The sequence below is a fragment of the Nelumbo nucifera genome, chromosome 3 (genome assembly GCF_055504915.1).
Source record: "Nelumbo nucifera cultivar China Antique chromosome 3, China Antique-T2T, whole genome shotgun sequence".
Taxonomy (NCBI): domain Eukaryota; kingdom Viridiplantae; phylum Streptophyta; class Magnoliopsida; order Proteales; family Nelumbonaceae; genus Nelumbo; species Nelumbo nucifera.
In genome coordinates this window covers 107,193,316-107,254,263 of record NC_142651.1, presented here as the reverse complement: position 1 = coordinate 107,254,263, position 60,948 = coordinate 107,193,316, and the positions used below count along the sequence as shown (strand labels likewise).

The 60,948-nt window shown below is 40.1% G+C and overlaps 2 protein-coding genes and 1 non-coding gene across 7 annotated transcripts; 1 reads left to right on the top strand and 2 right to left on the bottom strand.

Annotated features, from left to right (window-relative positions):
- Positions 1 to 11,824: 11,824 nt before the first annotated feature.
- LOC104598760 (uncharacterized) lies at positions 11,825 to 16,744 on the top strand. 4 transcript variants are annotated; one of them, XM_010260961.3, is made up of 9 exons: positions 11,825 to 12,263; positions 13,508 to 14,035; positions 14,223 to 14,288; positions 14,379 to 14,545; positions 14,998 to 15,154; positions 15,242 to 15,284; positions 15,429 to 15,853; positions 15,965 to 16,069; positions 16,175 to 16,744. In XM_010260961.3, the coding sequence occupies exons 1-9, from the start codon at positions 12,132 to 12,134 to the stop codon at positions 16,475 to 16,477; spliced, it is 1,926 nt and encodes a 641-aa protein (XP_010259263.1). In that variant the 5' UTR covers positions 11,825 to 12,131; the 3' UTR covers positions 16,478 to 16,744. The 4 variants fall into 4 exon arrangements, with proteins under 4 accessions (XP_010259263.1, XP_010259261.1, XP_010259262.1 ...); XM_010260959.3 differs by having other exon boundaries at positions 11,827 to 12,263; positions 15,242 to 15,332; XM_010260960.3 differs by having other exon boundaries at positions 11,900 to 12,263; positions 15,239 to 15,284.
- A 7,784-nt stretch (positions 16,745 to 24,528) lies between these two features.
- On the bottom strand, positions 24,529 to 24,602 carry TRNAV-UAC (transfer RNA valine (anticodon UAC)). Its single transcript has one exon. It is a non-coding gene; the product is annotated as a tRNA-Val (tRNA).
- Positions 24,603 to 40,954: 16,352 nt separating this feature from the next.
- On the bottom strand, positions 40,955 to 43,968 carry LOC104598761 (TPD1 protein homolog 1-like). Of its 2 annotated transcripts, XM_010260963.3 has the most exons (4): positions 42,443 to 43,968; positions 42,086 to 42,250; positions 41,811 to 41,912; positions 40,955 to 41,633 (listed from the first exon to the last, which is right to left on the bottom strand). In XM_010260963.3, the coding sequence occupies exons 2-4, from the start codon at positions 42,156 to 42,158 to the stop codon at positions 41,332 to 41,334; spliced, it is 477 nt and encodes a 158-aa protein (XP_010259265.1). In that variant the 5' UTR covers positions 42,159 to 42,250; positions 42,443 to 43,968; the 3' UTR covers positions 40,955 to 41,331. The 2 variants fall into 2 exon arrangements, with proteins under 2 accessions (XP_010259265.1, XP_010259264.1); XM_010260962.3 differs by having other exon boundaries at positions 42,086 to 43,968.
- Positions 43,969 to 60,948: the final 16,980 nt, after the last annotated feature.

Sequence of the window (60,948 nt, the reverse complement as noted above, 5' to 3'; positions counted from 1 at the left end):
ATTATATGTAAAATTATGTATATAATAAATTTAGTGTGTTGTATTTATATTAATTTATTATATATAAAGATTAAAAAATAATTAAAATTTCAATATTTCTAATATTTTAGAAAGTTTGTAGCAGAATCGGATTAAATCCGATCCCATTAGGATTCAGATTCAAATCCAAGTATTTAAAACTGAACAGATTTCGGATCGAATTTGGATACATACCATCAGTAATCGGATTGGATGCGGACTTTGCTGCATCCGATCCAATTACAGCTCTACTGGATATATGTTGTTTCTCCCTCTTCATTCTTTATTAATTGAAAAAACAGAAAAGTACAAACAACTCATTGCAGATTTTTTATTTCCACTGCAAAGATATAAAACATTCAAAATGTCAAAAACCCCCACTCTATACATCAATGCCCGCCTGTGAATTGGCATCAATTCCAAGCTGGCACCCATCCCAACTGTATTTTGGGCTTAAAAATTCTGACCCTGGGCTATACTGTCTTTCTCCCTTAAAAAACTCGAGAATATTTATGATGAGGGCAGACTTGGCCCTCCACTAACATCATGACACATGGCATATCAGAACAGCTGGAATACATCCCAGCATCACCTAGGCGACAACTTGCCTTAGCCAAAATGGGGTCCTAGCTGGTGACCTGCCTCTGTCGCCGACCTGGCGACCTACTTCTCTAGAAGCTTGTTATTTGTCTCTGAACCTTTCGGGATCATGCCACGTAACCGTACGCCTTATCCTCATCCCGCCCGAATCAAAGAGAAATGGTAAGCCTTATTAATTGGCACGTTATCCTCCTCCCAAAGCGGACTGAACCCCTACATTGTGGGTCGAGGATTCTGTGAGTGTTTCGCGAGACCTACGACAGTTCAACTATATAAGGGCATCAACCCCTAAGACCCAGGTAGATGCGCAATTTTTAGTTCTCGCAACTCTCCAGCTCTCTCACATTTAGCTATTTTAAAATCTCTGATTCGCTAACTTAAGCATCGGAGTGCCCACCCCGGGTAAAGCAACCCGGGCACTCTGGCACTGTTTCCTTGCAGGTCGCATCAAAGCCACCTCTCCAGCTCGTCACCATTCAGGTAGGCATCAGGGCCACCTCTCCAGCTCGTCACCATTCAGCTAGGAATCAAAGCTACCTCTCCATCTCATCAGCATTCAGCAAGGCATCAGAGCCTCCTCTCCTGTTTGTCACCACTCAGTTAGCCATCAGAGCCACCTCTCCAATTCGTCACCACTCAATTAGGCATCAGAGCCACCTCTCCAGTTCGTCACCACTCAATTAGGCATCAGAGCCACCTCTCCAGCTTGTCACCACTCAGTTAGACATCAGAGCCACCTCTCTAGCTCGTCACCATTCAGCTTGGCATGCAAATCACCTTTCAGGTAGAAACCATTCAACTAGGCGTCCAAACCACCTTCCAGGTAACGATTATTCAACCAGGCATCTGAGTCACTAGCCAGCCGGGAACTACCAAAACGCCCACCATCAATTTATAAACAACACCCCACCCCCTCCCCCCCCCCCAAAAAAAAAAAAACAAGCGACTATTATGCTGCTTTTGCCTCTTCATTTTTTATTAATTAATTAAAAAATAACTCTTATCAACCAAAAAACCAAAAAATTAAAATGTGTAAAAGGATATACCAAGTTACTAACAACCATTACCGTTAATAAAACACACAGCATTAGATAATGTTTCTTTTGCCTCTTCATATTTTATAAATTAAAAAAAAATTATTGGATAGATTTTTTTTTCTCTTTTTTTTTGGCTTAATAGGACTATACAACAGGAATAGTCCATTCGTTCCCCAATGGAAGTAGGATTTGATTCCAAGTCTCTCCTGCAATTCAAATACTTTTTCCATGTAAAAATGTAACTATTATGCATCTCATGTCTCGAAATATAAAATTTGTAAAATATTTTAATTATGATATATATATCATCCAGATAATTGGATAGTGGAATAAAGTTTGGAGGATGAGATGATATAATCTTAATCAGACAATGAGCCCAAGATTTTAAATATCAATACAGGCTGATATGTCGGACGGGCATATCGGCGCGCATCTTTGGCTGCTTTTAGCTTTTTTTTTTCTCCTAATTAATTCAGGAGTCGGTATAAGGCCTGTCTTTCCCTTGAAATAAATCAAACCTTGAAATGGTTGTTGTAGGGGCATATTAAAGGATCATTGATAAGATATACATCGATCAATAAGTTTTTAGAGGTGTAAATCAGGCCATACCGCCCGTGGCCCGACACGGCTTGGCACGATGGCATGTGGGCCGTGCCAGGCCCAACACGATAATCCGTGCTATGTTGGGCCTAGCATGGCCCATATATACTATTTATATATATTATATATATAATATTTATATTATATATAGAAATAATAGTTATATTATATATAGAATATAATATGTTATATAAATTATAATTATATAGTAATATATTAATAAAATAAACAATTGTTTTTTATTTTATTATATTAATTTATTTAATTATTATATATATAAGCAATTGTATACATAAAAATTTAATTTTTTTTTCAATTTTTTTAAATAAATAGGCAAAATTAACTTTGATCGATCCATGGCTTGGCTTGGGCCAAGGCTTGGCCCAGGCCAGCCAGCATGGCCCGCGGCACGACACAACACGACACGGGCCCGCATGGCCTTGATCCGTGGCCATGCCGGGCCGACCCCCAAACTTTTCACTAGAGAAGGTGGCATGACTCATGATGGCCTGTGGACCAGTATGGCACGGCCCGCACTTTGCAAGGGCCGCCCACTTTACACCTCTATACGCTTGCATGCTTTGTGAAATTTAATCCTTAAATGAGCCAATTAGCCAAATATAAATCATCTTAATGTTTATTATGATGCAAGAGGTCCGCTTTGAATGATAATAGCCCAAGTTCCTTTTAGGCCCTTGGATAAACTAGCTTGGAGCTGTAATTGACATGTAAATGCAATGATTCCTTATATAATTTTATAGGGGCCGTTTAGTACTATGACAACTTATTTAATAAAATGTTTTGTATTATATTTATCCTGAAAAATGAGAAAGTGGTTGATAAATGGATTTTGATGTTGTTTGACAATTAGGCATCATTAGACGTCGTTAGGTGCCACATAAGCAAGACATTAATATTGAAAAAAACATTAAAAATGATATTTCATCTAAGGATTGACTATCACACGAACTGATAAAATGTTTATTTTAAAAATAATTTTATTCGATAGCTTATGTTTATTAAATAAACGTTTGTATTTGATTTGTCCTCAAAACTGAGAAAAAGTGATTGATAAACATTTTTTCTGGTATTTGTTGACAGTTATACGACATTAGGTGTCACATAAGTGGACAGTAAATAAAATACCTTTGTGTTGGAGGAAACGTTAAAAATGAAGTTTTTACTCAACAATTAACTTGCACCTAAACAAAGACAAATATTTATAAAATAAATAGACATACCAAATAACATGATAGAACAAATGCCTACCTAAAAAAGACATACACCATTTATCAAATAAAGGAAAACTATACCAAATACAGCCTAAATTAGGGCTGTTTACAGGTCGAGTTGGTTACCTGAAATTGAAATTGAAACCGATCCTTTGTTAAGCAAAACCGACCTAGTCGGTTTGAATCAGTTTGGGTCGGTTTCGGCTCGAAGTTCAACCATGGTAATAAATTGGTAAATTGGAGAAAGAAGACTGAAATTTGATGTAAAAAATGACACCTAATTCTATTAGAGAAATAATACTGAAATTGGTAGGGGGCGGACCAAGTTAGAATAGATGTTATCAAGAAAATAGAAAGTCAAACTGTATTAGAGAAAGATGACTGAAATTTGTATATTTCAAGAAACCTTCTAATCTAAATAAAAAATGACACATATTTCTAATTGTAATTGGTTGCCTATTTGGTGTAAAAGACCATAAAAACTAGGATCTTTTGATTCTTTTCTTTAAACTTTTCCAAAAAATTCATTGTCTAGTTGTCTTACAATACTTGCCATTAATGTCATTTCTAATTAGAAGACTAGAAATTAAGTTATGTTGTAATTAGAATAGAGACAAATTAGTTAAGTATGAACTAAGTAGGTTGTAACTACTAACTACTAAGTCGGTTCGATTCGGATTGGTTTATGATTTTTTACAACCCGAAATCGACCGATACTGAAAAAAACCCGTCTGAATCGAGTTGGATCGGTCCAGATTGGTCGGTTTGATCGGGTTGAGTCTTCTTATGAACAGCCCTAGCCTAAGTGACGATAAATTGACACCATTTTTCAACAAAATGGCCGAACAAAACCATTACTTTTGTTAAACGAGCTCAGCTGTACGAGAGAGAGAAAGAGAAGAGGGAGGGAGATCTATAAAAGGCTAATAAAGCTGTACGAGAGAGAGAGATCTCACTGGGGAATGGGATGGACTCTGGAATTTGCCAACTGAGATGAGATGAGAGGTGCTTTACGTATCAATCAAACTGCAAAAGATTGGACGCACCGTCAAACATCATCAATGGGTAAAATAAATCGTTATATGCTTTACATATTCCTTCCTTTGACCTTTGTGCAATTAGAAAAAAAGGATTTTGGGGAAAGAATTGTGGATTGAAGGGGTTAAGATGCTCGCTCTCTCTCTCTCTAATTGAGCTGTTGTTACTTGAAATCCAGGATAGCAAGACACGTAGGCCATGTCCAAGGTGTCTTGTGCACCATGTGAATTGGTACTTAAAAAAGAAATGAAAGTTGTCAATCAAAATGATAATCTGTCAATTTCATTAGTCGTAATCAGGACATAGCTTACCTCGCCCACTGCCGGCTGGAAGTTGCTTTTGACTCGGCCCCCTGCCATTGCCGATTCTTGGAAAATGCATGCAAATAACCCGCTTTGATTTGGGTCGGGTTTTGTGGTATTTGATTTTCCTTTTACTTTAGCATAGGAAGTTTTATGGATCCCTCTTTAAGTTTACCTTAGTCCGTTCAAAATTTGGATAATTGGGATCCGGGTGGAAAATGTAAACCCGTTTACCCTCCAGCCCAACCCTTGGCCTCTACAAGTAAATACCAGAACAGCTCAGGAGTCAGGACTCAGGAGACCTTACCAGCTCATGATTAGACACTTTGTATGGCATGCACGTCTCTTAAGAATGCCTACACGCTCCAATTCAATCAATGAAGTATTCCTTGGTAATAATTTCTATTATTTATTTAATATAAAAAGATATTAAAGAAAGAGAAAAATATAAAGGTTCGTTTGTTTTGCAATCCAAATCATAATCAAAATCAACTATTCCCTTGCTTGGTTCAGACAAAATCAAAATCAAAGTCCAAATTGATTGAAATGGAATTCTTTTATTCATATTGAAAGGGAAGGGAAAGGCCATTCTCTTACGCCCCATTTGTTTGTCGGTATCTCGTAAAGGGTAAGTTGATCAATCAATTAATTGATCACAATCTTTACATTCTTATGCAGTTATGCCGCTATATAACAGGTCATATCACTGTTTTCAAAATCAGACTGGATCGGACTGTCGGACCAAAAAACTGGGAACCGGTCATCTGATCGGTTTTGTTTTTCTTCAAAACTGTTATTTCTCTCAAAACTATTAATTTTGGTCAGTAAACCGTTGAACCGGCCGGTTAATTGTTCGAATGGTTTTGACTGTTTTTCAATTTTTTAATTTTTTTTGTCAAAACGAGCCAGTCATTCGAGTCGAATGGTCGGACCATTCAAACCAGTAACTGGACCCCTAACCGATTTAGTCACCGGTTCGTTTTTAAAAACCATGGGTCATATGATAAATTTTTCAGAGGATAGTAATTATTCAAGTAACTAATACTTTCTTGGAGTATGGATAAATTGCTTATATGTTCATTGAAAACAGTAATCCCCTCCCTCTTTTCTTTACTTGGGTAAGTGAAAATGTACAAAAACATTGGAATCAAGGTCTTATTCCTTTTTCATTAAGTTATTTATTTGGATAAATGTAGTTAGGTAGGAAACACTTACTCGGGTAAGTGCATTTATCCATGTTCTTTAATTTCTCATGTAAATAAAGTAATGATCATTTTAACCCTAAAATTCTATTATTAAAAGGGGTATTTTTGTCCTATTCAAGTGTTGGTAATTTCCTTCTAAGTGGAAAAGCTATTTACCCACCTAGGAGATGAGTGATACCCATAAAAATAAATTTTCCATGATTCCCACATAAATCTGAAAAACGAAATGTGAGATTCTTAGTCAATGGAAACCAAAATTCCATTGACCAACTTTCCCCTCTTAAAATCCAAACAAAAAACACCCCCCAAAGTTAGTCAAATAACTTTTATTCAGATAAATGAAAACGAATGGAAAATATCATTCCAGTAAGAATAGGAATCAGATTCCCATCCAACCAAACGGTTATTCGATTCCAAAATTATATTCTCACACACCAAACAGACCCTAATAATACAACCTGCATGGTTTTCCGACTTCTTCCGTGGCTCAGGAGATTCGAGGGATGACCGGATGAAGAAGATTGAAAAGCGTGAGTGGTGAGTGGCCATCATCGCACTCTCGGTCTCTTTGATCGAGAAATTGTGGACTTAGCTTGGGGTTTTAATTTCGAATCGATAGATGTCTTTCAAGTTACAATGCCACTCACGTGAATCGATGCACTACCGCCGTATCTCTCCATCTCTCTATCTATCTGATATTTAGATTGTTCCAATCCAAGCGCCCTCCTTTTCTCTCTTCTCGTTCCACATCCTGTGACACCGTATCACCTACGTTTCTCTCCTCGTTATTGACATAGATGCGACCATGCGACGTTGCTGCAATCGTTTTCATTCAGTCATCCTTCTAACGCGCAGCGCACAGAGCCACAGACAGTGAGACAAGGACCGACCGACTCATTCGAAGAAGACAGTCGCGGCTCACTATAACTCATTATTGGGTCCCACCGTCCTATAACTGAACAACCTCATGCGTTATGCTAGTTTGCACCCACGCATTTGCTTTTGTTTAGATCAAGTGTTTATTGTGGTTTGATTTTGGTACAGCTAGACCTGGCAAAAAATTGACCCCACTCGTGAATCTGACCCGATTTAACACAAAAAAAACAGGGTTAAATCTGATATATAGGTGGTGTTTGATATGGCTTTCTTTTATTTAATGAATGGTGTTATATTATTGTCAAATTAGCATTTTATTTTACCATGTTGATTAGTACATTTTAAGTATTGATAATAGTTGGTCTTGGTTTATGTATGTGCCAATTGTTGAGGGAAGCTTCATTTTAATGCTTCCCTCAATACTTAAACGTTTATTCATTATACGCTGTTGTAGTGATTAATGATGCCTAGTTATTAATAAATCATAGAAAACCGTTTATCAACCACTTTTTTTTTATTTTGAAGACAAGTACAAATATTTATTTAATAAACGAAATCCATGCCAAATATATAACTAATTGCCTTAATTTGAGTTAGGTCAGGTTGGATCATGAGTCACCCTGTTAATCTGATTATATGGTCTAATTAGGATTATTTATATGTATTGTTAGAAGCTTTCGTTCTTTAATCTTTACTATTTATAGTTTATTCTTTACATTTTTGAAATTTTATGCTTTTTTTATATTTTGAATTTTAATGTTAATTTCTTTAATTTTGATATATTTATTTATTTTTTAAAATTCCAGTTATTTTAAAATTGACCCTAATCCAAACATTTATGATTAGAGTCTGGCATTTGCTGGCCCAACCCAAATTCCAATCTAACTCGAAATCAATAACATGTGTCTTAATCCATCCGAACACCGCCCACCCAACCCAATTACCAGGTCTAGCTAAAGCATAAGATACACAGATGATCTACGGCCATGATTCAACTTCGGTAAAAAGAAAATTCCTATCCGACCAATTTGGACAGAGATGTTTTTGTTTTCTATAAAACGCAGAATTCCAATGCATCGCAAGCTATCAGTTTACAAAAGGTGAAGAGCGAGACTGCCGTACATTAGAGGGACAGACAGGTGGGCGAGTTCAAAACAGGACCGGACCCATTTTAGAGAGGTGTAAAATGAGTTTGGTTGCATGTTGAGAGACCCCACAAGTCACCTCCATTGCAGTTTGTTACTTAGTTCTGTAACTATATGCAGATCAAGTGGGTACGAGATTTTCTGAATAATAATCAAATCAAACTGATACAGAGGTGGATACCGAACGTATCAGTGGTTGGTCCGGGTCCTCTTTACGTGTCGACATGGCTGGAGTCGGAGATTATTTACCCATTCAAAGGGGGGAAAGATGAAAGATAAACGGTCTCAGACAAGCCTTGATCAAGAAAGGACCAATGATTTGTTTGAAAAGCAGAAATGTTTGTTTGCCTCTCTCACGTCACATGTGCTTCATTCATCTCTCTCTCTCTCTACATTGTTTGTCTGTGTAAACTAATGTGCGGTGGATGAACCTCTGCTCTGCAACTCGGTACGCTGCTGCACTCAGTTCATTTTTTTAATGGATTAATTAATAAGATAAAACTCGTATTTTTATTATCAATACATATTCATTTCTAACTCTTTAAAATTTTTTTTTATATTATACAAAAAAATTAGTTTGTGGGTTTCATAGGATATGAGAATTAACTTTGACCACACAATTTTCGTAACGTGAGAGGCAGTGATTTCCACATGCTAAGTAGGAGTGCGACTGTAGGGTCCTTTTATATATACAACTCTTAGGTTATGGTCGTGCAGATATGAGACTCGTGAAAAGACATACTACAGTACCAAGTTAGACCTGTCTTTTCATAGGCCCCACCTTGTCTGTAGGGCGAAGAAAACCAAGAGTTGCATAATTTTGATTATAAAAATGTACGATGTAGATGGCAGGAGTGGTTGGCCGTGAAACAGTTTGTCAGGGTTCGGGTCGGGTTGAAGGGAAATGGTGAATACTGAATCAGGAAATTGATGCCCAATACAGTCGGGTATCTTCACTTAGAAATCGGATTTGATCCTCGCAAAACCGTTCTCACATCTCCCAGTCCCCTTCAAGGGAGATATTTTCCAATGCACGACAGCAAAAGAACTCAAATATGGGATGAGACGTTTATGTGAGATGAAATCCGAATTCATATCCACATAAATCCTGATTGCAAAGCTTTGCGGGAATAATAGGGGTCTGGAATCATAATAAGTTTATTTAGTAAGAACTAAGAAGTAATTTTCTTACTTGTCCAATGACTTGAGCGTATCACCACAGCCATCAAGGGTTGTTCATTTATTGGCCATCGTATTCGTTTCCTTGGTTCTTAGGTATTTGTGACAGTTCTATAGGTTTTTATGATTCCGTTTTCTTTCTTTATTAGGCATATCTCAGATTTGATTGGGTAGAATGGGAATCTTATTTCTATTTCTGTGGAATTTTGAGAGAATGACTATTCCCTCCTGATGAGGGGTGATTTGGCCTGACCTATTAAACAACGTATATGTTGATGCAACCTGCTCACTAGATTATGATTCAGCACTTGTTGCCACCCTAGCACTTTCAGCCATCTCAGGTGTCTCGGGCACCTCGGTAGAAGGTCGAGGTTCGAGTAGCCCGGGAGTATCTATTCTACTGAGGTGACATGTAGCAAACCTCTAAAAGCTTGCCAGCTGCCTCTGAATTCTTTGGGATCACACTGCACGATTGTAGGCTTTATCCTCATCACATCCGGATCGAACGGACACGGTAAGCTTTATCGGACCTCCCAGGATGGAATGGGCTTCTAACAACGTGGGCTGAGGACTTGGAGATGTTTCGTGAGACCCACGATAACTCACTTATATAAAGGCATCAGCCCTTGTGACCCAGGTACGCACGATTTTGTGTATTATAGCTCTCATAATTCTCAAGCTTTCAGCTCGCATATAGCCAAGTACTAACTTAAGCATCGAAACAACCACACTGGGTTAGCTACCTTGGGTTCTTTGTTTCTACCTGTCTTGCAATTCGACCAACCTGCTACGCAACCGACATTCGAGCTGCCATCCAACTAGGAGCAACTGGATCGCATACCATTACTTCCCATTTTTCATAAAATAAAATTCCATTTCAGTTTATTTTAATTTTCATTTCCATTCATATATGAACCAAACAGATTATGAAAATATACCAATTTTATTTGGGTTTTTGAGTGCAAATCAAATGGACCCTTAAATTGGGGAGGTCAAAGACGAGACCAAATTTAGTGTACACAAAATTTATTTTAATATTGTAGTTACAACGCTTATAGCTGCACATTTGAAACATCTCCGAGACGGCATGTGAGAACTAAGGTCCCATTTGGTTCACAGGAATAGGGGTCTGAAATTGGAATCAGAATGGGCTATTCCGGTTCCAATTGTTTGGGGCAGAATCGGAATCCCATTTTCATTCCTGTTGGAATGGCATTCCCCCATTTGAGGAAATAGCCATTCCCTGTCCCTTCCTTGGGAATGAAATCTTAATCCTACTAATTTTAATTCCCATTTTCATTCTTGTTTGAACCAAACAGATAATGGGAATGAACCATTCCAATTCCAATTCCAAAGGATTTTGATTCCAATTTCAATTCCAAAAGATTTTGATTCCAATTTCGACTACAAACCAAACAGACCCTAAATCAGTTTATTTATTTATATTTTACGCCTGGACTAAATCAGGATTTATCATAAACAGCACAACAGCGGCGAAATTGGATTTGTTTCTCACGAAACCATCATTTCACCATCCGCACCTTTTTGGAGCCATGCATCGGAAATATCTACTTAACAAATAAAACATACAAAAAGGCCGTGAGGATCAAATCCGAATTCCCACTGGTTGAGTGAGAGTGTTGGGATTGGAAGATAAGCGTCATATGAACTAACCAACAGCACATCGGCTCAAACATGAAGAGATAAGAAAATACTGATCCAACGACTGGTCCTTACTCAGCATTCCGAAAACCACTGCTCTAATGCTCTTTAGCAAAAGTACTAGAGAAAGGTGGCAACACAGTTTTGATCCACAAAACAGTAGATTTAGGTGGCAACACAGTTTTGATCCACAAAACAGTAGATTTGACGATGAGGGAGCACAGAGAATTCTCACGACTTTCATAGACAGAATGCTTCCAAGCCACCCTGTTGTTTTCAACTCAACCATCAGAAAAAGAAAAAAAAACTAAAAAGCAGAGGAGAAAAGAGCAGGGGACTAGGGAGAGATTGAAAGCAAGGTGCCAAGGTCCCCAACTCTATTCAATTTAGTCTCAAACTCAAACTTTTTTGAGGGAAACGAAACCACCCCAGACCGGCAGACCCCAGTTCCCAAAACTAAAAAATTTTCTAAAACACAAACCACGTTTCCCCAAAACCATTGAGAAAAGACATTTCTAGATCCGCATCAATAACCCCTCTTGAAAACTGAGTGTGAGAGAAAGAACTTCCCGTCCATCAATCCCAATACGAGACCCCATAAATTTATTAAAAAAGACGCTTTCTCTCTCTCTCTTGAAAACCCACGCCACCAAACTTCAAAACCCCAAACACTCCTCCCATCATTTCCCACAATCCAATGTTCCCACCCTCCATCATTTTCAGTTGGACAAGTGAAAAAAAGCAAAAAAACAAATAAGCATAAAGATTAAAATAAGAAAAACTGAAGGAGAAACATGAGATGTTGGTAACCCACACACATTCCCATGCACTCTCTTTCTCTCTCCATCTCTATCTCTCTCAGAGTCTTAACAGTCAGACTCCCATGATTTTACATCACTTCTTATATTCTTCAAGCCTATCCATGTTTGTTTAATTTCCAAGAAGGCCATCTTCTTAAGCGTGGTATAGATATTTAATGTATCTATCCATCTTTCTATCAATCTCAATCTCTTCTATATAATATTTATTCACCTCCACTTTCTGTTTCTTGTTTGTTGACACAGTACTTTGGACATGAAAGCGCCTATCTTTTCTTGTCTATGTCTATAGACACTGATACCTGATATTTCACTTGCGCTTGCGCTTGTTCATGTCCTTTTGACTACCTCTTCCTCTTCCTCTTTTTACCTATGGATGGGGGTGTAAGAGTTGATTAAAGCTGAGGTTGTGTAGAGATATGGCGTGTTCTCTGGGAGCTGAAACTGCGAAGAAGGCAATGTGGCTGTATCCTAAGGTTTTAGGCTTCAATCCTTCAGAGAGATGGGGGCACTCTGCTTGCTGTTGTAATGGAGTTGTATACGTTTATGGGGTATGCATAGTGAGAATCCGTGAATATCTCTGCCTTTCTTTCTCCTTAAATGCGTGTCTCTTGGTCTGTCGTCTGTTCTTTCTTTTGGTAGTGTTGATTTTTTTTTTTTTTTTTTTTGCGTATGGGATGGTTCATGGTTTTACCTGAACAATTACTTTCTGGTTATCCATAGATGCTTTTCCCCCCTTTGTTTCTGCTTATCTATAATTTGCTTTTTTTTCCCCTCTTACGTTATTGTATTTATTTAAGTACGGTCTGTAGATGGATCATTTTTGGTTGGTGAGTTGGACTTCTTACGGTCTGTTGCTCTTAAATATAACTCTTGAATCTGTCCTTTTTTTTTCTTATTTTCTTAAGAGTTGTATAATTGGTAAGTAGTGGCATTCAAATGATCATCTCGTTTATGTTTTGTTTTGTTTCTTATTTTATTTGCATAGTTTTTCTGTTTTGTTACTTCCTTTTCTCTTGATCTTTCTCCTGGCTTCTTCTTTCTGTTTGTTTATCTATTTCTTGCTTTCCTTTGTCCTTTTCTGTTTTGGGAATTCTTTTGCAGCAGTTTTCTACTGGTGTTCAAATTCCATAAAATTTTTTCTTCTCCCTTTTCCAGCAAATATCAATGACTATGAGGGTTAGTTGATCTTTCTTACTTTCTTTTTCTATTTTGTATTTTATTTAGTTGTATGATTTATTTTTATATTTATTATTTTCCTTGTCTATCGTTTTTGCTATCTCCCCTTACCAATGTGCCGTATCTCTTTCATGGGTATTGTTTTCCAATCCAGGTTTCTGGTCCCTCTCTTGTTTGGGGCCGTGAAATGTAGTTTCCTGATCTTTCTGAGTAATTTTCTTTTAATTCTCTGCATTTCTGCTAATCTATCTTTCTTCTGTACTTTTGAAATTCTTTTACCTCTCCTAGATTTCAAACTATTTACCTGCTGTTACCCGCATATTTCTATTTTGTCAATAGTTTCTCCGCAAACCAGAATTCCAAGATACCCCTTCTATACAGGCATTTTGGTAGATATCATGGTCAATGTATTGCAGTCTGTGGATGGTCTGGGAACAAGAATATCAGTTGAATAATTTATATCATTCGAGTTGGTCTGTTTTTTTCTGGCAAAGTACCTAGTTAGGATCCTTCTGGAACAGAGAAAATCTAGATCTCCTTCGAACTAAAAGTTCACCTTTCATTTGCATTCTACATTCTTATTTCTTCTACTGTTTTTTCCTTCTACCTATTTCAGGGATGTTGTGGAGGGCTGCATTTCAGTGATGTTCTCATGCTTGATCTTGAAACAATGGCATGGAGCACCCTTGTAACTACAGGTCAGCAGCCTGGTACCAGAGACAGCCACAGTGCAGTACTTGTGGGGCACAGGATGATAGTTTTAGGGGGTACCAACGGCTCCAAGAAGGTAAACGACCTTCATATATTGGATCTTAGAACGAAAGAATGGACCCAACCCAAATGTGAAGGGACCCCACCTTCCCCTCGTGAGAGTCATACTGCCACAGTCATTGGCGATGACAGACTTGTGATATTTGGCGGTAGTGGAGAAGGGGAAGCGAATTACTTGAATGACTTGCATATTCTTGACCTTAAAACAATGAAGTGGACCTCTCCTAAGGTAAATGGTGATCTTCCTGCCCCAAGGGACAGCCATACTGCAGTTGCAATTGAAAACAAGTTGCTAGTGTATGGCGGTGATTGCGGTGACCGGTATCATGGCGACGTTGATATACTTGATCTGGATACATTGACTTGGTCCAGGGTATTTTTTTTTTGTGCCCTTTGCTCATTCCATTCTCAGCTTAAAAGTTAATGGACAAGTCTGTTTCTAATGTGTAAATCAACTAATTTGAAATTGCTACAATTAAACTAATTTAAATTCCGATTACATTCCTAGTAGATTATGTTACTTCAGTTTTTGGTGCTCAAAGATACCCAATTTGTTACAGTTGGCAGTTCAGGGGTATTCACCAGGTGTTAGAGCAGGTCATGCTGCTGTAAATATTGGAACAAAGGCAAGGGCAAACTGAAATAACTTTCAAACAATGAATTAGGAAAGGGAAACCAGACAAACAATCAATTCACTGCCTCTGTGATTTTTGCAGGTTTATGTCATTGGTGGTGTTGGAGATAAGCATTACTACAATGATGTTTGGATCCTTGATGTGAATACTTGTTCATGGACTCAGCTTGACACACGGGGCCAGCAACCTCAAGGGAGGTTTTCTCATACAGCCGTAGTTACTGGATCAGATATTGCCATATATGGGGGGTAATGCAGTCTTTTCTTGATATTTTTCTGGCTGGTTATCGGAATTTTGTTTTTGGTGAAGAAGATGCATGGTTATGGATGTGAGGAACCTTTGCCTCCCTGGGAGTATGTAGGTTCGCCACTTCATGGGTCTGGCCAAAGAGATCTTTGAGGTCCAAAATTTGTCTCAATAGATTGTGCTGGCTTGTCCAAATAAAAAATTTTCTTTGGTCATCTTTGTTTAATCTTCATTCAAAAGGAGGATATAATAGTATAATACTGAATGTGTTTGATCATTTAATTACTTGGGTTTTTGGAATGATGGTTTTTTGGCAGGTCCTTCACTTTCCTTCTTTACAATGAGAGTCTAGGAATTGGTTATGATCCTGCTGTTTTGATGGGTGTGCTCCCCCTTAAAAAGAGAGAATTCCTGTCACTAACATTCATATTTCTCTCTTGGTGTAATCTTACAGGTGTGGGGACGATGAACGTCCTCTCAATGAGTTACTCATCTTGCAGCTTGGAGCTGAGCATCCCAATGGCCGCTACAACATTTCCCTGTGCAAGATCTTTGGTAATCACTGGAACCAAGAAAAGAGGAGGTTTCCAAGTGGAGCAGAGAATAATTTGGTAAGTCTTGCAGATTGTAACTCCTCCTAGAGACCAATTCCTCTGAGCAAGAACAAAATAAGATGTTTTCTATTTGCTTTTTAGCAGAAATGCATGGTTATTGGGAATGATGGGGAACAGAAGCAAAGAGGTAACGAACTGGAATCAGAACCGAGCCAGTTTCTTCTATGTAGTTTAGGTTGGTCTTTAATTTGTTAATTGATTGCTGCAGCAGCTTGCTCATGACTGTGGAAGTACAAGAACATGACTATTTTATTTTCATTTTGATTTTCAGATAACTTGCATTCAAAGAAGAGAAGAAGTGGTGATTCGAGAACATGGGATGTTGAATCAGAACAGGAAGAACATTCTCTTTCACTGTCACAGCACTCATCGCCGTCCCAATCTGATCAAGAGCAGACTCCAGTTCAGAAACTCGCTTCCTCAGCTACCAACTCTACTGTGAAGCCACACCCCTTTGGTTTGTTTAAGAAGCAAGATCAGAGGCCTATGAATTGTCAATCTAGTAATATTGGTGACAATGACATGGATCAGAAAAGTTGCATGCAGAGGGCCCAGAATTTTCATTTCATTGGTGAACATCAAAGGCACCCAACTTCAGCAGGTTCGGAACATTGTGTTCACTTCTCCTGTAACGGAAAGCAAGAAATGCATTACTTAACAACTGAACAGAAGCTCCCTGGGGCAATTCATTCCTTGGTAAGCATTTAGGGGAAGGTTTTTATGAGTAAAATATCCGGTGTGAAGTCTTTATTAGACCAGTTCTAGTTAATCTTATACGTTGCGCTTCCAAATTTTTCCTTTCGACAGATTGGAGCTGAAGTTAGAGGTACAGTTGATGGAGCTTTTGATTCAGGATACCTAATGACAGCAAATGTCAATGGCAAGATCTTGAGAGGGGTGTTATTTGCTCCTGTAAGTTTTTAATGAGAAATGGGTAGTCAAGAATAGAAGCCCAGAAGTGTCTGCCATACTTTAAGGCCTTGTTTTGATATTAGTGATTTCAATTTGGTGAATCAGGGACCTGGGGTTGCCTCAAGAGTAGCTGCTGCTCACCAGAATCTGACATGTCTAACTAGTCCAATTGCTGTTTCACAATCACAGCCACATCCAAGTTCAAGTTTCACAGGACCTGCATATTCTAGACCTCATCAACCAATTAAATTTATGATGCCAGAAACAAGCGATCATCCAAATCCAATTCAGCCATCGTCTTCTGTTAGGGCCAACTCATCCTTTTCTGGGGTTTCAAGTCTTAAGAATGATCTTCAAGGCGTAGTTCTAACACTTGGTGGACCTGGCAGTGGTCCTGGTAGCTCGTAGCAGGATTCACAGATGCAGAGAAGAAGATTGATTTAGACAGGGACTCTTGGTTCTTTTTCACCCTCCGGATGTAAATCTTGAATAATAAGAAAAAGAAGAGCTTTTGAATTGAGGGCCTTGGGGTTTGGGCGTCTGGGGTGGGGTGAGGTTGCTGTTGTGTGGTCAGATGTATCGACGAGAAAGGCCATCTCCATGTATGACATCCACATCTCTTGACATGTATCAATCATTTCATCCAAAAAAGTTTGTTAGATTAAAATTTTTTTACTGTTAAAGAGTTGTTGGATTTTGTTAAACAACAAAAACCCTTCTCTCTCTCTCTCTTATAGGGATCACATTCATAATAGACTGCCTCTTTGCTTGTCAAACAGTCTTCAAAAGGTGACAGCTCGTAACACTGTGTCTGAGTATGGACGAAAATTAAGTCCTGCACAAAGCCATATGAGTGGATTGGATGGTCACAGTCTTCTGATTGGCTTGAAACTTTGCTAAGAGAAAGGAAACCCATCTCCTATTCTCTTTGATAACTGTCCCTAAACGCGACAAGCTTAAGCCCCAACCCAAGAAAAAAATAAAAAACAGGACAAAGAAGATCATTACCCCCCTCACCATTCACCAGTTTGTGACCTTGATCAATCGTCGTTACAGGCCAAGCTTTGGCTTTTTTGTTATGCCCTATTTTGTTTTCACCTATTTGGGCAAATAAATTCATCTGGGCAAAGTGTTTCTTAGGCAAAAGTTGCAATTCGTGTTAGTATTTGTGTGCACTTTTACTTATCCGAGTAAAAGAGTGGTGGGGAGGTAGAGACGGATGTCAAGACATTGATAAATAATTTAATTTACCCACGAGTAGGACATCAGTTTTTCGGGTGACTAATACTTTACAAAAAATTCACTTGTTATGAAAGCCAGTGTAGCGGCATAAGAACGCCAAGGATCGTAGTTAATTATTCAATTGACCAATTTACCCCCTGCAAAATACCAGCAAATATCCAGGACCTTAAATGTAAAATTAACCCTTAGTTCATCTCTCCTTTCTCCCTTCTCTTTTCAAACTCAAACGCATCTGTTTTTTCCTCCGGTACGATTTCTTTTCTTTGATCTTTATTCAGTTTATTTTTCATGATATAATTATTCTTTCAACTTTTTAAGTTTTATACAATAAATAAATTAAAAAAAAAGGAACTGCAGTTTCGATTCTCTCCAGCTTCTTTCTCGCTTCTCGGTCCCATTTTTTTTGTGTTGCTGTGGTACGAAGATTTGTTTGGTGTGACATGGTTGCAAACTTGCACGGAAAAAAGCTCCCCCGCGCTTCCCGCGCGATGTCGTCTACAGTAGAGGGGAGAAGTCGCTTTCGGCCGTCTGATCTGTCAGCCACGTCATCCACTGAAGCTGGATGTTAACTCAGTCTCTGTCACTTTCGATAAGACCTCTCTACTGAGGTTGATAACGTCATCCACGTAGACCCTCTGACCTCTCCCCGAGTCTTTTCTTTTCTTTCCTCCACATCTCCACTCTCCCTCCGGTCCAGATTCCTATTTGCTCTCCAGGTTCCTCTGCTCCTCCGCAGTCCGCAGACGACAGAACCGTACGTGGGACCTTCTCCTAATACGTGTCACTCTCCCATGTTAATATCTGCAATCCGCTTAGGCTGCATTCGGCATCTTTTATTTAAAAAATTTATCTTTTTTTTTGTTAAAATGTCCAACACTGAATTCTTAAGAAGGTAAATAATAAGGAATTCCAAATGCAGCCTTAGTTACCATCTGATTCCATCTGTTCACCCACCTAATCTTATACATATTACATGCTTCTAAAAAAATCCCCTGGCATCGACCATCATAACTTAGGGTGTGTTTGGTATGTTGTATTTTGGGTTTGATGAATGCAAATTTGTACGAAAAAAGGTTTTTCTATATGAAATGTTTCATTCGTTCAATAAACATCAAAAAAGTATTACACCACAAAAATAAAAGTGAGAATCCCGAGGCATAATCCTGTTTTGACCACTCATGCCACATCAACAAAAACGGAACAGTAGAAAAACATTTCGGTGTCAAATACCCGATTGGCTTGCAGTTGGTATTGAAATAGAAATGCTCTATCTTAATAAATTGTTTGGTTCAAATGAGAATCGAATTGGAATGAGTTAAAATGGGATGACAGATTTTGCCCAACTGCAATTAAGCGGTTGAATTTCGATTCCAAATTTAGACCCTTATCCGCATAAACCTAACGGGTTAAAAATGTTTTGAATTGATCAACATAAATTGTTATTTATTTCTGATGCGTCAAATTTTCTGTTTCTTGAAATGATATTCATATATGACGTGGCAATACATATTTCTCACAAATGACATAAAAAAATAAAACCAATTACAATTTAATGCCATCATATAAAAACACCCTTTTAGGCTATGTTTGGTTTGAAGGTAAAGATAAGGAAAGGAAAGAAGAGGTATGAAAACCTTAATAAGCCTTGTCTAGATTTTTTATCTTTCCATTCTTTTCCCTTTCTTTTTCTTCAAACCAAACATAGCCCACATTCTATCTTAGGCTTTTTTCATGTCAGATAATTTGTGTCCCAGTAGGCCTACCTAACTGGGCCACTTTGGAGGTAGGGTAGGCTGCATCTTCCCATATCGCTCCATTTCAAATGGTTAGAAATCAGCCTCAGTCACTTATAGACAATTTCCACGCTTCGGTTTGAAAATTTTCTGTTGCAACCTACGTGTCACGAGTACGAGGGAGCGTAACTCACTTTCGCTCCTTTCACCAAGGACCCAAGCGTCTTTCCGAATTCTCGGAGATTGAAATATGACCAGATATGCACATCAGTCCGGAAAGAGTGTTTCAGTTCAGTCCCTGATAACTCGGACGACGTCTGCGTCCTCCATCGAGCAAAAAAGCGACCTGGATTATTTCGGGGATAGGAAGGGTTAAGCGCGGCTGTTTGGCATCGTCGCCGTTTACCGGAATAATGGCGCCACGTCAGAAAAAACGGTGCTCTAAGAAATAGGCATTTGTTTGGAACTATTTTTTTATAAAAAATGGTATTTTAAATCATGTCTTGAAAATCGGGAGCTGCAGTTCATTGACGCCACCAGAGCAGTGATGTGGCACTGAATAATGGGTACAAGTGTTGAAAACGTTTTCTAAAGCATAGGTACCAAATAGAAAATTTTGATATAGCTCCAAGAAAGTTCTACCTAGCAACAATGATTCCAAACAAAATTAACGGCACCGTTTTTTTAAAAAATAGTACTTCCAACCACACATTAAAAAATGAATATATGTTTGGTATATATTCCAAACATATACCAAAATAATCTTTCATGTGACAAATTACTGTCATTATCCTTAATTGATAAGTCAGATTTGAGCCCAAAAAGACCTTGCCAAACGGTGTCTTGGGACAAGTTTACTTTATAGTTGGAAATATATTATATTAGACGGTCGAGATCATATGATTGGATCACACATCGACGTACAAAAAATTGTGTTAAATGGGTCAGAGCCATGAAACAATATACCCTGAAAGACTGAATCCTGAGCCCTGACTATTACAGATGAACGCTTGCGTACCATAAGAATTAACAATGTTGAGTTATAAATCGGAAACAGTATCTCTAGTCTCCTCTATTTCTCGATAAATTATTTATTTGAATAAAAGCATTTGTTCCGGTAAGAAATATGGAGAAATACACTTATCAGTGTTCTTCATACCCTTAATCTTCTTTCCGTGGGCCTATGAGATAATTCATAGCCTCTACTCTCTAACCCATTAAAGGTACCGGCCCAGTTAAATCCAATTTACAGAAGCGTATAAACTTAGGTCAGATTTAGTTCCTTACAGCCTAGCCCATTTGTTTTGTTTTTGTTTTTTAATTTCCTTCAGGAAAACAAGTTGCAATCTGGGTTGGGCCTAACATGAGAAAGGCCTAGACAAGAAGTAGCAGGCATATTAAATTGAGCAAGAGGTGGTTAGGTGTGAAATGACCATCCGAATCAGGATTAGATGAGAGGGAATTGGGTGGGTGATGGAGTGGATTTAAATCACATCTCATCACCTTCTTTGTCTTCTCCTTGGAAAGTTGGGATAACGATGGCAATGCGGAGTTGGACGATGGAGATGAAGAAGTGGGGAGGAAACAGAATAAAAATAAAATTAAGAAAAGGCCCATCTAGGCATCTACTGAATGACAGCCTCAAATTTGTCATTCATTCAATTGTCATTTTGATAAATGGATGCGATGGTGATAAGATTTGGTACAGGGAGGGGGTCCATGGCGAGTTCCATCAAACGCTCGAGAAAGAAAGGGGGGAAATTTGGAAGATAGAATGGTACAGTTTTTTGATTTGGAGAAAAGGACAAGCTGGTCCTCCTCCTATCACCATCTTTCTTTCTTTCTTTCATGAATCAATTCAAGATGTCTCCTCTGGATGGGATGGGCTGCTTACAATGCCCACGCCTCACGCCTCACGCCTCTTGCCCAGAAACTTCAAATTTTGATGAACTTGGGAGAGATGGTATGATTTGGTTATTATCATTATTTATTTATTTTTGCTCTGTCTCTGTGAAATGGGGGAGTGAGTCCGAGTATAGGAGGCTGTCTACTTATAATGTCATACTATGTGTACTTGATGATATCGGATTGGATCTTGTAGATATATCTTTTTGCTTAGAGTCCTGTTTGCTCCTCACAATAACCTTACAGAATGTCCTGGCCTTACATTGTGAGCATCTCTCTTATTTGTATTTATTATTCATGAAAAAATGATCTCAATACATGGTGGGATGTATTTGTGAGGAATAAATCCCAATTCCTTTGCTTACGGACGAATTGGAATTTGTTCTTGACACAGGCCTCACTCACCCATATCCTACCCTGTATTGAGAACATCTTTCATGAATACTAATATACAAGTATTATTAACCACCCACTCAATGAAAACACGCTTTAGTAATTAACCACGGACCCACTTTGGAGCATAAAGGGCCAAAGTTTTTTTTTTCTGAGTGTCTTCAGAGAGGGATCTGTATACTGATATGGAAAGTTGATCTTATAATTATTTTTGTCTTCTTAGTCAATATGTATTTTTTTTTTCTGTTTGTTATGTAGATTAATAAATAAATGGGAATGTTGGTATTGTAGCCTTTGTACAGAAGGCAGGGAAAGTTTTTATCCAGGGATAACTTGGCACAGTTGCACAAGATAACGCTCGAAAAGAAAATCAAATTATTTTAGTATCTGTTTGGTTGGTAGTTGGAATCGGAATCAAAATTCTCTGAAATTGGAATCAGAATAGTTCATTCTTATATTCTGTTTGATTCAGATAGAAATAGGAATGAGAATTAAAATTAGTAGGAATGGGATTTCATTCCCAAGAGAAGGGCAGGAAATGGCCATTCCCGCAAATGGAGGAATACCATTCCAGTAGGAATGGAAATGGAATTCCGATTCCGCCCAACCAAACAGTTGGATTTAGAATAGGCCATTCCGATTCTGATTCCAAACCCCTATTCCTGCCAATCAAACGGACCCTTAATTTTATAGTTAAAGCTACATAATTAAACTAATGGTGGCTTAGATCCCATCTTCTGACCACAATGCATTGTTGGCCATGTTCATCCAGCTGTACATCAGTAACATTGATTGTATTTTACGTCACCAATATTCTCAATGTGCAGCTGAGTGAGCATGGTCAGCAATGTGTTGTGGTCTATAGATCCGGACTGAGCTTAATTGGAAGGATCTCTAATTCCTTCTAGAAGAGACCTAGGATCAAATCTCGCTGCCATCAGGGTTAGGGGATTTGGGGGATTGTGATGGGCTAACAATTTCTATAAAAATCAAATGCAATTTTTTATTTATTTTTTGAGCTTATGCAAATGCAATCTTTTTTTTTTTCATTTTTCATAGAAAAAAAAATCAGAAAGAAGATTTGATCTCTTTCACTCATGCAGTCATGCACCCTCATTGTAGACAAAAAAAGATAATTGAAAGATATTACTTAGTGCTAACGTTCTTGCCTTTGCTAGTACCATCACTTTTTTGGGGATGAATTAAGGTTTTCATAGAGCAATCTTTAACATCAGCTTTGAAAGCTTACTGTTAATGCTGTAGCATTTATAGGGAACACTCATAAAGGCGTGCCATCTTGGGGAAGAATAACATAATCTACCTGCAACAAAATCAAGCAATATGAAAGTAATTTTCCCTGCAAAAATTATATCCTTACTTCTGTTATTAGGATTCCTTTTTTCTCGTGGAACATATGAGAGAGAGAGGAAAAAGGTTCATACTTCATAAAAGGGGTAAGAGATGAAAAGAGAGGTGAGGTGGGAGCATAGAAAGGGCTATTGGAAAACTGGAAATTGGAGGTTTGAGACTCTCGAAACAATGTAATAGGCCTCCGTTCAAAGTCTATTTCAGGCTTCAGCACTGCAATTTTTGCCCATATTAGACCTGGTAAAACGTTGATCCAATCCGCGAACCCGATTCAACCCGGAAAAAAATTGGGTTGAGTCATGGGTCAAATCGTTAACTCAATTGTTAAGTCTAATTAAGACTATTATAAATTGTTAGAACTTTCCACTCTTAATTTTTTTTTTGTATTTAGTCTTTACTCTTTAAATTGTTAAATGTTCAAGTTTTGTTTTATTTTATATTTGGAATTTTAAGGTTAATTCCTTTAATTTTGGCATTCTTCATGTAATTTTTCTTTATTTTTTTTTAATTTCAGCTATTTTTTGGGATGACCTGAAATGACCCATGGGTCAATCCTAACCTGAACATTTAAGGTTAGGGTCTAGCATTTGATAACCCAACCCGCCCAACCCAATTGCCAGGTCTAGCCCAGATTATTTAGGCGGTTAGGCCCCATACGGGGGTACTGGGGCTTAGGCCTAACTGGTTGACTGGCGGATCAGCCTGGCCCAAAATGTTGGACCTAGTTGTCCTTGGTAGAGATAGGAAAGGTTCGGTGAATAATCCCAAATTGATTACAATATCCACTATTTCTTTCCTACAAAACAATGTAGGTATTACCATGGGCATAGGAAATAAGGGTCATAATTCAGATGGAAGGGTTGCTATTGTATCTGCTTGAGGAAGAAAAGGGCTATATTTGGGCCTTTTTGGCCAAACCAGCGGGTCAAATTAGTTATCTCAAGATGGATCATCTGCATGGTAACATTGAATTGGATTGTTCCAGACTTAATGGTCCAAAGTATTTATTGGATTGGATTGGATTGGACTTGATCTATCTGAAAAGGATTTATATTGGATTGGGTCAGTTGAACCTATATGTAATCCATTGATAGAAAATAAAAATACAGGTGTCAATGAACTAGGTTTGGATTGGAACTAATCTAAAGTAAAACCAATTTGAACAAATTGGATGGTCTAGACATTGAATTGGACTGGTCTAAAGTATTCATTGAATTGGATTGGACTGATCCATCCGTAATGGAGTCATATTGGATCGAATTGGATTGGACCAAATCCGGTCCAATTGATACTCCCTAGTAAACTTGTAGGGCGACGGCGATATTTCTTAGAGTTCATTTCTCACAGGAGCAGAAGAGCAGTGGTTGGAGATGTCTATCACAGGTCAGAACATTGGAGCTTTAAAGGGAAGAAGGGATCCCCACTAGCGCTGGACAATATTTAGTTATTTACATAGATGTGAAGTCCATGGACATCCCTTCCATTAATTGTCCAATGCATCCATTTCATCGGTTCATCCCAACTGAGTAACTAAGCATGACTCTGAATTTTTTGTGAAACTTCACCAAATACAAAAAAATCAGGTAAGTTTATTTCGGCTGGATTTTTGAACGTTTTTTTATTGGAATTTCAGGATTTGGCCACTTATTTTACTATTAAAACAATTAAAAATTAGCTAAAAGAATACTAGACTAATTTAACTTGGGGGGAGTACAGTGTACTTATCCCTAAAAAATTCCATTGATCCTAAAAAATAAGAAAAAAAATCCAAAACTTTCCACTATTTTGAGTGGGCTAACGTGGAAAGAAATTAAAAAATGGTGCTGCCCAGGTTCGAACTGGGGACCTTCAGTGTGTAAGACTGACGTGATAACCGACTACACCACAGCACCGGAACGTGTAATTTGCTATTGGGAAGATAATATAAAATATTTTTGTAGGCCAAAATTAACAAAAACATTGGTTCAAAGGGCAACGGGGCGGGTCCCAGTGCCCGCGAAAATCTCCATCCCCGCCAATGGATCACCATCCCATCCCTACGGGGATTTTCATCCCCTCGAAGATTGCCATAAATTCACAATGCAGGGATCAAGATCCCCGCCTCCTCGGGGATGAAAATTTCCCCATCCCGTCCCCGTGGAGAGAAAATTATCCCAATCCCTGCCTCATTCAGATGGTTCCTTATGGGGATCGAGAAAAAATGGGAAAATTATCATCTCTAGTTTAAAGAATTGGAAAGTCCGTATCTCCAAGATTATCTCTATTGGGCAAAGTATTTAAAACCAACCCAGATAACGAATCGATTAGGGGTCTGGTTCCCGGGTCAAACAGTCAGACTGTTCTAATAATAAAAATAAAAATAAAAATAAAAAAATGGTCAAAACCGTTAAACGATTTAACCACCCAAATCAATGGTTTGTAGATTAAATCAACGTTTTTTTTTTTGACAAAGATCCGATTTTGGTGAAAAATGGAACCAGTCGTTTTGACAAAAATCCGATTTAAATTTGTGTACTTGACATCATTTCATGTTTTAATGCTTAGGTCGATGAAACCTGATGAAGTTATGCTTATTTTGTGTATAATGTTTGGATGTAAAGATTCTGAAGGTTAGAGATGGAGTGGCGGAGAAGGGAACACACGAGGAAGCCTTTGGTGTCACCACCGAAGCTGCCGTGAGGGCATGTAATAGGGAAGACCGGGCTCGGGATTTGCTCTCTAATCATCATCTGTATTTATTGGGTATGGGCCATTGCAATTTGTAAATGGCCCATGGTTTTGGTATGGGCTGAGCGCCTGAACAATAACCCACAGTTCAGTCGTGTCATTTTTTTAGATGCTCAGTCCTGTCATTTGAGACAATTTTTTTCTTGATATTTTAAAAGAAATAGTTTTAAGCTGCAATGTACTGTAAGATCCTAAATTAGAGGTTTCATACTACTATATGTATAAAATTCAAGAGAGAGAGAGTTATATGCTTATAAATAAGAATTATTTTTAAAATTTTCTAATATATTTACTTTTTTTTTTATTGGTGTAAAGTCATCAAATAAGTTTTAATTGGATTAAGTTTATTTTTTTGAGGGATTTGGATTATGTTTATGAAAATTACATTTTATACCTCCTATAATTATTGAATCTATCATTAGCCCCCTTTGTATTTTATAATGTTTTTGATCTCTCTTGTTAGACATGTTTTCTTATCTAATGACCTCTCTTGTCTTCTTTTGTTAAAACATTTTAGATTTTTGGGTAAACTTTCTTTAAATTATTTGTTAAAACTTTGAAGCTCGTTTTAAAATTTTTTAGGGTTCGTTTGGTTTGTAGTCAAAGTCGGAATCAGAGTCATTCGGAATTGAAATCGGAATAGTCTATTCCCATAATCTGTTTGGTTCAGACAGGAATGGGAATGAGAATTAAAATCAGCAGGAATGAGATTTCATTCCAAAGGAAGGGCAGGGAATGTCAGGGAATGGCCATTTCCTCAAATGGAGAAATGCCATTTTAGCAAGAATGGGAATGGTATTCCAATTCCACCCAACCAAACAGTTTGAATCGAAATAACTCATTTTGATTCCGATTCCAAATCCCTATTCGTGCAAAACAGGTTTATTAGGGGTAATGAGCAAAAAATAGGGGTGAAAACCTTTGTTGGCTCTTGATGATCTCTGAACTACTTTTGATTGATTATTAGGTACCTTTTTTTTTTCAATTCTCTTTAGACCTATGTTTTCTCCCTCCATCGTCATTAGGGTTGTCAATAGATCGGTTTTGGATTGGATCCTGTCCAAATCAGTATCAAATTGGACAGATTAGACGGACCAACAATAGATATTGAATTGGACCAGTCCAGACTTAATGGTCCAAAGCATTTATTGGATTGGATTGGACCTGGTCCATCCATAATAAATTTATATTGAATTGGGTTGGATTAAACCAATATCTGATCCATTGATAGAAGATAAGAATATAGATGTCAATAAATCAGATTTGAGTTAGAATTAATCTAAACTAAAACAAATTTGAACAGATTATATGGTTCAAACATTGAATTGGACCGTCCAATCTGTTTATTGAATAATTGTTCCAAGAAGACAATGGAGGCCAAAAACATTATTCATAAATAGCTAAGGTCATTGAATTATCTTTTTTCTTTTTTTTTTTGTTTTTGACAAGACAGGGGGTGATAGTGTAAGTTACCCTTAAGGTTTTGTATGAACACAAAGTTAAATTTATTAGATACATCATACATATGCATACATTTATTTTTTTACTTACTTATTTTTGGCTTCAATGCATACAATCAAATTATAGGAAAGGGTTTACAATGTTAGTTAAGGTTTAAGGTGGGAACGTAAAATATTGTTTCATTTGTTAATTTGCTTCAGATGTTTGGCTGTGTACGCACGTTTGTGTTATTTTATATTTTATAGAGTATAACATAAAATAGGGTTCGACTTTGATTGGTCAAATCAATGGCATTGTAGAAGTGATAAAATAGGAATCAATGAAATGGGTTTTCATCAAAATTTACTGATTGGTCAAATCATTTCTAATACCATGTCTTTTATGTAATATTTATATTTCAATCCTAGGCCCAAATCCCAAGCCTGGCCCACTAGGTAAAAATGCCATTACGATAAGTTTCCAATGGGCTTAGCTTCTACAGGGGAGAAGTTGAAAAGAAAATTGAATTAATGGGCTCGGATTCAGAAGCAATTTATAGGCTCTGAAATCTCTGATTCAGTGTCGTCAACAAGTTGTTTCTTCTATTGAAAATCGAGCCCAATGATCAAGAAAGCGAGAATTCTGAAACATTTCCCTTCTTGCACATGTTTTTCCACTGTATTAGACACATGTAATAGCTGTCATTAGAGACAGTTATTGCATTTACATGTAATGAAATGTAAATTTAACATTGAATAGAAGCACTTCTTCCAGCTTTAGCAGCGGAATTTTCTTTGGTTGGATATCAATGGCGACGGACAGCTTTAGCAGCGGTGAAAAGTTCGTCGATCCAGAGTCACTATTTTACCTCCACCCGTCTGATAACCCGGGCACCATTCTTGTTTCGTACCTTTTAATCGGGGCCTGGAAACGAGCCATGATGAATGCACTCTGGGCTAAGAATAAAATACGTTTCATCGATGAATCGATCAAGAAACCAGATTCCTCAGAAACTATTGAGCTATTGGCTTGGAAGAAATGCAATTCGATGGTCATCTCTTGAATTTTCAATGCACTGGCCCGAGAGTTGCACGAGAGCATTGCGTATGTGGAGAATACTCGTGAAATCTAGCTTGACTTGGAGGAAAGATTCTTGCAAGAAAACCCCCTATGTATTTTCCACCTGAAGCGAGAGTTGGTTTTGTTACAACAAGAAAACTTGTCGGTCTCCATCTATTATACCAAGACGAAAGCAATTTGGGATGAGCTCGCAACATATACAATGACTCCAATGTGTTCGTGCGGTGAAACAAGAAATGAATTCTTGGCAAATAAGGAGAAAGAACATGTATATCATTTCTTCTTGGACTCAGTGGTCAATTCAACACGATCAGATCAAGTATACTCAGCATGGATCCGCTACCCAGCATTGGACGTGTTTATGCACTCGTCTCTCAAGAAGAGAAACACCAGGCACTAGCCAGCAATCGGATTCCTATCATTGAAGCAACAACGCTACACATAGGTGGATCTTTTCGTCCCAACAGTAACAAGATTAAGAAAGAACGATTCAAAATTTGATGTGAGCATTGCAAAAAACATGGGCATTCTAAAGATCGATGCTATGAACTTGTGGGGTACCCTGCAAATTGGGAAGTAAAGAAGAAAAATCCAGGGAAGCAAGGTACCATCCTTAATGAACGAGTTGATGGATTTGGCAACTCCAAGACACTGGCATCAGTCCAAACTGCTTCAATAATTGAAACTTCATCACTAATTCCTGGCCTCAATCTTGAGCAATATCTTGAACTTCTTCATCTATTGAATGGAGAAAAGTCAGGAATCTTAGCAAACTTTGCTGGTAAGCCTTCCCAATCTCATTGCGTTTTGTCATCTAATTCTTGCCTTTTAGACAGTAGAACTTTGGATCATATGGCTTCTGCCAAATTCATCAGCCAAACTATTCCTTCTCTTGAGGGAAAACCTCGACCAATACAATTATCCAACAGAAATCTTCTCCCTGTTCACTCTCAAGGAGATGTTTCCATCACAGATGATTTTATCCTTAAGGGTATGTTATTCATACCAGAATTTAGGTGTAAGCTCTTGTCAATCAGTAAGATTACATCATAGCTAAATTGTGTTGTTGTTTTCTTCCCCACATTTTGTATCTTATAGGACTTGACGTCAAAGAAAGTAATTGGGGTGGGCAAGATGCTTGATGGCCTCTATCACTTTAGTGCACTTGTCCCTTCACACCAGTTGCTCTACATTCTAGTAATGGCTCCACTTCTAGCCTCCGACATTCCAGATTTGGACATGCTTCATAGAACAAGTTGTCTTTAATTTCAGAATTACATGTTACTGTACCTAGCAATGTTGTGATGTTTGTATGCGAGCAAAGAAAAAACGCTTGCCATTTCCAATCAGCATCACTCATTCTAGGTTTCCTTTTGAACTCATACATTGTGATATATGGGGGGGCTATAAAACCCCATCCCACACCGGTGCTCATTACTTTCTTACAATAGTTGACGATTTTTCTCGAGCAACCTGGGTATATTTGTTGAAATGTAAATCTAATGCTTGTGCATTTATTCTTTTTTTCTTTGCAATGGTTGAAACCCAATATCATACCACTGTTAAATGCATGAGATCTGACAATGGAGCTGAGTTCACGTCTGGTCCAGTTCAAGCTTACATGATGCAACACGGAATTCTACACTACACTTCTTGTGTAGACACCCCTCAACAAAACGATGTCGTAGAGAGGAAGCATAGACATCTCTTAGAGATGGCAAGAGCATTGAGATTTCAAGCTGGGCTTCCCATCCAATTCTGGGGTGAATGCATATTGACAGCTGCTTACCTAATCAATCAACTTCCCTCTTCAGTAATCCACGGCAAAGTCCCTTTCAGATGCTTCACAACCGGAACCTTATCGACATTTGCGGAACTTTGGGTGTTTGTGCTATGCAAGCACTTCTAAGCATGGTAGAGATAAGTTTGCCGCTCGTTCAAGACGATGTGTGTTTATCGGCTACCCACACAACCAGAAGGGCTACCCACTATATGATCTAAACACCAAGCAAATTTTTGTTTCACGAGATGTAATTTTTTGCGAGCAAAGCTTCCCATTTCTATCATCTGAGGCTGTTGATACAAGAAACTCATTGGTAATTCCACTTCTAGCTTCTGATGATGTACTGGAATCCCCACTTGCATCCCCTAATTGTGGGCTTGATATTGTCACTAATGGTCCAACCATTAATAGGTTTGATGCTCTACCAATTACTCAAATTGATAATCAGGTTTCTAGTGAACTAGGGTCTCACAACTCATCTGATCATGGGGCTATCACCAATAGGCCTGTTCGGGTCTACAAACCACTGTCTCATCTTAATGATTTCATTTGTCCTTCTCTCCAAACACGACTCACTTTTGGTCCAGCATACCCCATATCAAATTACCTTACTACACAAAAAGATTTGGCTTCCCATACTTCTGAAATTATTGATGAGATCCTTGAATCGACTTCTTACATATAGGCCCAATGCCATGAATGTTGGTGGCAGGTCATGCAAGCTGAATTACAAGCTCTGGATCAAACTCGTAAATGGACTCTTAGTGACTTACCACCAGGAAAGACACCCATAGGCTGTAAATGGGTATACAAGATCAAGCGCCGACCTAATGGAAGCATTGAGTGCTACAAAGCTCAACTCATTGCTAAAGGTTACACCCAAACTAAGGGTGTGGATTACACTGACACCTATGCGTCGATTTCTAAACTTGTAACTATACGCTGCCTATTAGCCTTGGCCGCAGCTCGGGTTTGGTCCATTCATTAGATGGACGTAAACAACACATTTTTACATGGTACTCTACATGGAGATATCTATATGCTGCCACCCCCAGGTCTTCTCTCAAGTGATGCACGAGTTTGCAAGTTAAATAAGTCCATTTATGGACTTAAACAGGCTTCACGCAATTGGTTTGAAACCTTAGTGCATGCCCTCTAGACTTGTTCACAGGCCGGGTGGCTCGACAGGCCGGCCAAGCCCGGCCCTCGGACGGGCTTGAACATGCAAATGAGCCTGTGGGCTTGACCTCGGGCCAAAAATCCCTTCCCGACCTATAGACTAAACCCAAAATCCCTAATATCGTAACCCTTCTCATTCATCTCTTTCCACATTTTCTGTTGCTGTTAACCGAACTACCCACTTGCCCAGTGCCGAACCTCTCTTCTATTCACATCCTCCTCACACTCTCAAGTAGCTGCAGAACTACCCACTTGCCACAGAGTGAGCTTTTAGCAGTTTTAACAACTTAAATCTGGGCCTTTACAGGTTGGGCCGAATTAAGCATTTAATTAATCATCAATCCTCAGGCCCATTTTGGGAAAAATTAGGGCTGACATTCAGCCTTGATCGAACCCTAGATTCGGTCCAAAGAATTTGAACCAATCTTGGTTCGAATGGGTCTAGGGTTTGATCTTTAATTAAATCTTTAATTCAAGAAAATAATCTCAAATTAAATACTGATAAAAGATAAACAAGAATCAGTCAAATAGGGCTGTTCGCACAATCCATCCTGCAAAACAGAGGTTAGATCACAGTTTGTAGTTTCATAAACTGCAAATCGCAGATTGCGATTCTCCCATCTGCGAAATCTCCTTCTCTACGCTGCCATCTTCGATCCAAAATAAAATAAATAGAAATCCTAATTTCTATTAATAATTACATCAGATCGAATACCTATACATTCAGTCTAAAAAATAAAAAATAAAAATTATTTTACAGACCAAATGTAATAAAATAATCCAGAAACTGGAAAAACGCAGGTTCCCTGCGCAAATCAAGAATTCGATCTCCTCTTGTACGAACAGCCCATAAATCAAGAAAATCATAAAGAACAATTCTAAACAATAATCAGATTTATATATAAAAATAATTTCAGATTATTCGCCCATAATTTTGGGACAATTTCCCAAAAACCCTTATCTGCGCAAATCGGGTAGAACACCTTCTGCCCATTTGCACAGGTTCAGATCTGAAACAAATTGGTTCAAGATTTGAACCATGGCTCTGATACCACTGAAGGGATGAGAGATGCATCGTATGGATGCCCAAATCTTGCGGAATTAGGTGGGCGGATTTCAAAAAAAATTCTCTCCCTTCAACTGGGAATCGCATTCCCTATTTAGAAAATCATATTTTCAAGGATCAATCATGAACCATAAACTGAACCAGATCTGAACAAAAGCAGTAGGAGAGGATTATACCTGATACGGAGAAATAGTATCTCCCAACGAAGGTGTTCACGCCCAAGGAAGGATCCAAAGACTGCTCCCACTGAAGATGGCACAATGTAGGATGGAACAGAATCAACAGTGTTTTTCTCCAAGAACCTGTTCCTTCGCAAGAAATAGCAGGATGGCACGTGAGCACAACTTCCTATCAGTCCCTTCACAAGGAACTGATATCAAGATTGAATCTTGATTTCTCCCACTGAAGAGGAGGTTGAACTGGCAGGTGAGGCGGCGGCAGGAAGGAGGCGGCAAGAGAGTATTTTCGCAGGTATGCTGAATTCTCTCTTCTGTGATTTCAGCTCTAAAGACTTGCAATGATCTTATGATCTTGTGATGATCTAAAGGCCGCCGCCCCTTCCTTCTTTTATGTCCTTAAAGGATCAGCTCCTAATCCCATTAGGAGTTGTTGATCCAAATCATATTTGGATCAGACATCCCTTTAGGTGATAAGGATAAACCCTTATCTTATCTACAGATTAGATCAGCATTCTCCTAATCTCATTAGGAGGTTTCCAGATCCAAATCACATTTAGATCTGGACTCTCGGAGTGGATAGGGTTAAGACCCTATCCTATCTGCTAACCCATTCTCAGAATTTGCCCCATATTTAACTACTTAAATTAGCCTAGTTCGAAATGGGCTTTAGGCCCAATAAAGTTATGTGCTCACTTAGCCTTCCTAACTGCTGCCTAGTTGGGCTTCCTTGTATGGCGTGGGACCCAAGCATTGATCTACACATCAGCCACATGGGTTCAGCCCAGTGAGTGAGCTTTCGTGAAGATGTCTACGATCTAGTTCATAGAAGAAATAGATACAAGATGCATAGTGTTATTTTGAATATGTTGTCTAATAAAGTGACAATCTGTTTCAATGTGTTTAGTGCGTTCATGAAAGGCATCATTATGGGCAATCTGAATTGCACTGCGATTGTCAGAATAAAGTGTAGTTGGACCATTGTGCTTGACTCCCATATCTTCTAATAACCATCAAAGCCAAATAAGTTCAGTAGTGGTGTTTGCAATTGCTTTGCGTTCAGCCTCAGTGTTGGATCGATAAACAACAGTTTGTTTCTTACTACACCAGGAAATAGGAGAATTACACAAAAGAAAACAATATCTAGTTGTTGGACGTCTATCAGTGGGATCAACAACCCAATCGGCATCTGAATAAGCACTCAATTGTAAAGAAGAATTAGTAGCAAAGTGCAGTCTATAAAAAAGAGTACCATTGGTATAATGAAGAATGTGAAGAACCACAACACAATGATTGGAGCGAGGAACTGTCATAAACTGACTGACAATATGAACTACATGGGAAATGTCTGGACGAGTGATAGTAAGATATACAAGACTTCCAACAAGTTTTCTGTAGAGTGTGGGATCAAAAAGAGGTGTGCCATCAGTGAGGGTTAGTTTTGCATTAGTCTCCAGTGGCGCAAAGGTGGTCTTAGTATCTGTTAATCTAGCTTGAGAAATGAGATCAAATGCATACTTAAGTCTGGTTGTAACTTCAAGGCCTAAAAAATAATTTAGTAGACCCAAGTCTTTCATTTCAAATTCTTGGTTAAGGTGCATTTTGAGTTCACAGATGCCGGAAGTATCATCTCCAGTAATGGTCATGTCGTCCACATAGAGTAATAGCAGTGTTAAACCTCTATCAGACTTTCGAACAAAAAAAGTTGAATAATAGGAACTAGAGGTAAAGCCAAACAGAGATATAGTAGCACTAAATTTTGAAAACCATGCACAAGGAGCCTGCTTAAGACCATACAAAGCATGGCGAAAGCGACACACTTTATTGGATGGGCGAGAATAACCGGGCGACGGCTGCATATATACCTCTTCCGTAAGATCACCATTAAGAAATGCATTTTTCACATCCATCTGAAACAATAACCGGGCGGCGACTGCATATATAGCGTTCAGCTGAGCCAGCATAATGAGTCTTAATTTTATAGACCCATTTACAACCCACTATTGATTTATCGGGAGGTAAATCAACAAGATCCCAAGTACCCATTTTTTCCAAGTCTCGTATTTCATCTACCATTGTTTGCTGCCAAAGAGGATCAAAATTGGTCTCGTGAAAGGTACAAGGTTCATACAGAGAACTGATGGCAGAAAAACAATGATAATCATGGAGATGACTAGGAAGTTTGCTTACCCTTGTAGAATGGCGTAAAGGAACAACATCAGAAGAAGTTTGTGGAGTAGAATTAGAAAGTGTAGGATCTACAGATGGAGCAGTGCTATTGGGAAGAGTTGTAGTAGTGGGCGTTGGACCGAGCTCACTAGATAGTCCTACATCAACATCTTCAGAAGATAGCTCAATAGAAGGATGAGTGAAGAAGGAAGAGGTTGAAGGAACAAAGAATTCTGACATGGTTGAAAACATTTTATGTTCCCAAAAAACAATATGACGAGAGATTCGAAGTCTCTTAGAAATTGGATCCCAACATCGATTGCCTTTGTGTTTGATCCTATAACCTAGAAAACAATATAGTTGAGAGTGAGGTTCAAGTTTGGTATGCTCATGAGACTGAAGTTGAACAAAACATGTACAACCAAAAACTCGAAGCAAATTATTGTTAGGATGAATACAAAGGAGTCGTTCATAAGGAGATTGATTTCCAATTGTTGGAGAGGGAATGTGATTAATGATATAAATGGCAGTAAGCGTAACTTCTCTCCAAAACTGTTAGGACAAGAGGCAGAAATAAGGAGAGTTCGAACAATATCTAGTATGTGTCAATGTTTTCATTCTGCCCTTCCATTTTGTTGAGACGTACCTGGACAAGAATGATGAAGAAGAGTACTATTCTGTTTCAAAATGTTAAGATGTGATTGTTCTTTGTATTCCATAGCATTATCAGTTCAAAGGATTTTGATTTTACAAGAGAATTGAGTTTGAAACATGTTGGTAAAGTTGGAATAAATTTCAGGTAATTGAGATCTATTGTGCATAAAATATATCCATGTATAATGAGAGAAATCATCCACAAAAATAACAAAGTATCATGAGCCACCCATAGTAACTGTTGGGGAAGGTCCCCAAATGTCTGAATGTGCTAAATCAAACGGTGCATGAGAAACAAAATCACTAGTAGGAAAAGGTAGTGCAATTTTTTTTTTTTTTTGCAAGTTGACAAGATTGACAATCAAAATGATTAATAGGAACATTTCCCAATTTTCCACTTGAGACCAAAGTGTGTAACCTACTATGCGAAGCATGTCCTAACCGAGAATGCCAAAGACTCAAGAAGGAAGAAGGTGATGCTAATGCAGAAATATTAGTAGAAGGACAACCAACTTGAAGTAAAGTGAGTTCAAACAAGCACCCAACTTTACGCCCGGTCCCAATGATTTGTTTTGTCTGCGGATCCTGTACAATACAACCATCATGAGAAAAACGTAATTCAAAGCCCATATCGCAAACCTGACCAACATATAATAAATTTAGGGTAATTTTAGGAACCGGAAAAGTATCGGGAAGATACAAGTTGGGAGTAACAGCATGCCCAATGTGGCTAATTGACATGGTTGAGCTATTGGCAGTGCGAATATGGGATAAGTGTGATGCAGATGTCTTTAAAGAGAATAAGGTCGAGTCTAAAGCCATATGATTATAGCATGTAGTATAAAAAAACCAAGCAGACTTACCCGATGTGACAGGCATGGCAAAAGAATAGTTACCAGAATTGGAAGAGCATTGATTGAAGAAGGCTTGAAGGTCATGTAAAGAAAATGAAGACATAGGTGAGTCCTCTATGGTAGAAGTAGTAGCAACAGCAAGACGAGAAGGTTGAGATGCATTTTTGAACTGCTAAGATTTGGCATGATTTTTCCTTGCTAGCTTACAACAATCAGAAATATGATGCTCAGGCTTTTTACAATATCGACATTCCACTGTTGATAGAGAATTTGAAATAGGAGCAGCTGCAACAGTACTAGTTGAAGAGGTTAGAGATGAAGCAATTGGAGAAATGACTACAACTAGATCTGAACAGTGAGATCAGAGAGGTCCCAGATGTCTTTTAAAACCAACTGCGCAATCGCTTGGTCAAGCGTTGGTAGTGGTACCATATGAAGTAGGGAAGCACGAGTATTTTCAAACTCATCTTGAAGAACCATTAGAAACTGAAATAATCGATCTTCATTCCTATAAGTATAGTATTTTTTAGCATCAATAGTAGTATCCTATACCAGTTCAGAAAGAGCCAATTGATCCCAAAGGGAGCACATTTGTCCATAAAAATCTCGTATGGATTGACCAGGTTCTTGCTTTAGGCAATGAAGATTGCTTTTGAGTTGATAACGATGAGCGGGATCTGTTGTGACATATTGTTCTTTCAACATATCCCATATATCTTTAGCAGTCTCGTAATATCCAAATTCCTCGTGAATTAAGGGGAGAGGGGTATTTCTAAGCCAAGTAATGATTTGATGATTTTTGCAATCCCAGTCTTCAAAACGTTCTGAATATTTTGCATCGTCTTCATGGTCCGCTTTGACAGGTTGCATAATGTCACCAGTGAGGATGCGCCACAGCTTTTTTCCTTTGAGAAAGCTACTCATAGCTTGGGACCAAGCAACGTAGTTTGAACCATTCAGCACAGTTTCAAAAGGTCTGGAAACCTCAGAGCGAATCTCACCAGTTGCCATGATGGGATAAGTAATTGATCCGTATAAGACGTAGTGAAACTAGTTGGTAATTGAGGTTTCACTAGTGGGTATAATGAAATGGAAGCAGGGACACGGCTGAGATATTACAGCTCTGATACCATGATAAAGGAAAAACAGAGATGATAGTGGAGAAATAGAGACAAGGGAGAATGAACAATTTGTAAAAAATTGTGTATCAAATTGTTGTTTTTCTGTACAAGGGCATCGGTAAATATATATACAAAAAAAAGAAACAGTGCAAAAGAAAACTATATAAAATCTAGATCTAGTCCATAATTACTGTAATCATGGTTACATCCAATTCTGTGATTATAGTAATCACGGCAAGGCAATGAATATCATATCTTAACACTAATGAATCTTCTTTTATGATTTAAAAAATAAATAAATAAATAAAAAAGTTAGACATTGAATTAATGGTTGTGGACCTACATATTTATGACTGTCGTGGGGTATTATTATTGGTTCCACAGTTTGCTATACAGCAGTAGGTTTTGGTTAATTTGAGTTAGCGTCATGCGTGGAGCTTAGAGGGTTCCTAATTCAAAAGTTTATTTTGCTATGATAGTGTCTTGGCCTTGTAAAAAACTAGCTTCTTACTGATGGACAATATATTTGTGTTGAGGTTAGAAATTTAATTTTATTTTCAAGTTGAAGTATTTGTCACGAAAGATGAAAGCATCCTTAGTGTCCTTCATGGAATAAGAGCAAAATTCTTTTGTCCATTTAATTACTCTTATGATGTTATGACTCCATGCAAATGCAGCAAAACATCATATAAATTAAATGACTTGACTTTTGACCCAAATATGATTTGCATACATTATATCTCACATCACGGGTGGTTTAATTTGATATGAATACATCGTTTGATTTAATTTGATATGGCCGCACCACATTTTGCATTCAATTATGTATATGGATAGTATGATGGAAGCAAAAAGAAGACCAGGGAACACCATATATTACACCAAGGATAATTTAATTTGATATTGGCACACTGTGGGTGATTTAATTTGAATGGGCCACACCACATTTTGCATCCCACTATGTGCATGATAGAAAGAAGATATAGACAGATGAAGTTTATTTGGGGTAGGGCTGTAGACAGATGAAGATTTTTTTTTTTTTTTTGTATAGGTAGAATAGTAGAAAGAAGTTTCATTTAAAATGATTATAATACTATATTATTAATAAAATGAATAAAAAATACTTTAATATATATATATATATATTTCATTTAATGAACAAAATGAATTGAAAATTATTTGTATGAAACTTAAATACAACATTCAAATCAACTTTACTAAAATATAAAATATATACTTTTAGTATATATGAGCATGAATCCATATTTAATCTAATTATAAATGGATTGAGTATGAAAATATTCATTTAATCACTAAAAATAAAAATATTGGTTGTGTTTCAACTAAAAACATGCAGCGTGCATAACCTTGTTTTAATATATAGATATGTATTAATTTACCACTTAATCAATAAAAATTTTCAATATATTGTTTTAAAAATATTCAATAATTTTCAATATATTAACAAAATAAATTCTCTTTTTTTAATTGTTAACTTAATTATTTAATAAACTAATAATCTAACAGAAATTTGGATCTTCACTTACATCACATGAGTTCTCGCTAGTTTATATATATATATTATTTATGATATTTGTATACATTATTTGTATAATATATTATTTATGATATTTATGTGACCTATATATGTAAATGTCATAATACCAAAGTTCGACCTCCGATTTGATCGAGCTTGAACATCTAACCTGTCAACCTATCCCCTTTTTGGTTTTATGTCTAATCTAATTTTCTGAACCTTGTTATTGAATACCCAAATAATTTTGTTTGAATAGTAAAGCCACCTCTATGGGACCTCATGAATAGAGTAAAATGCATGAAAGTTTTATTCATCAATAATACCCTTATTAGCCAAGATATCAGCACATGGGTTACCTTCTCTAAAAGAGTGAGAAAATAACACATGACAGCATTCATCTTCTTGATTTGCTATCATACAGTGCAAACTGCATTCAGCTCGAGCTCTCACCATAAAAGTTATGAAAAAAACAAAAAAAAGCTCCAATAAAATTCCTCAGAACACACCCTTCTCCATTGTTTCCAAGGGTTCCCATTATGGGTGTCAATAGACCGGTTTTGGACTGGACCCCGTTCAGTCCAAAATCAATTTGGACAGACTGGACGGACCAATCTGGTCCAAAATATTTATTAGATTGGACTGGACCTGAATTTGGGTTGAAACCAATCTATATTAAAACAAATTTGAACAAATTAAACAGTAAAGACATTGAAATGGACTGGTCCAAAATATTCATTAGATTAGATTAGACCTGATCCATTTGTAATGGACTCACATTGGACTGGATCGGATTGAATCAAATCCAGTCCAATTGACATCCCTATTAAATATTAATCCCATGACAAACTCTATCCGCATTTATATTTATAAGGAAAAAAAAATGAGGTTGTATCTATCTTACCCATCTAATTTTCTCCTTCTTAGGATGTGATGGAATGGTAAGAATGTCAACCAGAAGAGAGTGCCAAAGTGGAAACTATTATTCCCACCATACGTAAAACTAATCTCCTTATAACCATCTATTAATCTTGAGAATAAAAAGGTGATCTATCACCTTCAATTCAATTATGCGTCTGCAACTTTCTTTCCAAACACAATTTGGTAATTTTACCTAAAATGTCAAATTTGATGTTTCTTAAATATATGCAATTTTCTAAATACAATTTGGTATTTCTATATGATGTGAAAACATATTTCTCACAAATTTGTATTGACGAACTCAAAATGCAAAGAAAGGCAAGCCCACTGTACCATATACCCCCAAGTGTGTCAAACAGATACAATTAAACTGTGTTTGGTTCGACAGAAAATGAGAGTGAAGCAGAAAGTAGAGGAAAAGTTGTGGTTGTGTTTGTTTGCCATGCAATTTCATCAACACTAATACAAATGCATGGGAGTGCAAAAATGAAAAATTTAGTTCACGTTTGCTTTTGGTTTGAGTATTAACTAACTCCACTTTAGGGTTTAGTTTACTTCATCTCAATGCAAATGCAAACAAAATAAAAACAAAAACAAATCAAATTTGCACTCAAATCATTTGGACTCCCATGCTTTTGCACCAATGCAAACAAAATTGCATTGGAAACATACGAGGCCTCTAATGAATTTTACAGAATTTGTCAAGAGTTTTTCCCTCAAATTTTCATCTCCTTATTTTCTATCAAACCCAAAAGGCAAAATAGCCTTTGGAATAGATTGGATAAGCCATCCCTCTCCTCCAGTCAAATGACTCAAATCCCAATTAACAACTCCCCCTGGCCCCTGGTGAAGTGGTGAGTATTTCATTTACTGTTAGGATATCAATCCAAGGCTGATGGGATACACGACGGAATTTTTATTTAGTAAACAAGTTTATGCAACTTTTTGGGGTTCTTCGCCCCACAGACACAGATGTGTAGTAGTCGAACTGATGAAAAGACATCATAGTGAGGACTGTGGACCGAGTATGAGGTATCCTCACATCACAGCTTAAGTTGTTCTGCGTTCTGCCCTGTCCCTCTGCTAACATCGTTACGACTTACACAACAAAACAAACAAGACCCATTTGTTTTCATGCTTCCTCCCCTCTCCTCGATTTGTGTACTTTGATGGGATGTCTGGTTCTGGTAAACCCTCCTCACGGCAAGAGAAGAGATGGGAGGGGAGAGGACCAGAGGAATCAAACTATGCTTTTCTTTTTTTTCTTCTTTTCTCCCTTTTGTCTTTTTGTTCTTCTAACCCCAACCCATGCTGACACTGTCTGAAATCTTCAAATGATCCTTTGGCAAAACACCCGACATTTACAACTCTAGAGAAGGAAACATATGATAAATATACAATAGAAACTCTCTCTCTCTCTCTCTCCCCAACAGAAAGACAGAAAGACTGTCTGCACAGCATATACTGCAAAAGCAACAGAGTGTCTGATTCATGCGCCATTCTGTCATTTAAACAGTAGCTTTTGACTTGGAATTTCAGATACCTGTGAATAATGAAATTCTCGAATATATGGATGGTGAAACAATAATGTCAACAATAAATTTGTAATAGCAAAAGAGGACTTTAACATGGCTCCAAGGTTAACAGAGGAGGAGACACATAGGTTCTATATTAGCTTCTCTATATATAAATAGGCCTGTAAAGAGCTCAGACAGTGCTTGCTCGTCTTTTTAGGCCTTGGACTTTTTGGGTTTTGGGGATTTGGGTGGTTGGTCTCTTGAAATGGGTCTGGGACTCTGGGCTCTCTCATCTCTGGCTTTGATTTCCTTTGCATTGTGGAATTGGGTCCCTTATTTTCTCTCTTTATTCTTTTCTTTTTGGTGGCATTTCCGTCGGCCATGGCCAAAGATGTTCAACCTAGCAAAACCTAGCATACTTGAATGAGAGGGGGTACATGAAGGAGTTTGAATAAGTGAAACGGATAATTTGGCCGCTTCTCAGAGGTTTTCCAGCATTCACCAAGCAATCGTCGTAGGAGAGTCTCTTGAAAATTCTTGGGTTTACTATTCTTGCAGAAGCAAACCAACCACAGTGGAGATGGACATTTGAAGGAAAACAACCAGACACACAGGTGTTGACAATCTGAACAATATACTGAGGGATCCCTGACGTTGAATCTCTGCTCTGTGAGATGCTTATATCTCTGTTTGTACAACTCCCTGATAGAGAAGAAAGTAGAAGCCCAAGAACCATTATCAGAAACAAAAGGGGAAAAAAAAAACAAACACTTGCAAACACTCAACAAAAAGCCAAAGAAAGCAATGTTTCATGAAATTTTATAACTTAAGGGAAGCTGCTGAACTGGAAGCAGGAATGGTATAGAGAAGAGTAATTACCATGTACTAAAAGCTTCCTAGTGTTCGAGTAAGATGGTAATACTAATGCTGTCGATTGGTTGTTGTCTCCATTAACTGTTTGCAGAAGCACCTTTGAAGGACCTAAGAAAAGAAATGAAGAAATTAATGTGTGGATCAACAAAGAGTTTTCTGAGAATTATTTATTGGAAAGAAGGTGCCTGCAATATCAAAAAAAAAACAAGTGAAGTGTGTAGAAATAAATGAGTTGAGTGGGAGTTTTATCATTTCTGTGCAATGAACATAAATTATGGTACCTGAATGTAGTCCAATGTTGCAGACTAGAATGATGAACGCCATTAAGCAGAAGAACATCTGAAAACAGCTCATGATGGGTTGTTTTGTTTTGGTACCAACTATGTTACCAAGAGTCTAGGAGTCTGCTAGTGTGGCTCCTCAACTCCTCGAATGTATCTCTTCCTCTGCCAATTTGATAGTTAAGGCATCAATATACAATGATGAATATTGTTCAACAGAGAATAGCCGAGGAGGGGGCGGGGGATTGAAGGGTTGCAAGTTTGCAACAGATGTACAGGTTTACAGAGTTTGGTGGGTCCTTGCAAAAAAAGTAGCAGAACTAGGACAGAGAGCTAGAGAGAGAGAGGACCACTTACAATTTCATTCTAACAGAGTAACAGTCTTATCCCATTCCCACCACTAGCTTTATTCTTGCTCAGACAGAACTCAAAAGAAAGAAAGCAGCAATTTAATGCATAATAGCAAAAGCTAGTTTTGTTGTGCAACCCATCTCATTCAATCTCCCGTTCAGTCATGTTAGCTATCTCTTTGGGGGAATAAACCACTTTGGCAAGATCCATAAAAGCACCCAGTTATGTTATGGGGCAAGCCTTAGCCTTGTAGCAACAGTATATTTCCTCCACCCTTGAACCTGAAAACTTGTTTCCAGAAGAACAAAGAAACTTCAAACTTCAAACATTGGGTTCCAGTTCAACCCTGACTAAGTTCTTGTTTCACCTACTGATTTCCCTTGCATCTTTTGTACATCATTAATCATTGTAAAGTTACTCCACATTGCATTGCAGAATGGATGGAAAAACTCTATCTCTGATCCACAAATCAGGAAAATTCACTCCTTCCCCAGCAAGGATCCATTTGGGTCTATGAGTTTGGGAGATGGGGCCAAAGTTTAAAACTTAAAAGCAAAGACTCAGGTTTCCAAGTTCAATATTGGTCTCCAAAGTTTAAAATGAGGCAAAGCTTTGAGTGAAAAGAGAAAAGATATTGCTTTTCTTTTTTTGCTTCGCGCACCAAAGATACAAGATGTAGATAAAAGTAAAATTATGAAATAAAATGTGTTCAGAAGAAACAGAATTCCTGTGTGTGTGCATAACATATTTTTTTCCTAATAATAATAATAACTAATAACAGTAACAACCACTATAATTTCTGTACTAGTAGCAGAAAAAAGAAAAAAAAAAAAGCATGATGAGAGTAAAGAAAATAATCTTTAATGGTTACCCACTTGTCTTTTGGGTGTAATGAATCATATGGAGGGTAAACCCAGTTCATCACAGTTACAAATTTCCAAGTGCCTAACTTTTGAAACAATGAGTGATGAACACGGTTTTACTCAGAGTTTGTTAATTGAAGAAACAAGCAAACAAGCAAGCAAGAAGTAGAGAACATAGAATCTGTAAAGCAGGTGTTTAGGCTTCTAATTCCAAGGCCGAAGGGCGGGGGCATGTGATGTAACATCACAGCACTAGTGGTAGCAGCAGTCCGATTAGTGCACAGAACAGAAGACACAATAGAAGCAATTTGGTCAAAAAGTAAAAATCGGTTCTTTCTTTCTACTTTCTAGGTCTCCGTCTCACGCTCTGTCGTACTTGCCTCCCATCTTTGATCTTCCACCTTCCAACACAAAGTGTTTATTTTATTATGTATGTTTAGACTTAAGCTAGTCTTATCTTTCTCTCTCGGTCTCGGTCGGTCCAACTCTGTCTGTGTCTCCTTCGTCAAAGCCAGGATGTTGAAAAAGGACAAGAGACCAGCCATGACTCCGAGCTGTAAAGAACAAGGGGAGGTTTGCAGGGATACAGAAGTGGTAGTACCCTACCAAGCAAAAGGGGAGAACCACAAATAGCAACTTGTAGGAATAGACCCCTATCGTTTCAGAAGGATTTTACCTTAATCCCATTTCATTTCTCTGTCTTCCACCCCCTACTCTGCTACTCCCCTAATCACTGATGCCTTCTTTGCTCATCTCTCTCTCATCCCATTGGTCGGTCCCCAGTCCCCACCACCGCAGCCACTTACACGTCGCACTAGCAAATTGTAGATTTGTATTTTGTAGGAGCTAGTGGTCCTTGGCGAAGCATAATGGTCACGGATCCATTTCTTCGAATGATCGACTCACTATATATTTATTAATTAGGAAAATTCTACTTTAGTATCCTGAATTTTGGGTAGTATCAAGTTAGTACCCGAATTTTTATACTGTCATTCTGGTACTTAAATTTTCAAAAAGTGTTAAATAGGTCTCGTTGTTATTCACTATCAATTATCTGTTGAAAATGTTAAAATTACCCTTCAAAAGAAGACGTTGCTCATTGTCTTCTTGTTTGAGACTGAAGGTGTTTGAGATTCTAGACTAATGAAGTCATTGTCTTCTACCTTTAGATCTGAAACACATTCTTGTCTAATTATTTTTTTGCTTTCATTTATTGATTTCCTCTATCATATTTCATGTTTTTTCTCACTTTTTTTTTGAAGATAACCGATTCAGTCTCACGGTAGAAGATAATGAACAGTGTCTTCTTTTGAAAAGCAGTTTTGATTCGTAAATGCACTTACTTGGATAAGTGTTTTGACGGTTTAGTCTCAAGTTATTTGGGAAATAAAAGAACATGGATAAATGCATTTACTTGAATAAGTGTTTCTTAGGTAAGTAAAAGTGTAAAACGGTCATTGCCTTATTTACTCAAAAAATAAAAAAACATGGATAAATACACTTACCTTAATAAGTAACTTCCCGAAAAGTAAACGGGGCCTTAATGTAATGTTTAAGCATGTAAAAAATGTTATGAAAACTTATCACCAAGTCTCAAGTTTGAATAGTGGAGAAGGCTATCAAGAAAAGAGGTATTTGGAACAAAGTGAAAGCTGCCAAACGGAAAAGAACCAGCTGTTTGAATAGATCAGATTACCCCTGTTTGAATCAGATAATAAGATCTGATCAGAAATAGGATCAGATTTGGATCACCCCTATTTTTTTATAAAAAATATATATATTTATATGATGAAAATAATTAAAAATACTTGTATTTTTTGTTTTTTCTTTATTTAAATTGGTATATTTTATTTTATTTTAATAATTTATTAATTAAAAAAAAACAAATCGGATCGGATCAGATTTGACTTATCGATAGGATTCGAATTCAAACCAAGGCCTATCATATCTTAAGATCAGATTTAGATATATTCTAATTCGAATCCGATCCAACCCGTTTACATCCGTATAAATTGGTAGTTCCCATGACAATGAAAAAAAAGAAAGAAATCCACGTTCGTATTTCAGTATTGATAGGTCCCGTAGAAAATAATAATTTTTGAACTGCTCATTTATCTGTATAACTAATACCTTCTTGAGACTTGAATAAACAACTTTCTTTTCCACGCAAGAAATTGTTTAATGCAATAAGATAAACAACTGTCCCTTCAATAATGACCGTTTTATGGATAAAATTATCAGTATATAACTAACTTACCATGGCTTGATTACTCTTCCAATGGTACACATAACACAGCCCCTTTGAGGGTTTATCCATCACTTTCCCTATTTCCATCTATCCCTCCTCAGACTTCCGTAGTCAATCGTAATCATCATATCCACTCACCTACAATTTGGATTTTTGTTACAGAGTCGGGACTCAAGGAGAGAAAGTTTCTTAGAACAATAGAAAAGAAATCAGATGAGAGGTTCTTTCTTTATGTTTTTGGTTAGAATAGGGGATATCATCAGAGAGTGTGAACCGTGAAACAGAAGATAGATGAACCATACAAGTCAAATCTATAAGCAAGGACATGGTTATGAAAAAGAGAATAGTTGTTAAATTATTTGCCTGAATCGAAACGGTTACAAAGTCTTCTGTTCTTTCCTTCATTTGGAACTTGCTGCACCAGAACCAAGTATGAGGAGAGAGATGCTTACGTTTCTGTATGCCTATAGCTTTTCCTTTCGATCGTTCTTTCTCTGGGAAAATTGGGGGATGGGACCTATCAATCCACAGCTTTATGATTAGGAGCGGAAAAAAGAAACAAACAAAAAACATAAAAGCTTTTTATTAGTTTCAAATATGAGATTATTGTTCTTGGCTTGTATTCTGGACATAGAAACCTATGTATATGGTTTCGAGCCTAAATTTCTTGGGGAGAGAGAGAGAGAGAGAGAGGAACCCCAGTTGTGCAAATAATGTAAATGAGATGCTTTGTGTGGTGTAACCATCCATGTGAGAGAAGCACAGATGTATAATTAAGATGGCTGGAGGTCTATTCAGAATGAGGAAGCATGCTGCAGCTAGCTCTATATTTGTGCCCTCCCTATCTACATCTTAAAATGGGGTGCCTACAAATCCTAACTAGGCTAGGTTTCATAGAATTCTATTACCATACCTAAATGATGAGTGTCCATGATATCTAAATCCGATCCAACTCTGTAATATTCTTCAGGTTCAAGGCATATATGATGAGCTTAAGGCAATGTTCGTAATCAATTGCCCTTGTTATACTTGGTGGAAGCAATTATCTATGTACGACATACAGGAAAATGTTGGATGAAGATAAGGCGCAAGAGATTCTTGAGGCTCAACTGCTTAAGAGTGTGGGCTTTGTGGCCCATGGACAATGGACCTCCCACAACTGCATCTACTGCTTGCCACGCTGTGTGTAACATGCTTACTTAATATATCACCACTATTAGGGATGACCATGGGCTGGGTTTTTATAGGGTATCAATAGTATTAAGGCCTGTGGGCCTGTCCTGGCTTACCCAGACCGGGTTTCTCCAGACATTGCAGGCTTAATTTTTTGGTCCGAGCCCAGCCCACATTGCAGGCTGGGTTGGGCTTGGCAGAAATATGGCTACCAAGTCTGGAAATTTGGGGGCCAGGTCGGACATCATAAATGGTCATCACTATTTTGTATACATGGAATCCACCTTTATGTGTATGGAACACTGGTGGGTTCATTGGTTATGTAGCTTTTTACACACAGTGTGGCAAGCAGTCGATCATGAGGGTCAGTTTGGAAAGAGTATAAATACAAATATGGTACCAAGCCTTGTAATTTATATTATTTTGTATGTATTTGTACTATACATATTTGCATTTATACTCTACAATCTATTTTGTATGTATTTAGCTGTCTTAGTTGTTTCAAAGGACTGATTTTGGGTTGGACCAATAAGACATATTAAATCGGATCAATCCAGACTTAATATTAATTGGATTGGATTGGACCTGGTCCATCCATAATAGATTTATATTGGATTGGGTCGGATTGAACCAATATCCAGTCCATTGGTAAAAAATAAAAATACAGGTGTCGATAGTCCAGATATTGAATTGGACTGGTCCAAATGGTCTAGAGTATTCATTGGATTGGATTGGACCTGGTTATTCGTGATGGATTCATATCGAATCGGACCAGCTCCATTCCAACTGACACCCCGCTGTCTGGAATAAATACCCCAGGCTGTTTGAAAGCTTTTTGCACATGACACGTGACCAATGTATATGGGGTATTTGGCTGCGTTTGTTTAAGGTGCAAAATCGAACCGGGGTCAACTTTACACCCCGGTTTGATTTTGCAGGCGTTTGGATAGAGTGTATATTTATACCTTAAATCGGTACAAAATTCCATTCTGAAATCCTTTTACATCGAAATTATCGATGTAAAACTTAGTCGTTTCTACCATCGAAGTAAAACTCCTCACTCTAATGTCTCTCTTCTCCATTTTTCCGTTTGCTCTATCTTTCGCCAATGTTGCTACTTCTCTGTGGAATATACGGTACAAGATTCTACTCTCTCTCTCTCCCAAACCAGTTAATAGAAAAAGGTCGGAGAAGCAGTACCAAAGTCGGATTGGAAAAATCTGAACCAGGCAAATCCCTCAAATTGTTGCTCCTTTGTCTTCTCAACAATCCATTCATTGCCGGATTCAGTGGAAGAAAACTCCAGATTCATGCCCTCCTCGGACCAGAAAGACGATTGTAGTGTCAAACTCTTCCGAACCAGTGAACAAAAAAAAGTGAGAGAAAAAAAAATCTCAACTTTTACTTATTCTCTCCTCTATTTTCTCCTTGCCTCCTCTGTTTTTTGCCTTCTCTCCCACTCTGCTTTTATTCTCTTTCTTTTTTGCTCTAATCTTGTCTTTTTTGGTTCTTCACTCCTCGCGAAACCCACTCTGAAGCTGCATATACGGTTAGGATCATCTGCCCACCACTGACTTAATCTGGAATGTTGGATTTACAATCAATCACACGGTTGTTATCGGCTAGTATCAACATTGCAAAAGAATCTGTCGTTGGATGTACTAGACAATAAAGAGCTTAGCCCTTTTAGACATAACTGCCACATGTCAAATTCCATCTCCCTTTTCCTCCACTCCACGCTTATTCATTTTACTCTCTCCCCCTCCTCAATATATCGATATTCAATAGCTCTCTTGACGATGCCGATAACAACCCTCTTCCATATGATTTCTCATCGACTATTCCCGATTACTCCGTTAATTGTAAAAGCTACAAAGGGATTCACATGGGCGAGAAGTGAACACCTCTCACCGGGAAAATATCAGTCCAAGCCGGTCAAATCCATTATTTTGTAAATATTGAAAAACAACCGATTCTAATTTTCATCTATCACTGAATCGGTTCATAATTTCCATCGGTGTAAAATTGAATTTACACCTAAAACAAATGCAGCTAGACAAATTGACAAATAAGAGACTGAATGGAATAATGTGTTACGGCGAGGAAACCCTCCAACAGCCCCAATTTTTTATCCAAACAGCCAAAGTTCTCTCAATCCCAAAGGGATCCCCACGTGATTGGTGCATGGGCAAGAGAAGGAGATCCTTGGGATTGACGATCATGGTATGATAGAAGAGGAAGAAGAAGATGATGATGACGATAACTATATTGTATGTGATAAGCCCAAAGCCAAATCAATGTCCAAATGAAATTAATTAATGTACATTTTCTTTCTTAGGGTTCAGTTTGGAAGGAGTACAAATATAAATATGTACAGTATAAATACATACAAAATATAAGGTTTTGCATTCTACAATCTACATACCTGTATTTATACTCCTTCCAAACTGAGCCTAAAATGTAAAAACAATTGATATAGCTTTATAATCTTTTTTTTTTTTGGGTAAAACATAGCTCTATTATCATGGGCATTGGGCAAAGTATCCACTATCATAAAGCCAAGCGCTTGAACCGACTGTTAATTCAACGTTTGCTTCTTCTTTGCTCCATAAAGATAAAATATATATGAAAATTGAAAAGTAATGGGATGGTTTTTTACTTTGTTGAGGCTAGTCATAATTATTAATAGTTTTTTAGGTTGCAAGTAATAAGTACTAATAGTAAAGCTAGTAACTAGTTCACTGTTTCCTTTTTCTTTTTACCCCCAAAATAAAAGAGACTCCTTTGAGTTCTCGAGGCAATGCATCGAATGGAAGGAAGGCTTTATTTTTTATTTTTCCCTCTAAGAGAGTAATAGTCACAGTTAAATAAAAAAGGTAAGTACAATTTTTTTTTTCAGTAAATAAGAAATTTTTTTTGTTTGATAACTAATTTATAATAGTAACCAGACCATGGACTTGGGCCTGGCCCAATCCATGGTGAAGCCTGAGTCCTTCTATTCTATGCCCAATCTGAGTTTAATCTAACACAATTCAGGTTAGGGTTGGACTTGGATTGGATGAGGGTAAGTTGGTTAAATTTGAAACAATTTATGAATATATTTGTGTACTGTCAATTGACTTTTGATACATCAATTTTTTTTGTATCAACAGTATCAGTATGTATTTACTTAAGTCGGGTTTGGGTGGGTTGGGTTAGCCTGGTTCGAACTACCCAAGGCCTCAAACCAAGTGCAATTCGGTGCTTTGATTAATTTATGGTTAGTATGGAGAAGTCTAATTGATTACATGGTTCTCTCATGTCTCCAATAGATTCAGGGTGTTGGGATCAACTGTTAGTCTGTAACCTACAAGCATTTTCAAGGGGGTGGATTTGAGCCGAATTGAATACTTGGCTATTCGAGCTCGGTTCGCTGAAACTATGTTAGGTTCAAGTTTGATTCGAGCTAGAGACTTGAGTTTGAGCTCGAGCTTGATTCAAACCTCGTAGGTTTGAGCTTGGTTCAACTCGAATTTGACTACAAGCCAAGTTTTTTTTTTCTAAAAATAAAAATTATACATATAAAAATATTTTTTTATTTTACATACAAAAAATTAAGAAATAAAAATTATTTACTATTATATATAATAATAATTATTTATTATATATATTTGTATGTATGTAATAAAAAAATATTTATTTATTATAGTAGGCTCGTGAGCCTCACGAGCTGAGCTTCATTGGACTAGAGTTTGGCTCGATTAGCAAATATATCAGGTTTGAGCTTAGCTCGAAGCTCAATTTAAACCGAGCCGAGCTTCGGAGCCCTTATGCCGGGTTCTCCTCGGAGCTTCTTCACTCCCTCCGTTTCAGGTCCCCTGCCACTCAGTTCAGAGGCAAGATCGTTGACAGCTAAGATCGGCCGGATTGTGCATCATCAATTGGCGCCGTCTGTGGGAACGCTTCAAAAGGCCTCTCTCCAAACTTTCATACCCCTTTCTTCTTCTTTGAAAAACTCAACACTCATGGCCTCTTCCAGCAACGCCGGACGCGGCACAGAGACAAACACCACCGGGGAACAGCCTCACGTTCCCGTGGTGTGTGTTGGGTAGTTCACCATCCCCCTCTTGGTGGACGGAATTCCCAATCTGAATACGCCACAAGCAGTGGCGCCTGTAAATCTTCCTGCCACAAACATCCCCTTTCCTCTCCCCATCGAGACTACCTTCGCTGAACCAACCACCGTTCCCCTGGCAGCTAGCCAAAATCAGTTGGACGACCTGATGCAGTGCATGCAGGCAATGCAAGCCCAGATGCAACAGTTCCAGCAACACCAGCTTCACCAGCACCAAGTGTTGCACAACCTCTCCCAGTATCACTATCAACAGCAGTTCCCCCAACTGCCACCGAACCAACCACTACTTCCACCTCACCACCCTGCTCCGAAGCCGGTCAAGGCCTCTCTGCAGGATGGCCACCCCCACCAAGGAAAGGCCTCCAGGCCCCAGAACCCCCCAAACAGCTAGGCCTCGTCCCCAGGCCGGAGAGAGAGAAAAGTCATCCCCGCCTCGCAGCTCGCAGGCGGGTCGGGAACCTCGCCCGCGAGATCAGCACCTCGGGGCTCCAAACCGGAGTTCCCACTCACAGAAAACCGATTCGGTGCACTGGCAGCAGCGGACTACCAGCATTTCGGGCCCATCGAGCTCGGCAACACGGAGGCCAGCAGCGCCAGCACAAGGCCCACTCAACAGCGAAGGCGCCGGCGAAGTCGACGAACCGCTACCCGTGTCCTGTCAGAGCTCAGAGGCAAAGGCGAGACGAGGTCGGACGAGGTAGGAGTTGCCCCGCTTCTCTCAGTTCCTTCCCCCCTCGCGTCAGAACTCCTGGCAGTCCCCTTGCCCAGAGATTTCAAGCTCCCACCACTAGACAAGTATGACGGGTCCTTCGACCCCAACGACCACGTTGATGCTTTCCAGTCCCAAATGCCCCTTGCCAGAGCCAGCGAATCATGCATGTGCGTGGCTTTCACCACCACCCTCAGGGGGGTAGCCTGCACTTGGTACAGGAACCTGGCCCCCGGGTCGATAAAGTGCTGGGCTCAGTTCGTACAGGTCTTCACTGCACACTTTGTCACCAGCAAACGGTGCCCCAGAGCAGAAGAAAGCATCTTCGGGGTAGTCCAAAGGGAAGGAGAACCCATACGGGGCTACATCAAACGATTCAATGAAGCATGCTTACAGATACCGCGGTTAGACCCCGCGGTGCAGCTCGCGACAGCAAAAAGAGGGGTGACGCACAAAGAGTTCAAATGGCACATGGTAGCTAACCAGCCCGCGACCGTGGCCGAATTTCTCAAGCTCGCGGACAAGTTCATGAGGACGGAGGAAGAGATCAACCAACGAACTGAGGGCGGAAACGAGAAAAGAAAGAGGGATGGCAAGCCCTCTAACCCAGTCGACCGAAAAACCCGGCCCGGGACCCAAAACCAAACCAGTCGTTCCGAACTCCCCTACCAGTTCGGACGGATTACACGCCACTGAACACAAGGCGGACCGAGATCTTAATGACGATCAAGGACGCCCCGTACGTGAAATGGCCACCTCGCCTAAAGGGAAATCCGAACGAAAGAAACAAGAATTTGTATTGTAGTTTCCATAGGGACCATGGTCACAGTACCGAGCAGTGCAATAACCTCCGAGATGAAATAGAGGGGCTCATCCATCGCGGATACTTGAGAAACTTTGTACAACACAACAATAATAACAATAATGCAGATCGGTCGGGCGAGCACGAAAAGGACGCCCCCGAATCTAGCAGCAGGCCTGCCGAACTGTTGCAGCGACAGCCTCCGATAGAGAGGCCAATTCGGGGAACCATCCATGTAATTGTGGGAGGTTCGGTGGTAGCAGGGTGTACCTCGGCAGCAGCCCGGACTTCAGTTCGCGAAGCGGTCCTCGAGGAGCAGAACCCTCCGAAAAGGCCAAAGACCGAAGAGCCGATCCTCTTCATGAAAGACGACGCGCGAGGAGTTCGCTACCCCCACGATGACGCGCTTGTCATTAAACTAAGGATCAGCGACTTCGAGGTCAGACGCGTACTCATAGATTCGGGCAGCTCGGCGGACATCCTCTTCAAATCAGCATTTGATCGGCTACAACTGCCGAGGAGCGAACTAAAGCCCGCAAACACTCCCCTTGTGGGCTTCAGCAGAGAGGAAGTCAGGCCCCTCGGAAAAATAACAGTACTCGTGGAAGTCGGCACGTGGCCTTGTGCGGTCAGACTCAACCACGACTTCCTGGTGGTCGCGACCACCTCCCCATACAATGCCATAATAGGGCGGCCAATCACGCATATCCTACGAGCGGTGGTTTCCACCTTCTATTTGGCCATGAAGTTCCCTACGGACTTCGATGTGGGGGTAGCGTGGGGCGACCAGCTCGAGTCCCGCAAGTGCTACGTTGCCGCCCTAATGGGAAAGACCAAAGCAGCCGGCGACCTCGATCTGGATCGGCCCGCGGAACAAGGCGAAGACCGAGCCTCACCCACAGAGGAAACAGTCGCGATTCCAACCTCGTCTACAGACCCAGCTTGCACACTCCAGATCGGTGCTTTCGTCAAAGAACCCCTACGGACCGAACTGGTATGTTTTTTACTTTGAAATTTAGATGTTTTTGCATGGTCCGCGGCTGATATGCCCGGTATTGACCCTGACCTTATAACTCACAAACTTAACACTTACCCTTTAGTCAGACCCGTTAGACAGAAGAAACGGAACTTAGCCCTAGAGTGCTGGAAGGCGGTTGATGAGGAAGTCGAGAAGCTCCTCGCGGCAGACTTCATAAGGGAAGTCCATTACCTGAGCTGGGTGGCCAACCCTGGCAAACGGCAAGTGGCGCATGTGCGTCGACTACACCGACCTGAACCGAGCTTGCCCGAAAGACTGCTTCCCCCTTCCCAGGATCGACCGCCTAGTGGACGCGACCTCGGGACATGAATTGCTAAGCTTCCTGGATGCCTACTCAGGCTACAACCAAATCCGGATGGACCAGTCCGACGAGGAAAAAACCAGCTTCATAACCGAGTTCGGTCTGTACTGTTACAAGGTCATGCCCTTCGGGTTAAAAAATGTCGGGGCAACCTTCCAAAGACTTGTAAATAGGCTGTTTCGGCCCCTGATTGGCACAAAGATAGAGTGTTATGTAAACGACATGGTCGTCAAGACACGGTTTTCACAAGAACTAATAAAAGACTTGGACTCTGTCTTCCAAATCCTGCGTCAGTTTAGCATGAAATTGAACCCCAACAAATGTGTCTTTGGCATCACCTCGGGCAAATTCCTAGGCTACGTTGTCAATCGGCACGGTATCGAGGCCAACCTGGACAAGATAAAAGCCATCCTAGATATGAGACCGCCTCAGAAAGTAAAAGAAGTTCAGAGGCTAAACGGCCGCATAGCCGCTCTAAGCCGCTTCATGTCCAAGTCGGCAGATCGCTGCCTACCCTTCTTCAAAGCAATCAAAGGCAAAGGGTTCGAGTGGACCCAAGACTGCCAGCTCGCGTTTGACGAGCTAAAAGGTTACCTCACCAGTGTGCCAACCTTAGCTCGGCCCGAGGAAGGCAAAGTCATAGAACTGTACCTCTCGGCTAGCGACGAGGTGGTCAGTTCGGTACTAGTAAAGGAAGCAGACCGGGTCCAACGACCCATATATTATGTTAGTAAAATCTTGCAGGGAGCAGAGACAAGGTACCCGCAGATAGAAAAGCTAGCGTATGCACTGGTGATAGCAGCACGAAAACTCTGACCGACAAACCTCTGAGACAAGTTTTACTCAAACCCGAGGTTTCCGGCCGACTGACGAAGTGGGCCATCGAACTCAGCGAGTAGGATCTTCAGTACAAGCCAAGAACTGCCATTAAGGCCCAAGCCTTGGCAGATTTTATCGCAGAATGCACGTTTAGCCTCGAAGCCCCTGAGCCTGTCGAGCCCGAGATCCCCAGTTCGGGCGAGCTCGGAGCTCCCAAGCCAAACGAGTCCGAACCCCGTGAAGTAGCAGCCAGTGTAGCCTTCCTCCTGGTTAGACCAAGCGCGAACTGGGATGAGGAGCCCTGGATCCTTCACGTAGATGGCTCCTCGAACCAACAAGGTAGCGGGGCTGGAATAGTGCTACGCGGCCCGAGCGGAACAAAGCTGGAATACGCACTACGCTTTGAGTTCGCGGCATCCAACAACGAGGTGGAGTACGAGGCACTGATAGCCGGGCTAAACCTAGCGCACAAGGTTGGAGCAAAGCACATGGTTATCTGTAGTGATTCCCAGCTCGTGGTCAACCAAGTTACAGGCGAATACGAAGCGCACGAGCTCACAATGATTGCATATTTGGCAAAAGTAAATGAGGCTCTGCTAAACTTCCAGTCACACTTCATCAAGCAAATCCCGAGGTCAGAGAACGCTGAGGCCGACGCCCTGTCCCGACTAGCTAGCACGAGCCACAACGCCAGGAGAACCGTGTACGTAGAGGACTTACCTCGGCCCAGCATTCTCGGTGGGGCAGAAGAGGTCACTCCCGTCACTGAAGCAGAGCCGAGCTGGATCGACCCGCTCGCGAGTTTCCTGCTAGACGGAACCCTCCCCGCGGACCGCAACGCAGCCAAGAGGGTGCAGCGCCAGGCAGCCAAATACGTCATGATAGACGAACAGTTGTACCGATGATCCTACACGCTCCCCTACCTGCGATGCTTGCGCCCAGCCGAAGCCGGGTTGGTACTCCGCGACATGCATGAAGGCTTGTGCGGCGGACACCTGGGGGGCAGAGCCCTCGCCCAAAAAGCACTTCGACAAGGATACTACTGGCCAACGATGAAGATAGAGGCAATAGAGCTCGTCAGAAAATGCGACAAGTGTCAGAAGCATGCCAACATCCACCATCAGCCCGCTGCCAACCTCAAATACCTCACCAACCCATGGCCCTTCGCCCAATGGGGCATCGACCTCCTGGGGCCATTCCCACCAGCGACAGGCGGGAGAAAATTCCTAGTAGTGGCAGTAGATTACTTCACAAAGTGGATAGAAGCTGAACCCCTGGCAATAGTTACAGCCCGAAACATACAGAAGTTCTTTTGGAAGAACATTGTATGTCGCTTCGGGCTACCTCGGGTACTGATCTCCGACAACGGCAAACAGTTTGAAGATAACAAGTTCCAAGAATGGTGCCAAAGTATGGGAATTAGTCAGAACTTCACGTCGGTCGCACACCCGCAGGCAAATGGCCAAACAGAAGTAATGAACAGAGCCATCCTCCGCGGACTGAAAGCACGATTAGACCGAGCCAAAGGTTTGTGGGCAGACGAACTACCAAGTGTTCTATGGGCTCACCGAACCACGGAAAAAACCGCCACAGGAGAGACCCCCTTTAACCTCACCTACGGCACCGAGGCGGTGATCCCGGCGGAAATCGAAGTACCTACGCTGCGACTAGAAGCATACGACGAACAGACAAACGAGGGCGAGTTACGCACCAACCTCGACCTACTGGAGGAAGTGAGAGACCTCGCGCACATCCGAACTGCGGCCTACCAACAAAAGGTAGCTCGGTATTATAACGCGCGAGTAAAGAACAGGAACTTCCGCGTTGGCGACCTGGTTCTCCGTAAGGTCATGGTGCCCGAACCCGGCGTAGGGAAACTTGGACCAAACTGGGAAGGACCCTACAGAGTAAAGAAAGCACTCGGTGGGGGGGCAAACGAGCTCGAAACCCTAGAAGGAAAACAAGTACCCCGAGCATGGAACGTCGTCAACTTAAGAAGATACTACCTATAAACCACCAAGGCAAGTACCCCGAAGCCAAGGTAAAAAATGAACTAAAGGACCGAAATGGTCAGTCTGGCAAAAAACGCAGCCTGAATACAGGACAACCAGCACTTAAACAAAAAAGCCATTTCATTTCAGATAATGGTGTACATTCAAAAAAAAAAAAAGCCACTTCATCTTTTACAAGTCAGGGGCTACTTCATCATTATCAGAAGCCACTTCAACAACACCCGAAGGACCCGCCTTCCCCTCGGAGTCCGGTTCGGCATCCGTAGCATTAGCCATCTCTTGAGTAATGCGCGAAGTGGATATGGCACTGGTATCGAGCTCGGGGTACGTATTCCGGATCATCCACCGGCTTAGCTTGAAACCCCTCCTGTAGGAGTCCCCCATCAGATCATCGAAATCCAGTGAAGCAATATAATCACTGACAGCTTTTTTCTTCACGTCTTCGATGCCTTGAGAGAAGATCTGAGTCCTCTCCCTGATATCCTCCTGAAGATACTCAAACTGATGCTGCAGGTCCAGCTTCAATTCTGCCATACGCTTCACCACCACTCCCATGGCCTCAGCATCTCTCTGAGACCTCGCCTGCCGAGGAGGCTCCGCGCGAGGCGAGCAGCCTCCTCGGCAGCTCGCGCCTGCCTCGAGCACCTCTCCACCTGGTTCGCCAAGGCATGAATAGAAGAGTTCACCTATCAAAGGGAAACAAGGGATCAAAGGAACGAATAGAAGAATAAAGGCCGAAGAACTCTAAAGAAGGGAGCACTTACCACCATGGCATGAGTAACGGCACGACAGGCCACTTGGTGCGGAGGGAGCTCGGTCCACGCCACAACTTCCTCGGGAAACATGGCCTCCTTACTACGTTGAAGAGCGTGAATAGGCAACAGCACACTCCTGAAGTCCCCCGGGGCCTCCGAGCCCGACGGCCCAACTCGCGTATGGGCAGACTCGGAGTAAGCGGGATCCCCTGTGTGAGTGGTTTCGGCATAAGGAGCCCCCGCCGGCACCTGCATAAGAGGAACCATCTCGGGCTCCATAGGCTGATCCTCCGCCGGGTAGTCCGGCACCTCAGGCTCCGCACCCTGGGGTGGTTCGGCGCGAGCTCGCTTAGCCACCCGTTTTCTCCTCTTCATGCCCTGGAACAAGTGCCCACCTCGGGTCCCTCGAGAGTCCATCGTACCTGCGAAAAGGAGATTCGGCATCAGCAAAACAAGTAAAAGAAGAGCAAGACAGGATCGCTTGGGGAAGAACCTACCCGAACTCAGGCCAGCAGCAATAAGCTTGGCCTCCGTCAGATACCGTTGACACTCCAGCCCAAGCCGCGCCCATTGCCGGAGGCCCTTCGCCGTCTCCTTGTTGAGTGTGACGTCGGAGTCGGGAGCGGCCATCCCCCAGCCGGTCTGAAACGGCCACCCCAGCGTACTTCGCACCCCGAAATAGTCCCGCTTCCACGCCGGGACCTTATTAGGGAGTCCGTGTAAGAGCTTGAAGCTTGGGCGAGGAGACAGGTAGTATGCCTGCCTACGCCCAGGAAGGGGATCCGCTTGCTTTTTCAGCATTAAAATGGAGGAGAAAATCTCTAGATCCAAAGGAATGTTCTCGTCATAGAATAAGGAGATTGTCCCCACTAAATTCCTAATGGAGTTCGGGTGAAGCTGGCCGACCGTCACACCGAAGTGGTTTAGAACCTCGACGAGAAGAGGATGAAAAGGCAGTCGCAGCCTCGTAGCAAGCTGCTCCCGGAAAATCACGATCTCATCAGGACCGTGTTCCCAAGGGAAGCTACCCGTAGGGATGAAGTAGGCGTGCTCCCCGGGCAAGTTGTAGTAGTCTATGAGGGATTGAAGTCCCTCAGGCGTCATAGTCGAAGGGCCGAACTGATCTAAAGCCCGGCCACGACGGGTGGTGGACGCCGACCTACCCGAGGCACCTCGGACTGTAGGTTCAACCCCTTCCTCAGGACCTACATCGGGCTCACTTGAACTACTGGGAGACGCAAATTGGTTCGTAGAACCTGCATCAGACCCGCTTGAACTGTCTGAACCCTCCGAACTAGACATCAGGGAATGGAACGGGATTCCAAGAGCACTCACCCGGGAAGAAGACTAAAGTAGACCACGAAAGCTCGAAGCCAATCCAACGGTCAACAGCCGCGCTAAACCGCATGTCTTCCAGAGCTGACCAGCGCACGTCTTTCCGAAATTGATGAGGCGTCGCACACGTCCTGTCAGAGGACGGGGCGTCAGCACGCATCTTCTCGAAACTGACAGGGTGTCGGCGCACGTCTCCTCACAATAAAAGTATCTGCAGCACGACTCCCGAACAGCTACCATCACGTCTCCCAAACGCGCACCCTTTTTTAAAATCAAATTAAAGCGAGCACCCTCAGTACGGACCAAAACCCTCCTGCTACCTTACGAACTCCCGTGCCAAGACAGAACCCTTGTCGCAGGGAGTGGGGGGCAATTGATGAAGGGAAATTTGGCCCGACCTCGCAATCACCCGACATGTGGCAAAAGCAAGAAACTCGGGACAACAGAGCGCCCAAAATGAGCACCGAAAGTAACGAAGTCCAAGCTCACTACTGAGCCCGAACTCCACCAGACCGCTCTAATAGGAGCCCGAGCTCCCTACTAGGAGTCCGAGCTCCCTATTAAGAACCCGAGCTCCCTACTGAGAACCCGAGCTCCCTGCAAGGAGCACGAACTATCTCGGGTCCCAACCCTCACAAAGCTGTGACCCGAGCTGGCCCATGGCAGCTCGGAACACTCCCCAAACCGAACTCAAGACATCTCGCTCGCCACTCCAGCACTTCGCTTCCGAAACACCAGGCTGACCAAACGTACCTGACACCAAGGACGTCCGTATCCAAGGGCGGTGCACCTGACTGATTTGGGATCTGACGCCTGACAGCCGCATTTCAAACGGCCTTCTGCTACCGCCACTTGCCACCGTCGTTACTAGCCGCAGAGACGGCTCCGACAAAAGGAGCAGTGGCGGTTCTGTCCGGCCAGAGGAAATGACATCCGAACTGGCAGGAGCTCAGAAATAATCATGCCCGATCTGACGGAAGCCTGGAAGTGAGTGTGCGAGGTGGTTATAAAAGGCTCCTACCCCCCAAGAACGAGGTATGCTAACTTTTACGCTATCTGGCTTATCTTGCCTTTGAAAGACTCTAACTTGAGCTTCAGAACCCTTACGCCGGGTTCTCCCCGGAGCTTCTTCACTCCCTCCGTTTCAGGTCCCCTGCCACTCAGTTCAGAGGCAAGATCGTTGACAGCTAAGATCGGCCGGATTGTGCATCATCATATATAAATAGAGAAAACTATTGCTAGCTACAAACAGGCATCATACCAACATATAGATTGACATTGTACCAACAAAAAAATGTATAGTGATGGATAAAAAAAAATACAAGAACTATTGCAACAAATGCTGAAAAGAACCTATACCTATAGATATAAGGGTAAAATACAAAACCTCCCCTGAAGGTTCTGACAATCATAAAAACCTCTCGTATAGTTTCATTTTAACAAAAACATCCCCTGGACTTTTGAGAAAGTCAACAAAAACCTTCCTTCCATCATTGTCCCAGACGGAAAACGTTAGATTGATGCACCAGTTTTTTCCAAATATCCATTCTACCCTTTTATAAATTATTTTACATATAAAATTACTGAAATTATCCCATTTTCACTCAACAAAAAAACATATTTCAGTAATTTTGTATGTAAAATTACTGAAATGATCATTAAAAGAGGTTTTTGTTGAGTTAAAATGGGATTATTTCAGTAATTTTGTATGTAAAATAATTTATAAAAGGGTAGAATGGGTATTTGGAAAAAACTTGTGCATCAATCTAACGTTTTCCGTCCGGGACAATGATGGAAGGGAGGTTTTTGTTGAATTTCTCAAAAGTTTGGGGGAGGTATTTGTTAAAGTGAAACTATAGGGGAGGTTTTTATGATTGTCAGAAACTTCAGGAGAGGTTTTTGTATTTTACCCCTAGATATAATTATCTATGCAGATTAAAAGATATATCCACAAAAAAAAAGATGTAACTAAAACCTTAGCACAAGTCACATATGAATATCTATAATTCGAAAATCTATACCATTGGTCAAATATGATACTAAGGCTCAATTTGGAAGAAGTACAAATACAAATATGTACAGTGCGAAACCTTATATTTTACATTATTTTGTATTTATTCTGTACATATTTACATTTGTAGTACTTCCAAATTGAGCGTAAGTCATCACTTCCAAGTAATCCACATATTCGGGAGGTAATAGTACTGCTCTCAGACTTAGATAAGGATTTCAACAACCTAACCGTTGGGTTTAAATATTCTTGGAGGCAGCTGGCAGTTTTTGGCTTTTTGATCACTCAACGTTGCCTTTTGCAAATTTGCCTAACAAAATCAAGGGTTCTA

Bases quoted from the DNA above. Each gene is read 5' to 3' on its own strand.
- LOC104598761 (XM_010260962.3), bottom strand. From the start codon at position 42,158: ATGAGCTGTTTTCAGATGTTCTTCTGCTTAATGGCGTTCATCATTCTA. The intron at 41,913-42,085 runs GTACCATAATTT...TTCTTTTCTTAG, and splicing joins CAACATTGGACTACATTCAG to GTCCTTCAAAGGTGCTTCTG. The intron at 41,634-41,810 runs GTAATTACTCTT...CTTCTCTATCAG, and splicing joins TAGGAAGCTTTTAGTACATG to GGAGTTGTACAAACAGAGAT.
- LOC104598760 (XM_010260958.3), top strand. From the start codon at position 12,132: ATGGCGTGTTCTCTGGGAGCTGAAACTGCGAAGAAGGCAATGTGGCTG. The intron at 14,036-14,222 runs GTATTTTTTTTT...AATTTGTTACAG, and splicing joins ATACATTGACTTGGTCCAGG to TTGGCAGTTCAGGGGTATTC. The intron at 16,070-16,174 runs GTAAGTTTTTAA...TTGGTGAATCAG, and splicing joins GAGGGGTGTTATTTGCTCCT to GGACCTGGGGTTGCCTCAAG.